Consider the following 66,102-nt stretch of genomic DNA (forward strand, 5'->3'; position numbering starts at 1 on the left):
CTTAGATTTCTGAGGTGGTCAGTAGATCATATTTATCTGCAGTGTTTTGAGTCTCCATAGTGCTAAAGGAAACATTTTGTCTAATCATTTAACAATGTCTAATTTTTGTGGCCAAGCAAACACTTTACCAGAAGGAAATGGATCTATAGCAAACAAGCAAGCATGTTTATTTATATAGCACAATTCATACATAGAAGCAATTCAATGTGCTCTACAGTGAAAATACAAATACAAAATGCAATGCAATTAAAGCAGTCAGATTGTTATAATTCTCTAACTCAGCTGTCTCCAGGGGGACTGCATGAACTTCAACACCCTGGTATCTCAATCCTCACGCTCCAGCGCTTGGAGGAACTCGTCAGTCCTTTTGTGAGATAATACCCTCCATCGATGTCTAAACAGCAGAACAAGAACCTGCATTATCCTTCATCAGCAGATTGTTACATTTACACAGAAGTTATTCCTCTGTTAGCACCAGAACCTCCATTATGATTAGTAAAAGATAGCAAAATATACATTTAATAACAAAATAAATCAAGAAGAGAAATATAAAATACAGCATAATAAGAAAACATAGAATAAGAAAATAGAAATAGAATAAAACAAAAAATGTGATAAAAACATAGGAAGCTATAAAAGCTGTAAGACTAAACAGTGCTGTTATGTTTAAATGAGTTTAAGTGCTCAGTCATAGGCACGTGAGAAGAGAAGTGTTTTTAACCTGAATGTAAAAATTGATAGGTTTGGGGCACGTCTAAGATCTTCTGGTAGTTTATTCCAGTTGTGCACAGCATAAGTGTTAAAAGCAGCTTCTCTGTGTTTAGTTTGGACTCTGGGCTCTACTAGCTGACCTGTGTTCATGGATCTAAGAGCCCTGCTCGGTTTATATTCTTCAAACATATCAGAAATGTATACTGGCCCTAAACCATTCAGAGATTTATAAACTAAAAGCCACTTTAAAATCTATTCTGTAACTGACTGGAAGCCAATGCAAAGATTTAAGAACCGGAGTGATGTGCTCTGTTCTCTTGGTCCTGGTTAATATTCTAGCATTCTGAATGAGCTGCAGCTGTTTTACAGTCTTTTTGGGGAGTCCAGTTAAGAGGCCTTTGCATTAAAAGCATGGATGACCTTCTCTTGGTCTTTTTGGGACACCAGACCTTTGATTCTGGCTATATTTTTTAGATGATAGAATGCTGTTTTGGTGACTGCTTTGATATGACTGTTAAATGTGAGATCTGAGTCTATCAAAACACCAAGATTACACATTTGATCCCTGGTATTAAGAGCCCCAGAATACAGCTCTTTACTAACACCTGTTCTTTTCTTTTTGTTGTAAAACACAATCTCGGTTTTATCTTGGTTTAATTGTAGACAATTTTGGTCCATCCAGGTATTTATGTGCTCTATACAGTGACACAGAGAGTCTATTGAGCTGTTGCCATATTTATTTGAGTATCTGTTGCTGTGGTACTTAATGTTGTTGTTCTGTAGAATTTGGCCCAGAGGTAGCATATAGAGATTGAACAGAAGCAGTCCGAGAACTGACCCCTGTGGAACTCTGCATGTCATAACCACCCTATCAGATTCATGATTACCAATGGTGACAAAGCAACTACGGCCATCTAGATAAGATCTGAACCAATCAAGAACTGGAAAACAGGTTAACTTGTTTTCCAGAACTATGAGAACTGTTCATTGGATGCGGACAGCTCTTTGAGTATTCCATAGCATTTTTGGTACTCAACTTGGAATCTATGACGTCAATGTTATAATAACATGTTTTGCTATCAATTATTTAGAGATTGTGTCATGTTTTCAAATTTTAATAAATACGTAAACCTAATCTATGTACTGTTACCTGGCATCTCTCATTTAGTCAAATATTAATTTTGTCACGTCTCTGTGTTTCACTCAAATGTGTTGTATTCCAGATTTATTTGAATAAGATGACCTGTTTTCCTTAACAGATTCTAAATACGTGACACCAGCATCTTCTGTGAGTAGCGCAGTCCAGAGAACATCATGGCATTCAGGTAAGGTTTTATTGGATAACTCCTATACAGATATTTCAATATTAGAATCATCCCAACAGTAACCATCATGATGGAACCCCAAATATCCATAGAATAATCCCAGCAGTTACCATTATGATAGAACCCCAGATATCCATAGAATCATCCCAGCAGTTACCATCATGATAGAACCCCAGATATCCATAGAATCATCCCAGCAGTTACCATCATGATAGAACCCCAGATATCCATAGAATCATCCCAGCAGTTACCATCATGATAGAACCCCAGATATCCATAGAATCATCCCAGCAGTTACCATCATGATAGAACCCCAGATATCCATAGAATCATCCCAGCAGTTACCATCATGATAGAACCCCAAATATCCATAATCCAGAGGACAGTAATGCTGAGAAGGTTTACTAGTCATTTAGAGTGCTGTGCATTGTTCAGCACAATGAGGGTCATGCACATTAAGTGGATACTGTCTTATCTGTGCCAGGCACAATGCAATTTATGAATATAAAGGAAATAAGATGATACAGCTCCTGAAAAAATTAGGAGCTGTATATCTCTCTCCTCTTGGCAACCTGCCTTCTAATCATGTTATGCAGTTGTTATGCACAACACATAGCCAGAGTTACTCTAACTGTAGTGGAGAAGTGGAGTATTTTGTCCAGTGAAAACCAAACATACCACAGTATTGAATGTATTGTGCAGAATTTATTCTCCACATGGAAACTAAGAAAATTACAATGACACCCATTGTGTTTCAAAACAAATTTGTACCATATAACGTTTTAGCAGATTCACAAAATATCCAATGTTTTGCTAAATTAACATATATATTTTGCACATACAAATATAATGAAATCTATTGTGGCGTAAGATATTATTGTATGGCATATCCCAGTTGTACATATACTATCTTAAACCCCTTGAGACTTTCAGTGACCAGCTTACAAAAGATGTGCAGTCAGAATCAGAATCAGAAAGGGTTTTACTGCCAAGTAAGTTTCACAACAAACCAGGAATTTGTTCTGGCCAATGGTGCAACAATCAATATAATACAAAATTAATAAGGGAAGTAAAAACAAATAGGAACAGTGGATTGAGCATAAACATAGTAGACTGCATTAATAAATTACCAATAATAACACAAAAGTATAGGTAAGGTGCAAGATTATTTCCAGTTGAGGGTTGTGTGTGTATGTGGGGAGGGGTAATACATTTTTCCAGTTGAGTTATGTGCGTATATGTGAGGAGGGGTAATAGATTTGTCTAGTTGAGGGTTGTGTGTGTATGTGGGAGGGGTTATAGATTTGTCCAGTTGAGGGTTGTGTGTGTATGTGGGGAGGGGTTATAGATTTGTCCAGTTGAGGGTTGTGTGTGTATGTGGGGAGGGGTTATAGATTTGTCCAGTTGAGGGTTGTTTGTGTGTATGTGGGGAGGGGTTATAGATTTGTCCAGTTGAGGGTTGTTTGTGTGTATGTGGGGAGGGGTTATAGATTTGTCCAGTTGAGGGTTGTGTGTGTATGTGGGAGTGGGTCCTGGGGGCGTGTTCATGAGTCCTACTGCTGTAGGTAAGAAACTGCTATTGTGACGTGAGGTTTTGGTCCTGATAGACCTCAGCCTTCTGCCAGAGGGGAGAGTTCGGAATAGTCCGTTTCCAGGGTGAGAAAGATCAGCCCCAATCATTGCCGCTCTTCTCCGTATCCTGGAGGTGTGTAGGTCTTGTAGAGACGGCAGATTTCAGCCAATCACCCTCTCTGCAAAGCAGATGATGTGTTGCAGTCTGCCCTTGTCCTTGGCAGTGGCTGCAGTGTAACAGATGCCGATGGAGGAGGTCAGGATGGACTCTATGATGGCAGTGTAGAAATTCACCATCATTTAACTTTTTCAGCTGCCACAGGAAGTACATCCTCTGTTGTGCTTTCTTTTGTAAGAGAGGTGATGTTCAGCTCCCACTTGAGGTCCTGGGCGATGATGGTGCCCAGAAAGTGAAAGGACTCCATAGAGTTGACTGGGGAACCACCCAGGATGATGGGGGAAGGGCAGCTGGGCTTCTCCTGAAGTCCACTATCACCTCCACGTCTTTAGGGTGTTGAGATCCAAGTTGTTCTGACTGCACCAGAACACAGGATGGTCAATCTCCCACCTGTAGGTGGACTTGTCTCCATCAGAAATAAGTCAGATGAGGGTGGTGCCATCCAGAAACTTCATGAGCTTGACAGAGGGGTGACTGGAGGTACAGCTGTTGGTGTAAAGGGAGAAGAGTAGGGGGGACAGGATGAGCCTTGAGGGGTGCCGGTACTGATGGTCAGGGGGTCAGACAGGTGCTTCCTCAGCCTCACGTGCTGCTTCCTGTTGGGCAAGAAGGCTGTGAGTCCACCTGCATGTGGACTCGGGCACTCCCAGTTGGGATAGCTTGCACAAACAAGATTCTGGCGTGGGTTCCAGGGGAGTCAAGATGCTGGAGGATGAAATGAAGAGCCATGTTGGTTCACAGACCTTTTGGCTCTGTAGGAAAACTGCAGTGGGTCTAGTTAAAGTCCCCCTCCATGATTGACAGTTCCATTGTAGTGGCAGAGGTGGGGATGATTGGGATGGGTGAATGTGAATGGGCCCCAATGGTGGGGATGATTGGGATGGGTTAGGGTTATTTTTAAATTATTATTATTTTGTTTCACAGGAATAGGGGAACATCATCAAAACTAGCTGATATGACTTTGAAAAGCAACCTGATCCATGCAGGGCCCCCTAAACGGTATCAGCTGGTACCCAAGAAACAGTGCCTGGATGATAAAGGTGAAGAAGAATCAAAACTAAGAAAATGGACCATCGGTGAGAAAGACCCTTACAAAGTAAACAGAACTGTATTATTGGTTGGAGAGACAGGATCAGGAAAAACTACTATGATAAACGCCATGGTCAACTACATCATGGGTGTGGAGCGAGAGGACAACATCTGGTTTGAGATTACCAACGAGGGAAACAAATGTCAAACTGAAAGTCAAACTTCTGAGGTCATAGCTTATGACATCTTTGGGTTTGAGGGCTGTAGAGTCCCTTACTCTCTGACCATCATAGACACCCCAGGTTACGGAGACACCAGAGGGTTTCAAGAAGACAGGTTAATTGCTGAAAGACTGCATGATTTGTTCAGATCTCCAAATGGAATTGATAAAATTGATGCAGTGGGTTTTGTGGTGAATGCAAGTACCAATCGTCTGAGTGACAGGCAGAAGTACATCTTTGATGCAGTTTTGTCTTTATTTGGGAAAGACATGAAGAATCAAATCGTAGCTCTCATTTCAAACTCAGATGGAGGACCAGCTAAGAATGCCCTCCAGGCACTTGAAAACGCCAACATCAAATGTGCCAAAAACAAGGACAACAAACCAGTTCATTTCCTGTTCAACAACCGGCAGACAGAGATTGTAACAAATACGAAACAGGAAAGGGCCATGAGTTTAGCCTGGGATATTACCACAGAAGGCATGGAGGAGTTTTTAGAGTTCCTGAGTAAAGTAGCTCCTCAGAAGTTGAAGATGACTGTAGATGTTCTGACACATCGTATTCAGCTAGAAGCTTTGGTCAACAACCTACAGGAACGCATTAAGATGATTGAAGGGAAGCAGGCTTTGCTCAAGCAGACTCGTAATGAACTGAAGAAACATATGAAAAAGATTGAGCTAAATAAGAACTTTGTCATCACAGTCACTGAGAGCTACAAAGAGCGAGTCACCATAGAAGGCAAATGGAACAAAAAGGCAGTATGCTGCATAGTATGTGAGGAGAACTGCCATTACCCAGGATGCACCCTTGCCAAAAGCCCTTCTTGGTGTGAGGTCATGAAAAATGGTTTCTGCACCTCATGTACTGGGAAATGTCCTGTCTCCAACCATGTCAGAGAAAACTGGAGGTTTGTTCAGAAGAACAGGGAGATTACCAAAACACACGACGATCTAAAAATGAAGTATGAAGTGCACGTGGGCCTTGCTGGAGAGAAAGTCGACTTGATGGCCTGTCTGAAGAAAGAGTTGGATGATGCTGTGAGAGACAAAGCCAGATTGGTGGAGGAATCCTACCAGTGTGTTGTTAAACTAGAAGAGATTGCTTTGAGTGGGAACTCGCTGTCTACTTATGTTCATCTGAAATTCCTCATTGAGAAGCTGAAGGAGAAAGGAGACTTGGAGAAGGCTGTGAGACTGGAAAGGATTCAGCGGTGTGCCAGAAAGGAAGAAATGAATGGGATGGATTATATAAGGACCGCCCTAGGGCTTCTCTGGCCAATGAAATAACAGGAAGAGGTGTTTTATTTTCAACAAACATAGGAAGTAAATATATAATCTTGTTTTAATTTGACCTTTGCGGATAAAACAGATTGTTTCAAATACCAATCATTAGCCCAAAATCTGTTTGAAGAAAGCATATTGTTTTTCTGTGAAGTAATAAATAATCAAATGATGTGTGCTTATATGCAACTGAGAAGGTTGTGTTTCTGATTTACTTAATAATATAATAGTGTGGAATTACTATCATTACAATGATTCTTTAATAAAGTTAAATAAAAGTGTATTTGGTGATTACCAAGGATGTCTTTTATTCTTGTATGTTTTTGATGACAGTATCACAGACCAACAGGTACCAGCCAGTATCTTACCCTCATTTGTCCTCAATGCAAAAATACTAAACAAATTTTTTGCAATTGCTTACACACTTGTTGCAGAGATTATCTCATTGTGTTAAACCTCTAAACACAAGCCAAATAAGACAGATCACTTGGAGATAAACCTCTCACTTCTTTGTCAAAATGAAACTCTGCGCTCAAAACCTAACAATCATTTTACAAATGGGGGAGTTATTGCAACAAAATTATACACACATTACACACCATCTGAATAACTTTTTCAAATACACAGCTGTCTTTAGTACATTCTATGCCTTTTTAATTTTCTCATACATGCTTCTGTGAAAGATTGTTTCTGTACAGTACATCTACTTACATTTCAGTTAACACAGAAATAGAAAAGCTTCAGAAAAAAAAAATCTACAGCTTCTTTTTTGCCATTGTCGGGTTATGCAACAATATAAATAAACTAAGAATAGTACAATTACAGTACAGTACAGTACAGTACAGTTCAATACAATGTGTTACTGTAAACTCACAGAAACAAAAATAAATACATCCTCGAGCGGAAATGGCGGAAATTCCTTCCAGGACCACCATGGCACACATCCATTCTAAATTCATTTTCATTCATTCCTCACTGACTCCCATTCATTTCCAATTGACTTCCATGTGTTCCCCATAGACCCCAATTCATTCCCCACTACCCCAGATTAATTCCTCATTGACTTCTATGTGTTCCCCAATGTCTCCCATTAAACAACCATTGATTCCCATTCAATACCCATTGACCACAATTTCATTCAACTTTGACATCTATGCATTCCCCATAGACTCCCATTAAATCACCACTGAGTCCAATTAATTCAATTTTGACCTCCATTCATTCCCCATTCACTTCCATGCATTCCCCATAGACCCCAATTATTTCCCCATTGCCCCCCATTCATTCCCCATTGACCCCTGTGTTCCCTCCCCATATACCCCCGTTGAATCACCATTGACTCCCATTTATTCCCCATTGACCTCCATTCATTCCCCTTTGACAAAAATTTTCATTGGCTCATTTCAGCCATTCTGTTAAAGATACCAACAATCTGAATCTTTTGATACTTGTCTCAAGATGACATACCGAGCAGCGTGAAGATCGATGCAGAGCTCTAGTGTTTTAGACAAAATTCCAAATGGCGGAAAATCCCAAATTATGACATTTTGGGTTCTTGAGGCTATTTTCTTCCTTAGGTGAAGAGGGACATGTGGACCAAATTTCAGACCTCTAGGTCATACATGGTGGAAATGCCAGTGTAGCTTTTGGAGCAACTTAGATTGCTCACTATAGTGCCACCTAGTGTTCAACTGGACCCATGGTCTAATAGATGATATACACACTTCAGGGCAAAGTGGCGTGTCTGTAGCACCGGTTCATATTTAAGTCCAAGTTTTCACCATTTCTGTATGGATTGTTCTGTTTACCTGTTTTACCTGTTTCAGCCTGTGTGGTGCTTAAAATATACCAAGCTAAGTCTTAAAGCTACCTCGTCTTTTTGTTTTCCTTTTTCACCTCTTCTTTGTTCACTCACCACACAATTAATAAACACAATGTGCCACTGCAACACAGGACTGATGGTTGATGATAATTGGCCACTATGTAGATATTCCATTAAAAATCAACCGTTTCCAGCTACAATAGTCACAACATTAACAATGTCTACACTGGATTTCTAATCAATTTGATATTATTTAAATGGACAAAAAAATTGCTTTTCTTTTAAAAAGAAGGACATTTGTAAGTGACTTCTGAATAGTTGTGTATATGGTTTATAATGTCCCCACTATATGAGAACCACTAAGAGTGATAGATGTGCCATATTATGTGTAACTCAACAACCAAGGAGTATTATCCCATAAATCAGATACTGAATCTGACATCATGTACTGTATCATGTACTCTATCTATCTATTGTATAAAATAGATAAAATATATAATTCATACATAGCATTGCTTCTATGTATGAATTGTGCTATATAAATAAACTTGCTTGCTTGCTTTATAAACACATACTAAAATCCATGACAGAGGCTAATGACTAAATGAATGATCCAGTCATGTGCTGATGCCTCAAAAACAGTCTGATTTAATCTAAGCTAAAATAACCGGTCAAAAATGTTTTGTGATACATTTTAAATCTGGCCAATGCCACAAGTAGAATGAGGCTAGTTGGTCCCTCATAATGGGAATGTGACGACTGCAGTAATACCGGTTGTCCCAGAACTAATGGATTTTACAACCGGGGTCAGATGCTCCGGTACTGTTTGAGTCATTATGTGTAAAGACAAGAGCTTGGATTTGGATCAATGAAGCTCCACCCTCCTCTCTTCTCTTTCAGAATTTAATAGATCCTAATATCTGCACATCACAATGTGTCCAACACACCAGAACTAATGATCCCCAATACCCCAGACCACTGACCGATCTACAGTCCAAAGAGTTTACCACTTACCAGAATAGTTGGTTTAGATGTATATATTTTTGTGTCGCCATTCATACATTTTATACATTTTGAAGACCATTGCTAAGAACAGGTGCAGTTTATGTTACTGCTCAGGTTCCACACAGGGCTTTTTTACAGAAATCACAACAACACTTTGCAGGCTGTTAGAGATCAGCCCCTGAACCTGTTCTGATAGTATCAATAGGGGCCAACATACTAGATAGCAGCGTGAATAAACACACCAAACACGTAGATGCGTCCATCCCACTATCTGTATCAGAGTTGGACGAGTCACTTTGGAGCCTGTTTGAACTTGAAACTGTTTAAATAAATCTTGTTCATGCGTCATTCAACCCTCTTCTGTGCTTAGAAAACATTGGTCGATTGCATACTTCTCCATCACCACGGTGGTTGATTATCTTTACTGTTCATCCCGATAAAGTCACCATCAGGCGGCTAGATCCGATCCCTCCATGATACGGCGTTTGGCATCTCTCTCCTGCTAGCCACCGGTCCCGGGCCGCCTTCCTTCAGAAGGACTCTGGTTCTAAAGGGACTTGAACTGGGCATTCTACGCACCTGCATCTGATTTGGACATTAGTGGGGTGTTTATCCTGTATGTGTGAATCCGTTTTTTTTGTTGTTGATTCAGTGTTTACTCTAGTGTCCATGGGGGTAGCACAGTTCCGTGTTCTTTTCTTTAGAACATGCCAGGTTTTTCAGCTTAGTATGCTTTGGATCCAAGCCCGAATCCTTTGTTTGCCAAGACAAATAAACCTTCCTGTTCAGCCCTAGTAAAGGATGCTGGAATTAAGTAATCGTGTTTGATTGATTAACCTCGTGCTCCTCAAAACAAATGTCAATGATAATGTGTAATTCCTAAGACAACACAAATTAATTCATGCATACGGTTTTGAGAAATGTGGGTTTGTTCCTAAAACTTTTCTCTTCATGCCAAAACATTTGGAATGCTGGGAGACTGGTTTTTTCCAGACTAGCTAGGTCTATTGCCTTATAAACTTTAACAATATTTATGTGAAACTTCTTATTAGTAATGTTTAGACTCATGAAAGTGAGTCCACACAGTGTTGTTCCCATGTTTCGTGAACTGAAGGAAAAGATCATGTTCCGTGCAATTTTATATTGTGAAATTCTGGGCAAAATGTATTCATTTCTTTTGACTGATTTCCGTATATGAACTGTCAATCCATAAAATGTTTGTGATTGTTCCATGTTGCTTTTATATTTTTGGTTATTCATATCTAAACAACAAGCATCTTTATAAAGAACTGTACCAAACTATGATGACATACACTGTTTTAGGCAATAAATTTTTTTCATTTTATTACGCTACGGGTGTTGATTCATCAGCCAACCCATCTCAGCGGTGGAGATATAATTAATCTTGTGTCTTCTCCCTCGTTTTTTAAACCCTCTTGTAAGAGAAAGTCAGAGGTCCCTACCTCCTCCAGTGGGTTTGGAGGAGAATACAAGTGTGTACATTTACGCAAAAGGAAGGGAGTGAGTTGGTACATTAGATGTCTCCATCTCTTCCCCACTTTCACTTCAGATCAGCTCAATACACTGGAATTCCGTATTTGATACAAGACTAGCATCCTCTATGTCTCCCTTTATTTTCGCTCTTCTGTCTTTTCTTTTAGTTTTACTTTTTATTAACCTCATTCACAGCGCCTAATCGACGAATTGCTGAATGATTTTAGCACGCACACTGTCGTTGCGCGAAATGTTACCCGACCGTCTCGGCTGATCTGAAGTTGGAGCCTCCAGGAGCATCATCAAATTCCTCCTCACCCAACAGTCACCGCGTTACGTGCTCAGACAGCCCGCAGTACGGACATGGACAATGAAAACCATAACGACAGTTGGCAAAATATAACTTGTCCTTAGAAGCACACATGCCCGGCTAGCGTGGTAACATTCCACTCTTACCATGCTGTTTCTTTCATGGAATCTTATCATAATTATTAGAGCTACGGGCAAAATGCCATCACATCGGTTTCAGCATCTGTACAATCAAAATTCCAAACGTATCCGCGAGATAAAGACAGTTGAGCTTTGAGTGACTTTGTATTAATTCCATTCAGTCTTTATACCTCAGTTAGGCTGAATGAAAACACTTAAAACGTATTGTCGATGTTAGTGTCATTATACCAACATTTTCTAATTCAGGAATTCAAAGTCGAGTGGGAAAAGATTGGTTGTATGACAACCACACAATCACCTTTTTCTGACAGACCGGTGCCTATAATGTTAACGATTTAGCAAATTAAAGATAAGTGAAAGGATATTCAGTGTCCTCCAGAATTGTTGCTCCACTTGGTAATTATGTCATTGATGTTTATCAGTTCGATCTTTAACTCAAAATACAAGAAAATACTATCTTAAATTGAGATATATCTACATTGTTTTTCTAAAGAACTAAACAAATTTCTCAAACATGGATGTCATGATTGTCACCCCTAGGATTTCTTATGAACCACATCTATATACAGTATTCAGATTTTTCATGTCCCTTTACTGCTAAAAAATATGAATATTCCTGTGTCTAAATGGCATTTGCTGTTAAGTTTTTTCTGTTGTTGTGTTTTCAGTATTAAGTGTTTCAAGTAATTCTTTCTACATGTACTAATGTTGCTTTTAATGAAATGTAGTATTTTATTTAGTATTTTTTTTATTTTATTTAAAATGGTCAGTGTTACAATCTGGTAATTAAGTGAATATTGTTTACTGAAAATGTTTTCTCTTCTGGTTTACTTAATACACTTTAACACATTCACTGATGAGTTGACTTACCAGGCCAATTAATGTTTATGTTGTTCTCAAGGTCCTAGTTACTATAGCTGCTTTGTGAACAACAGAGCACAGCAGAGCCAGGGTTAGGTTTGGGGTGAAGGTTAGGACCAGGGCAAAGGTTAGGGAATAGGGCATTTTGTGGATTAGTGTGTATTGTTTTTAAAAAACGTCTTTGTGTCACTTATTTATTTTATGCTGGAATGAGGGCATACTTTGTTAAAAAAAAAGTGTTCAGTTTTGCACTGAAAATGTATTAGTCTAAAATAGTAGAAAATGTTACTTACTTCATGCTGTTTGTTTTGTTCATGTTGTGTGGAGCCTACTGTATGAAAGAATCTGCTGAAGACGTGTGTTTCTCTGAAATCACCTGACTGGTGAGGAGGAGGATAAACATCAAACTGCCACTGGGTTTTAGAAAACCAGTTTCACATGTTCAGTTTCTTACTCTCTCATCTGTGACTGCATCAATTAGGTACAACTTCACCTGAAGCACAGGTAAGTGGAGACGTAATTAGTGGATTCAAATTAGTGGATTGAACTGTCATACTTTGCTTGCAGTGTTTCTAAACTATACCGTTGTGCAACATTTCTTTTATTTTTGTAAAATGTTTCTGAAATTTGAATGTGAATAATCTTATCTGAATTATCTTTCCAGGGTAGAATTGTGTAAAATTTTGAACGACCAAAGTTTAACAAATATACACAGCTAAGCTCTTCACAATGCAACAGTTAATCTGCCTGGCATGAGATCTCAGTAATATTAAATTGAACTAAGAGAAAAATGTAATCAAATCTGCTTTTGCCCACAGCTGTTTGTAGTTATCTAGATTTTGTAATTCTGAATTTTGAACGCAAGAAAGTAACTACATGATCAGCATCTGGAAAGATTACAGGTCAGCAGGCCAAATGTAAACTCATGCAACCAGTGGTAAAAATATTCAAGGATTAATTATCAAGCTCTACAAGTATCCTGACTTGTCTAGTGGGGTTGAAGTTAATTTGCCTATGACAACACAGAGCATATGTGGTAAGGATACTTTATGGAGTAAGTGCTGTAACTACATACACTGCTGGTCAAAAGTTTTTTATGGAAATGTAAGCAGTTCAGGTCCAGTGAATAGCCTGAAATGGTACAAAGGTAAGAGGTAAACTGCCAGAGGTTAAAAGTTTAGGTTAACAAAAACTGAAAAATAATTTATATTTCAGGGTTATAAAAAAACACACTTTTCAGGGAACAACTCAGAAAACTTAGCTCTAGGCTATGTCAGAACTACAGTGGATATAAAAGGTCTACACATCCCTGTTAAAATGCAAGGTTTTTGTGATGTAAAAGAATCAGACAAAGATAAATCATGTCAGAACTTTTTCCACTTTTAACGTGACCTTTAATTTGAACAATTCAATAGAAAATACAAACTGAAATCTTCGAGGGGGAACATTTTTAAATGTAAACCTTACAAATAACCTGGTTGCATTAGTGTGCACACCCTCTTATAACTGGGGATGTGTCTGTGTTCAGAATTAACCAATCACATTCAAACTCATGTTAAATAGAAGTAATTACACATCTGCCATCATTTAAAGTGACTCTGATTAATCACAAAGTTCAGCTGTTCTAGTAGGATTTTCCTGATATTTTCTTAGTTGCATCTCAGAGCAAAATCCATGGTCCACAGAGAGCTTCCAAAGCATAAGAGGGATATCATTGTTCCAAAAGGCCATAATTCCAAAAGGTATGTTTGGCACAAATACAACACTGCACATCACCCAAAGAACCCCATACCCACAGTGAAGCATGGTGGTGGCAGCATCATGCTTTTGGGCTGTTTTTCTTAGCCTTAGTCAGGGTGGATGGAATTATGAACAGTTCCAAACACCAGGCAATTTTGCCACAAAACCTTCAGGCGCCCATTAGAAAGCTGAAGATGAAGAGGAAGTTCACCTTTCAGCACGACAACGACCCAAACCACACATCCAAATCCACAAAAGCATGGCTTCACCAGAAGAAGATTAACGTTTTGGAATGGCCCAGCCAGAGCCCAGACCTGAATCCAATTGAACATCTGTGGGGTAATCTGAAGAGGGCTGTGCACAGGAGATGTCCTCGCAATCTGACAGATTTAGAGCGCTTTTGCAAAGAAGAGTGAGCAAATATTGTCATGTCAAGATGTGCCATGCTAATAGACTCCTACCCATAAAGACTGAATGCTGTAATAAAATCAAAATGTGCTTCATTAAAGTATTAGTTTAAGGGTGTGCAAACTTATGCAACAATGTTATTGTGGTTATTATTATTTTTTTCATCCTGAAGATTTCAGTTTGTTTTTCAATTGAATTGTTCAAGTTGTTGGTCACATTAAAGGTGAAAAAAGTTCTGACATGATCTATCTTTGTCTTATCCTTTTACATCACAAGAACCTGCCATTTTAACAGGGGTGTGTAGACTTTTCATATCCACTGTACCTTAGAAGAAAAGAACAAGGCATAGGCTTCGAATCATGGAAAGGGAAGCTTAGTCACCTGACTTAAACCCCATTAACTGGTTTGGGATGAACTGGGCCGAGGGGTGAAAGCCAAGCAACCTACCTGTTCAACACATGAACTTTCTGCAAATGTTTGGGGAGAACCTTCAGAACAATATTGGATTGTAGTAAAATGCACAAGTCTGTTTGGCTGTTATGTATGCAAAAGGTGGCTACTTTGATGAGTCAAAAAATTTGATTAAATTGTGTTTAACAGAATGATTCCATGATTTGTTCCATGCTTTATTTCAGAATACATTAAGACATTAAACTGAATGAATTTCAACAAAAACTGGAAAGATTGAGGTGTTATAAAACTGGTTGTGTATATACAATCACAATCCACACATTCCAAACCTTAGCATTTTAGTAATCCAGCCTGTTAACATGCTACTCCTTGTCTCCTTCTCAAATGGTCTGTTAAGTCACATCAGAGTCTTTATATCAGATAATTCTAAAGAATAATGCTGCATTCATGACTCAACTGAACAAATTAATCATTTAACCGTATCATGCGAACATCTTAGGCCACCTGGGAAAATGTATATAGTTGAAAGGCCTTTATAACCATTTATAACTCATATAATTTTCAAACAATTAAACATTATATTAGTGAGAAAATCAGTTTTGAATGAAGTCTGTATTTTCTGTAGCCTCCATTAAAATTCAAAACTCAAGCAATTCGCTTTGCTAGGTCTTAGTTGTCCTTGCAGAGTGTTTGGGATCATTTTTGACAATCACCCGAAGTTGGCCATTTCTTTTAAGATTTCTACATTTACGCCAGGTGACTCAAAATGTTTCCTTTGTTGTTTATCTGTAAGTATTTAATTATGTATTGTATTCTAGATCTACTTGAATAAGCCAACCTGTTTTCGTTGACAGAATTTTATTACGTGACAACAGCATCTTCTGTGAGTGTAAGAGTTCAGAGACCGCCATGGCAACCTGGTGAGTGTAACGATTCCAGCCGGATTGTTCCAGTACGTGTTTTAGTTGTGGTTTGGTTCCTTGCTCTTTTGTGTCATATCCTTATTTGGAGTTCCTGTCCTTGTTAGTTGATTAGTTCATGTCTTTCACCTGTGTTTGGTCCCACCTATTTCTGTTCTCCTCGTTAGCCTGTGTATTTAGTTCAGTCCTTGTCGATCATTGTTGTATTGTTACGTTCTCATGTCCTGTGGTTCCATTTCGTGGTTCGGAAATGGAACCACAATATTGTATTGTTCTATTCCAAGTGCTCAGTTTTGTTTAGTATTAAAAGCGCCATCTTCGACCCTGCACTTGCCTGCACCTCTATCCCTAAACACTGATTGTCTGTGTTTTATAAAAATACTTTCCCCCCCTAAAAAACATTATTAACACACATTTTGTCATGTTTTTTTATCATAATATTTTATGAAATAATGGATTTCAATACATCCAAAAATTGCTTGCATGTGCTGTAATCTGTAATTTCTTTGAGCCCTACTAGCAACTTAGATTACTGTGATAACTATTTCTTACGAACGAAACATGTTATTTTATTTCCAGGAATAGAGTTGAAAACACTGCATCGGCTGATACTACTCAGAAACGGTATCAGCTGACACTAAAGAAGAAGACTCTGGATGATAAAAAAGAAGATGTGCCTGAATTGAGAAGATATACGTATGGAGAGAGAAATCCCTGCACGGTCAGTAAAACTATTCTTCTGGTGGGAGAGACCGGATCAGGGAAGTCCACCCTGATCAACACCATGGTAAACTACGTCATGGGTGTAGAGTGGGAAAACCAAGTCTGGTTTGAGATCATGGAACAAGATGAAAGGAGTCTGCCTCAAAGTCGGGCTTCATTGGTCACTGTTTATGATGTATTTGGCTTTGAGGGTCTTCGAGTCCCCTACTCTCTGACCATCGTCGACACCCCAGGATATGAAGACCCCAAATGGAACAAAGAAGGCAACCGAGTTGCTGAAAAGTTGCATCATTTGTTCAAATATAAAAATGGAATTGGTCAAATTGACGCAGTGTGTTTGGTATTGAAAGCAACCGAGAATTGTCTGAGTGAAAAGCAGAAGTGCATTTTTGATGAAATTGCCACGTTATTTGGCAAAGACATGGAAGACAACACTGTAGTTCTCTTAACACATTCAGACGGAGGACCAGCCACTAACGCCCTTGAGGCCCTGAAAACCGCAGACATCAAATGTGCCAAAGATGAGAAGAACCAACCTGTTCATTTCCTAGTTAACATTGGCCCGACTGTAACTACTGCCACTGAGTTAGACATGAATGCTTTAAGGAATGCACCGAACACAAACATGGACGGTATGGACAAATTCTCAGAGTTCCTGGGACAAGTGACTCCTCAAGAGGTGAAGATGACTATAGAATTTCTAACAGAGCAAGAACACCTCAAAGCTCCGTCACTGGAGAAGATCCAGTTAGTGGATGAGAAGGATCCCCAGGCCCCTCTTCCCAGGTCTGTGAAGGTTAGAATGACTTTTTTTTGCAATTCAACAATTGCTACTCTTAAATATTACTGTAATTCTGTTTATTTTGCAATGCCAAAGGTTGGAACATTATTTGAACATATTTCGGTACAGGACTTGTCAACTAATATGGTAACTAAATGACAATATATACATTAGGTGCTAAACACTAATGATCCTAATACCCCTCAACAAAATATTGCTTAACCCCTCCCCAAACAAAAATGACATAATGCCCTCTTTTCTTCTCTCCATATAGAGTATAATTCGCAGATTTGACAGCAGAGCTAAAGATAAACCTGCCATGACAACAAAAACTGGGATTTCCATATCGGAAACCTTTTCCCCTGGTTCTTTTTCACCAAAAACGGTCAGAGAGCACCATTCTTTGAAATTGTTTAATGCATGGAAAACAGTTATGAGAGGCTAATACTGGAGTAAAGTGTCAACATTTTTCTAGTTAAGATCCTAGCAGCTGTGTTCAGCACTAACTGAAGTTTATTCATTGATTAATCAGGGTAACTGGAGAGAAGAGCATTGAAGTAATCTAATGTTGAAGTAACAAAAGCATGGATTAGTGTCTCTGCATGATTTATTGATATGTTTATGATTTTGCAATGTTCTGAAGATGAGGAAAGAAAGCAGCTCTTGAGATATATTTTATATGTTCAAAGGAGAGATCAGGGCCGAGGGGATAACACAGAGGTTTCTTTTTGGGATACGACCATACAACCGTCAAGGTTCACTGTGAGATCTGCCAACAAAACTCTTTTTTTTCTTGGGTCCTAGAACAAGCATTTCAGGTTTTTTTCAGAGTTAAAAAGCTAAAATGTTCTGTCATCCACTTCCTTAAGACTGAAACACATGCTTCCTGAGCAGCTAATTTGGGGTGTCTCCATGTTTCATTAAACTGTGTGTCATCAGCATAACAGTGAAAATTTACACTTAGTGATTTCGGATTACATCGCCCAGAGGCAGCATATATGGTGAGAACAATAATGGGCCAAAAACCGAGCCTTGAGGAACACTAAAATGTACATTTGTTTGCCAGAGGACATGGCCTGTCGTCTAATGGTGATTCTCTGTTCATCAAATGAATCTATTCATCACTGCTGAACCCACTTCACTTGTTGAGCATTGCTTTTTGTTAACTTTATAACTGTACTTTTGTTCGCCTCAATCAGGTTGGAGAAATAGGCTGATCAAGCAGACGTGAGTGCTTTCGGTGTTGCACTGTACTGTCAATCCAGGCTAGTCTAAAAACGTCCAATGTAGTGCAACAGCACTTTCTCTTCAACTTTCTGGACGCTTGGTTGACTGCTGTAGTATTGTCGGGGTACCAGGAAGCAAGTTGCTTAATCCATAATTATTTTGTTTTTAGTGGTATAGCCGTACCTAAGGTATTATGAAGTTTAGATCCTCGATTAAATTTGGTTTACCGATGTATTTACTCTGTCATCGATTTACGAGCCTGGAAGAGTATCAAAATACATTGGTAGTCTGAGAATTTATATTAAGGCTTTAAAAGTCCTTGTTTGGGATGCAAGTGGGTTACTGGTTTTAATGGTAAATGTAATAAGACAGCAGTCCAGATGTTCCAGGGTTATGAGGAAAAATTGTTAAATCCACAACATCTATTCCTCATGACAAGACTAAATCTAAGGTGAGATTGTGGCAGTGTGTTGGACCTGAGACATGTTGGATAAACCCATTGAGTAAATCATGGCTTCAAAGGCTTTTTGAAGAGGGTTTTCCATATTACTGTTACAATCAACAAAAATGTGATTTGTATCTGCCATGAGGAGTTTAAGTATCTAGGGGTCCTGTTCACGAGTGAGGGAAGGATGGAACGGGAGATTGACAGACGGATCGGTGCAGCTTCTGCAGTAATGCGGTCGATGTATCGGTCTGTCGTGGTGAAGAAAGAGCTGAGCCGCAAGGCGAAGCTCTCGATTTACCAGTCAATCTACGTTCCTACTCTCACCTATGGTCATGAGCTTTGGGTCATGACCGAAAAGACAAGATCCCGGATACAGGCGGCCGAAATGAGCTTTCTCCGCAGGGTGGCTGGGCGATCCCTTAGAGATAGGGTGAGAAGCTCGGTCACCCGGGAGGAGCTCAGAGTAGAGCCGCTGCTCCTCCACATCGAGAGGGGTCAGCTGAGGTGGCTTGGGCATCTGTTTCGGATGCCTCCGGAACGCCTTCCTGGGAACTCCTCCTCCACGGGAAGAGACCCCGGGGAAGACCTAGGACACGCTGGAGGGACTATGTCTCCCGGCTGGCCTGGGAACGCCTCGGTGTCCCCCCGGAAGAGCTGGAGGAAGTGTCTGGGGAGAGGGAAGTCTGGGCATCCCTGCTTGGACTGCTGCCCCCGCGACCCGGCCCCGGATAAGCGGAAGATGATGCTATGCATGCTATCTGCCATGAGATTAGACAAGAATTCTGGAATCTCACTGAGGAACATTGTGTATGGCCTGGGGGCCTTGAAATAGTAGATATGAAAAATGATTTATCAGCATGTTTACCTTTTAAATTAGTAAACATTTAAAACACTGAACACCCAGTGATATTTATAAGTACATTTATACTGAAAATATTTGCAGCACCCCTTACCACTTTCAGGATGCGCAGGGGATATGATCACTAGTGTAGCCAGGAGGAGAGGCCTCATTTAACCCCTCCCCCTTTGGGGGATGAATGGGGTTGTGATCACTAGTGTAGCCAGGAGGAGAGGCCTCATTTAACCCCTCCCCCTTTGGGGGATGAATGGGGTAATGATCACTAGTGTAGCCAGGAGGAGAGGCCTCATTTAACCCCTCCCCCTTTGGGGGATGAATGGGGTTGTGATCACTAGTGTACCCAGGAGAACAGGCCTAATTTAACCCTTCCCCTTTGGGAGATTAATGGGTTTATGATCAGTAGTGTAGCCATGAGGCTACAGGAGGCCTAATATAGGGCGATTAAGGCAGTAGGCTTTAGCCATGTTTCACACACACTGATTACATCCAGTTTATAATCAGTGATTAATACATTTTCTGCAATTGCTTTGAAGCAAGGGGTCTAAAGGAGTACCATTTTGAGATTATAGTAATTTGTATAAATGACTGAAATGGAAGAAGGCTTCATCTTAAGGTTGCTGTCGTTAACAGTACCTGGTTTTACTTTTGTCAGCCTGGATCGAGTCACAGTCTCATAGGAGAAAACTTCTCAATATTCTTACAAGAGCTCTTGGAGGCATTGCATTTCATTCCCCACATTACAAATATTGTTGGAATAAATGGGGCAACTATATATATATATTTGCTATACTTTAATAATTGTAATATTTGGACAATGGATGTTGATACTAAAATATATTTTTATTTTAAACAATCCAAATATTTCTTCCATCACATCCATCAACTGACTTTGTTGTTGGCGATTCCAATGTACCCAATGATGCCTGTGAACGCAGCCTTTACACCTAAAGTCATATTTATGTCCTACAGGAATCTAGTAAGCAATTTTCCTGTTTGGCTTCATTTCCCCATTTGCTTTGTACCAGGTACACAAACTTTGGTGAATAACATTTTTTTTTCCTAACAAGAAAATGTGTTTATTTAGTAACCCAGTTTTGGAGCCAGATCTCTATCTGCAGTTGCAATTATTATTACTATCATTTCCATTAATTTCAGTTGACGAACACCCAGTGACACTTTGGATTTAGACAGCCCACGTTATTGAACAACCAAATATATACAACACATTGTATGGGTTTGATTAGATTGTAACTTCAGGTAGACAAAGTCCATGAGGCATTTAAGTTATGTTCTTAAAATGTCATTATAGGTCCAAAAATGCATGTAGTCACTCCAGATAACTGAATCAACATACTTTTTTATTATAATGAAAAAAGGCAATCTGCTACAGGAATGGGATCATTTATTGAACTTGGATTGCCATTAGTAGAATATGTACAGTACAAAGCGCACACTGCGATGGAAAAAGAGTAATAATGTGCAACAGATATTCTGCCAATGTAAAATAGGGTCAGTGTCGTGTCAAAAGACAGCATTTACAAGCACAATTCAGGAGTATTAAAAATGTTGTAAAGTGTATAACTCTCCCTAACTCTCCCACATTGTAGAAACCACGTACCATATTTGGTGTCAAACTAGACACAACAACGCCTGGAGAAGAAGTACCTTCCAAGGAGACAAAGGAGACAATTCGGTATGTTGTCCTTCCACTTTTAACATTAGTGACCTCATCCTCAACCCGTGCTATCACTAGTGACCTCATCCTCAGGCCGTGCTATCATTAGTGACCTCATCCTCAGGCAGTGCTATCATTATTGATCTCATCCTCAGTCGGTGTTATCATTAGTGACCTCATCCTCAGTCAGTGCTATCAGTAGTGACATCATCCTCAACTTAAAAAAAAAATCGTTACTGACAGTTGTCGGCAGCACTAAATGAAATCAAAATGTATTAAATAAAGTACATTATTGTGTTTCTCAGGAATAGTGGCACATCCTCAAAACTAGATGACATAATTTCAAAAAGCGCCCTAATCCATGAAGGGCCCCCAAGAAGGTATCAGCTGGTCCTCAGTCATCCTCAGTCAGTGCTATCAGTAGTGACATCATCCTCAACTTTAAAGAAAAATTGTTACTGACAGTTGTCGGCAGCACTAAATGAAATCAAAATGTATTAAATAAAATACATTATTGTGTTTCTCAGGAATAGTGGCACATCCTCAAAACTAGATGACATCATTTCAAAAAGCGCCCTAATCCATGAAGGGCCCCCAAGAAGGTATCAGCTGGTACCAAAGAAACAATGTCTGGATGATAAAGGTGAAGAAGAATCGAAACTAAGAAAATGGACCATCGGTGAGAAAGACCCTAACAAGGTCAACAGAACTGTATTATTGGTTGGAGAGACAGGGGCAGGAAAAACTACTATGATAAACGCCATGGTCAACTACATCATGGGTGTGGAGCGAGAGGACAACATCTGGTTTGAGATTACCAACGAGGGAAACAAATGTCAAACTGAAAGTCAAACTTCTGAGGTCATAGCTTATGACATCTTTGGGTTTGAGGGCTGTAGAGTCCCTTACTCTCTGACCATCATAGACACCCCAGGTTACGGAGACACCAGAGGAATCCAAGAAGACCGTTTAATCACTGAAAGACTGCATGATTTGTTCAGATCTCCAAAGGGAATTGATCAAATTGATGCCGTGGGTTTTGTGGTGAAGGCGAGTACCAATCGTCTGAGTGACAGGCAGAGGTACATCTTTGATGCAGTTTTGTCTTTATTTGGGAAAGACATGAAGAATCAAATCGTAGCTCTCATTTCAAACTCAGATGGAGTGCCAGCTAAGAATGCCCTCCAGGCACTTGAAAATGCAAAAATCAAATGTGCCAAAAACAAGGACAACGAACCAGTTCATTTCCTGTTCAACAACCGGCAGACAGAGATTGTAACAAACCAAAAAGAAGAAAGGGCCATGAATTTAGCCTGGGAAGTTACCAAGGAAGGCATGGATGAGTTTTCAGAGTTCCTGGGTAAAGTAGCTCCTCAGAAGTTGAAGATGACTGTAGATGTTTTGACAAATCGTATTCAGCTAGAAGCTTTTGTCAACAACTTACAGCAACGCATTGAGATGATTGAAGGGAAGCAGGCTTTGCTCAAGCAAACTCGTGATGAACTGATGAAACACAAGAAGGAGATGGATGAAAGTCAGAACTTTGTCATCACAGTCACTGAGAGCTACAAAGAGCGAGTCACCATAGAAGGAATATTTACCAGAAAGGCAGTATGCTGCATAGTTTGTGAAGAGAACTGCCATTATCCAGGATGCACCCTTGCCAGAAGTCCTTATTGGTGTGAAGTCATGAAAGATGGTCACTGCATGTCATGTACTGGAAGATGTCCTGTCTCCAACCATGTCAGAGAAAATTGGAGGTTTGTTCAGAGGAACCGGGAGATTACCAAGACACATGATGATATAAAAAGGAAGTATAGAAGTAGCTTGAGAGCTGCTGCAGAGAAAGTCGACTTGATGGCCTGTCTGAAGAAAGAGTTGGATGATGCTGTGAGAGACAAAGCCAGATTGGTGGAGGAATCCTACCAGTGTGTTGTTGAACTAGAAGAGATTGCCTTGAGGGGGAACTCGCTGTCTACTTATGTCCACTTGGACTTCCTGATTGAGAAGCTGAAGGAGAAAAGAGACATAGAGAAGGCTGAGAAACTGGAAAGAATGCAGAGTTGTGGTGGAGAGGGACAAAAGAAGGGGATGGATTATCTAAGAACTAAACTAGGGATTTTCTGGCAAAAATAACAATAGCATAAGTCATTATTTCTGCCATTGAAGAAGGATGTACACAGGTCAAATGCATGCACCCTATTGGAAACTACAGACTCTTGTGTCCAGCTCGGGAAGACATAATCTGGTACCTGTTTGAGGACATTATCAGATGAATCCCTTCTCCCTGGCCAGTTACCAAGCGTCAAACGGAAATTCAAAAAGAGACACAAACAAAACTTGTTGGGTAAAGGAAACATATGTGTTGACTTATGGCACAAAGGTTTTTAGTGTTCTTTAGTTTTAAAAAGTCAGTTGGCAATTTGAAGCTTAACATCAAAACCATTTGCCAAGAAAAACACTTTTATTTTCTTCTTCTTGAGTTAATACATAATTTTTTACAATGCTGCATTGTCTAAATTACTGTTTATGAAATGTTCACTGGGTCTGACGTTACATGATCGTGGGATAGAAGGAGCGGTCAGGGGTTTAGGACAAATTCTTGCATAATATTAAGGTTTGTGAGTTTGTTTTTAAAGGTTATTTACTTACATATCATATAAAATGAATGAATATTCCACTCATATGTGTAAAGTCAATTAGAAATTTGGCTAGAACTTATTAATAATTTCTTAAACAAAATTAAAAAAACATTTATCCACTTGTCTGGCTCAGTTAAACTTGATTAGCCTGTTCTGACTCTTCTGAACATATTTAAAACAACTTACACCATATGTCATGCCAAAAACTAAATGAAAACATTTGAATAATAAACCAAACAAAATCACTGACAATATAAGTGTTTCTAATGCCACCTTCATGGAGGCTGTTCCTGACAGTTTGGTCAGAAACATGCACACCAGTAGCTAGGGCTCTCCAAATGGCAAATCTAAATGGCATTCTGAATTTGCAACTAAGGCAAACTGAAGAAGTAAGATAGCATGTGCAACTGAAATGCAGGGATAGCAGCAATGACACGTACCTGTAGACAACTGGAAAATTCCTTATCAGACTATGTAAGGCGGTGACAGAGTCCAGTAGTACGAAGGGTGGGTGTGGTTAGTGATGGGAAGTCAAGGAGTTCAGCAGGGTGGACAGAAACTGTTCCTGGTGGGAGAACGAAGAGACCTGTACACGCCTGCCTGATGCAAGGAGGGGCAAACAGTTTGTGGCCTGGTTTTGAAGGGTCCCTGGTGATGCCTCTCGCCCTGGGTAGACACCACTCTCACTGGAGGTCTACGATGGGTGGGAGCTGGCTACCTGTGATGTGCTGGAGGTCTACGATGGCCAGGAGCTGGGTACCTGTGATGTGCTGGAGGTCTATGATGGCTGGGAGCTGGGTACCTGTGATGTGCTGGAGGTCTACGATGGGTGGGAGCTGGGTACCTGTGATGTGCTGGAGGTCTACGATGGCCAGGAGCTGGGTACCTGTGATGTGCTGGAGGTCTACGATGGCTGGGAGCTGGGTACCTGTGATGTGCTGGAGGTCTATGATGGATGGGAGCTGGGTACCTGTGATGTGCTGGAGGTCTATGATTGCTGGGAGCTGGGTTCCTGTGATGTGCTGGAGGTCTACGATGGCTGGGAGCTGGGTACCTGTGATGTGCTGGAGGTCTACGATGGCTGGGAGCTGGGTACCTGTGATGTGCTGGAGGTCTATGATGGCTGGGAGCTGGCTACCTGTGATGTGCTGGGCAGTTTTCATCACCCGTTGCAGGGCTTCCGGACAGCTACCGAGCAACCGCCAAACCACACTGTGGCGCAGTTAGTCAGAACGTCCTCGATTGTACCGCGGTAAAAGTTCACCAGGGTCTTGGTAGACAGGCGGAGCAGATACCAGTCTTTCTGCTGGGTTGATGCCCTTCTACGGCCCTGTCCAGCTCTCCTTGTGCAACAGCCTCCTCCTGGTTTCTCCTCCATGCTCTTGACACTGTACTTCGAGACACAGCAAACCTTCATGCATTGATTTCATTGATTCACGATCGCTTATGCTTGCTAACTGGACAGATTGATGTCCCAGAAGTTTAATTGACTTGGTGTTATACTGTGAGGATTACATGTTCCTTTAATCATTTGAGCAGAGTAAGTATCACACAGACAAACAAAAAAAAATGCAAACAGTGCAGAAAATATTTCTAGCCCAAAGACTCTCAAAACCCCAAACTGTTGGGCAGCTGAACTGTCATATCAAGCAAGAATGGGAAAACATGTCACTTTCAAAACTACAGCAATTGTTCTCCTCAGTTGCCAAACGCAATCAAACAAGTATTGTATAAAGATGAAGAAAGTCAACACAGTGGAAAACATACTGCCCCTGTCCCAACTTTTTTAAACATGTTGCTGGCATCAAATTCAAAATGGGTTTTTCCAAAAACATTAACATTTCTCAGTTTCACCATTTGATATGTTGTCGTTGTACTATTTTCAATCAAATATAGGGATACATGTCTTTCACATCATTACATTCTGTTTTTATTTGCATTATCAGTGTCCCAACTTTGGTGGAAACATGGTTGTAGACAAACAGTAAATAACAACACCACAGAGTAATATAGTTACCTCTCTCTCACACACACACACACACACACACACAATTGAGCCTACAGGAATCTAGTCCGCTCATGAAAGACATGTGAATAAGACACACCCAATCTGGTCAACTGACATAAAAGTTCCAGTAAGTGCTAACAGCTATGCGTTTAACATGATCAGATCAAGTTGCCACAGTGACTCTGGACTGCTTCATCCCGCTCATAGGCCAATGTTTCTAGCGCCACCTACTGGAGTAAAATTAGATTTTCAAATGCTCATAACCTTTGCCCCAATTGTGGTAAAAATATTATAGGTTGTGGAGACTGCTGCTGTGCAACACTGAACTTTGAAAACACTATTTCCACTATTTATAATTTTATGAAAAACATACCTCTGAGAAGTAGTCCTAGGCTGTTCGTCCCATTTTGAAGAAACTTCAAAATAGCATCTGTGGACACTGCCCATCAATAACTATTAATAAAAATAGACATGTCAAACGCAGAAGATATCATGTCAACAACTTCCTGAGTCCTGCAATTTCACAGGAAGTGAAAGCATAGCGCTGGTATACATCATTGGTATGACAAGGTAATAGTGGCGCCAATTGGCCATTTGGGGGCGCAGAAAAGCAGAACTTAATATTTGGTACAGAAATCTTTGTTTGCAATTACAGAGATCATACGTTTCCTGTAGTTCTTGACCAGGTTTGCACACACTGCAGCAGGGATTTTGGCCCACTCCTCCATACAGACCTTCTCCAGATCCTTCAGGTTGCTGGGCAATATGGACTTTCAGCTCCCTCCAAAGATTTTCTATTGGGTTCAGGTCTGGAGACTGGCTAGGCCACTCCAGGACCTTTAGATGCTTCTTACGGAGCCACTCCTTAGTTGCCCTGGCTGTGCGTTTCGGGTCGTTGTCATGCTGGAAGACCCAGCCACGACCCATCTTCAATGCTCTTAGTGAGGGAAGGAGGTTGTTGGCCAAGATCTCGCGATACATGGCCCCATCCATCCTCCCCTCAATACGGTGCAGTCGTCCTGTCCCCTTTGCAGAAAAACATCCCAAAAGAATGATGTTTCCACCTCCATGCTTCATGGTTGGGATGGTGTTCTTGGGGTTGTACTCATCCTTCTTCTTCCTCCAAACACACCGAGTGGAGTTTAGACCAAAAAGCTCTATTTTTGTCTCATCAGACCACATGACCTTCTCCCATTCCTCTTCTGGATCATCCAGATGGTCATTGGCAAACTTCAGACGGGCCTGGACATGCGCTGGCTCAAGAAAACATACATTGTGATGTTGACAAAATACTCAGAGGCTGACAGATATTAAAGGCTTGATTAATTAATTAATTGTTTACAACACTTTTTTTTTGTTACATTTTCTTGTCTTCATCAATACTTTAACTGGGTCCAACATTAACTTTTTTTCTCACTGGCCCGGGCTTAATTTTTACTGGACCAAAGCTAAATAAAAGAAATTAATGTAAATGTCAATGACAAATGACAATTGATTTATACCACAGTTTTGCATGTGATGTGAGACAAGAGTTTTGCATGTGATGTGAGACAAGAGTTTGGCATGTGATGTGAGACAAGAGTTTGGCATGTGATGTGAGACAAGTGTTTTGCATGTGATGTGAGACGAGCTGATACAAGCAATTGCTGTTTACATAAATATGATGCAAAGGACATCCAGAGATTTTCCTTCCATATAAAAATCAATCTCTCAACACCATTGTGTGTTGGCATGGTAAAACATAATTTTGCGCTCATACTTTAAATAGCCTACCAGCAAAATACTGCAACGAATGTGTCCGTAAGATGAAACTTTATTTCATATTGGCTGTGCTGCCAGAAGGGCAGGCTTCCCCACAGTTTTCCATCTATTGAAGTGAATACAACCAAAAAGCACAAGGGGCCGATGGGGAGATATTGCAGTACCACACATTCACACTAGATGGCGGCATTGATTAGTTGTTTGTCCAACAACCCCCGTCGCCGATCATGGGGGAGTGATACAGACAAACGGATAGACAGGTGGAGGTATTCAGAGAACAGAGGAGGAGGAGTGGGGAAGACATTAATTCACCACATCTCCTACCTAAACCCTTTAGAAACACTTTATAATTCTTTAGAGAGAAGTGCACTCTCCCTGTTTATCTGGGTACATCTGCCTCTCACACCCTCTCACCAGAGTTTTATTTTCATATTCATTCGGATATATGTGAGATGAAATATGTATGAATTCATATAAACATTACATTTAAATAATTTCAGTGGGACACCTACATGTAGGGGAACCAACAGGTGCAGTTGTCTGATAGCTTGTTTATTTAACTTCTGAAGGTGTAAAGTGAGACAAGCGTGTCGAACTTAAGGCTCTGTTTCTACACGTTCCAGTCAATGGCGGAGGAATTCCAGTCAATCTGAATGAATATCAACCAGAGGAAGAGCAGGCTTTAAACTGTGAGCTCGAACTGTCCCATCTCGCCCGCTCCTTGTCCCGTGGCGTGTCATATCCTGAGTGACAGCGCTGGTATGATAAGGTGTGTGTTCCATCTCTAGTATTTGCCTTGTGATATTCGAGCCTGCGGAAACTCTCCCCTCGACAACCACAACGCCATGAATAATTCTCCTAAACAAACATCCCCCCCACACACACACACACACAGAGACACACAATCACAGACGATAACATTATTCAACAGTCAACTCAGAAGATGGTTGACGGGGGCCTTATGATTATTGTGCACACAGCTCATCAGTATGGAAGGCTGCTGGTTTGATTTCGTCCTGTGGACTGAGACAAAGGAGGATTGGGTGATTCTCTAATCTCTAGGAATAAAACTGAAACTACCATATTGATCCATTTTCAACTGCCTTCTTCACCTGGCCTCAGCTGTTTATTTCTCCTCTTTCCCTTTGTGTTTCTCACCATTTATGGGAGTCTTTCTGCTGACTCTTGATGGTTGTGTGTGGAATATGTACACTGAAACTGCCCTCCTCAAAGTTGTTAATGACCTTCTTGTCTCTGCTGATGCTGGCGCCCTCAGCATCGTTATCCTGCTGGACCTGAGTGCTGCCTTCAACACAGTCCATCACCAGATCCTCCTCACCAGGCTCAAAGCCTTGGGTGTTGAGGGAGACGCACTTTCCTGGCTACACTCATACCTCACCAACCGTACTCACAACATTTCGGTCCATGGTCATAATTCTGACTCAGCTGTAGTCACACAGGGTGTCCCCCAGGGTTCCGTTCTTGGGCCCCTGCTCTTTATCATCTACATCCACCCCCTTGGTCAGATCCTCCGTCACCTTAAACTGGACTTATACTGCTACGCCGATGACACTCAGATCTACCTCAGTACTAAATCCCTCAACAACCCTCCTCTGTCTCATATTGAAACTTGCCTGGCAACAATAAAAACCTGGCTGCAGCTTAACGGTGACAAAACTGAACTTCTACTACTTGGTACAAAATCCACACAAACCAAAGCCGGCACCTTCACCCTCGCTATTGATGACTCTGTTGTATCTCCATCCCCTCATGCATGCATCCTCTGTGTCATACTGGACTCCTCACTCAGCTTCCAACAACACATTAAACAGACAGTCAAATCCTCATTCTTCCACTTCCACAATATGGCCACTTTCCATTCTTCCCTGTCCCCACTGCCGCTGAACCCCTAATCCATGCATTAATTTCTGCCCGTCTTGAGTATAGCAATTCTCTCCTTTCTAGCATTAACTCTTCATCTCTCCATAAACTACAACTAGTTCAAAATTCAGCTGCACGACTTCTCACACACACCAAATCCTGGCAGCACATCACCCCCATCCTACAAGAACTCCACTGGCTCCCAATCTCTAAACGCATTGACTTCAAAATTCTTCTTCTCACGTATAAAGCCCTCCACCAACTTGCTCCACCCTATATCTCGTAAGTTATTCCCCAATACCATTCCTCCAGGTCACTCCACTCTGCCACTGCTGGCCTCCTTATCATCCCTTGATCCAAGCTGCGGAGCTTTGGAGACGGGGCTTTTTCACGGGCTGCTCCAAGACTTTGGAATGCACTTCCACAATTCATCCAGGACTCCCAATCTGTTGCCATATTCATCCACCACCTCAAGTCTTCTCTGTTCAAACAAGCCCAGCCCCAGCCCTACGTTGTTTGACCCACCCCCCCTTTTTGTTTTGTTACCATTTGTCTCATTGCTCTCTATCTATAGTTGATTGTTATGTATGTATTGTAAAGGGTCTTTGAATAGTGCTATATACATGTTATGTATTATTATTATGGCATGGGCGACTTGCACATCTGTGAAGACACCATTAATGGTGAACAATACTTATAGGTTTGGGGCAACATATGCTTTTTCAGGGAAGGCCTTATTTCAGCAAGACAATGCCAGACCACATTCTGCGCTTAGTACAACAGCATGTCTCCGTAGTAAAAGAGTCCCGGTGCTAAACTGGCCTGCCTGCAGTCCAGACCTGTAACCTATTGAAAACATTTGGCTGATTATGAAACAGAAAATACGACAAAGGAGACCCCGAACTGTTGAGCAGCTGATATTTTATATCAAGCAAGAATGGGAAAACATTTCACTTTCAAAACTACAGCAATTGTAGTTCCCAGACGCTTACAGAGTGAGGTGATGCAACACTGTAATAATCATGCACCAGTCCTAACTTTTTAAAACATGTCACTCCATCAGACTCAAAATGGGCATGTATTGTTCCAAAAACAATAACATTTCTCAGTTTCAAATTGTATATGTTGTCTTTGTACTATTTTGTCTTAGATACAGGGACACATGGAAATGAGGTTGTAGAGTAATATACACCACAGAGTAAGTATTATAGTGTCCTCGCACACACACACACACACACACACAGCTATTCAATTGTAATATGGGATCTTTCCATGTTCAGCCTGTTAAATGTAAACTGTTCCCAGAGCAAGTATCAAACTCCTTCTCTCCCCTGTCCCTCCTCCATCTGTCTCTCCCCTCTCCCTCCTCCATCCCTGACTCTCCCCTCTCCCTCCCTCCTCCCTATTTCTCCCCTCTCTCCTTTATCCCTGCTCGTCCCCTCTTCTGCTCCTCATCCCTCTTACATTTATCGTGTGTGTATTTTCCATTAGTGTCTGTGTGTGTCATGCTTGTGAGTTTGCTCTTGTTTCTAACTCCCCAATTACCTTTGGGTGTCTGGGTGTGCTCGATAACGTTTTATTTGACTCCTTTCTGTGTGAGTCCGGTGTGCTCGATAACGTTTTATTTGACTCCTTTCTGTGTGAGTCCGGTGTGCTCGATAAAGTTTTATTTGAGTAGGTAAAGAGGAAGACGGTCTGTGTAAAGGGAAGAGGAGTGATGAGGGTTATAAATTCTACCCATGTATCCCTCCATCTCTCCTCGTATCCCTCCATCTCTCATCTCTCCTCATCTCTCTCCATCAATCCCTCTTGCTCTCTGTCTCTCCCTCTTGTACCCAACTGTCTTTGTCTCTCATTTACCTCCATATCAGTCTCCCCCAACACTGTATCTCTCTCTCTCTCTCCCCCATTTGTTTTTCTGTCCCTGGTAGCTTCCTTCATGGTTCGGAAACTTTCTGTAAATGGGTCATCTGAGAACGCATGTGAAAGGCGCGCAGACACACACACACACACACACCCACACACACACACACACACACACACACACGGACGGGCGATCTGTCTTCCTGAGAGTCGCACCGTAATAGAATCCATAACGTGTTTTTTCCAAACGGACTCAATGTCATTTGGCAACAGGCCACTGCACTTGACTGGGGGACGTGAGAAACAGACAGAACTTAAAAATAACTGCTTGTAAAAAAAAGACGAGAGAAAATAGAGTGGGTGAGATGGAGATTAGTCTGTGGGGAGTGCTTGTATCCTTTGGGAGTGTAAAGTCACTAGGAGTGTGTGTGTGTGTTTGTGCGTGTAGCTGGGTGGCCCATTGTGTCCTCAGTCCCTCTCAGAACTCTGCGAACACACAGACATACAAACACTGGGATATTATTTTGAAAAATACTAAAATACTGTAGGAAGAAGAACATACCTTAAATGGAAACACAGAATGTGGTCTGGATTTATTTGTTTTAATCATGACCTATGACCTCTCCTCATTGACTTCCTGCTCCTCAATGGAACAATCAGATGCTGCATGTCTGAGTGCATTCCCAGACAACAAAACTAAACCAGGAAATCTGAGGAGGGCAATGACCTCTGGAAAGACGGTCAGAGGGAGCGAGAGAAAGAGTTAAAGACGGACTGGAGAGACAGGAGTGGGAAAGTGTGTGCCTGTGTGTGTACATACTGTGCTTCCTGTTGTATCCAGGAAGTGGCAGGTGTGTGTGTGACGTCATCACCCATCATGCATAACATCATAGAAGTTACAGGGCAATTGAACAAAGATGGACACCCCTCCCCCTTCTGCTACACTTCAAAATAAACACGTCTGCCTTTTGAAAACATGTTTATTATGTTATCAGTTCGGTGAGCTTAAGCGCGCGCACGAACACACACACACACACACACACACACACACACACACACACACACACACACTCTCAACATCAGGAGGAATTGGTCCTTCTAATTTCCTTCTATATAGTTAATGAGGTATAATAGTTTCACTTATGCTGAATTGCCTGGAAGTGTCTACATGTCTACCTTCCCTCTGTTCTATAAGACTGTAGCTTCTATCTCGTCTGTCTGGCTGTAGCTTCTATCTCGTCTGTCTGACTGTCTCTTCCCTATCTTTTGTCTGACTGTCTCTTCCCTATCTTTTGTCTGACTGTCTCTTCCCTATCTTTTGTCTGACTGTCTCTTCCCCCTCTGCTGTCAGACTGTACCTTCCCTCTCCTTCACATTCTGTAAGAGGGCAAGAGGCAGAGGGAATCGTCCTTTTGGAAGATTATTTAAGCCAGGGGGGAATTTCATTCTCCACTCCAAGAATAAAGGACAAACGGAGTGATGGATGGAGAAAGATAATGAGAGAAAAAAAGGATGGAGAGAATGAGACAGATGGAAAAAAAGGAGCAAGAGGAATGGTTGGATAGAGACAGAGGGAGGGATGGAGAAAACAGAGGGAGGGATAGAGGGATAGAGAAGACAGAGGGAGGGATGGAAAAGTCATTAGCAACAAAGGAGAACAATTTTCACATCATTAAGTTTATAATCCAGAGTAAATATATACAAGTAATGGAGCCACTCGTGTGTGTGTGTGTGTATTGACAGTATGTCTAATAAAGAAAGAAGGCCAGTGAGCGAGGTCTCGTTTACGATACTGTATTTGTCATCTGCACAATCTCAATCCACTGAAAGAGTAAACCAGGCTACCTCCGACTCAGAGCACAGTATAGGGACCAGGGTGTCATCTCTCCATAGGGTCCTGGTATAAAGTAGTGTACTATATAGGGAATAGGGTGTCATCTCTCCATAGGGTCCTGGTATAAAGTAGTGTACTATATAGGGAATAGGGTGTCATCTCTCCATAGGGTCCTGGTATAAAGTAGTGTACTATATAGGGAATAGGGTGTCATCTCTCCATAGGGTCCTGGTATAAAGTAGTGTACTATATAGGGAATAGGGTGTCATCTCTCCATAGGGTCCTGGTATAAAGTAGTGTACTATATAGGGAATAGGGTGTCATCTCTCCATAGGGTCCTGGTCTAAAGTAGTATACTATATAGGGAATAGGGTGTCATCTCTCCATAGGGTCCTGGTCTATAGTAGTGTACTATATAGGGAATAGGGTGTCATCTCTCCATAGGGCCCTGGTATAAAGTAGTGTACTATATAGGGAATAGGGTGTAATTTAAGCACTAGTTGACTGCATCGTGGTTTCAGTCTAGCTCGTTACGGAATTACAGAAATAAGGAGATGGGGCAAAGGGTCAGAGGTCAGTCAAGAACAGAAGTTGACCTCAGCTTGTTCAGCATTTTAATAACAGAGAGATGGGAAGTGGAGGGACACAGAGTGAGCAGAAGAGAATGACAGAAATAAACAGCCATACTGAGAGAGATAGAAGGATAACATAATAACAGCTTTCCCATGCATTCCTCCCTTTGTATCCATCCAAGCACAGAGGGACAACTGACAACAGAGCTCTCAGTCACAGAGGGACAACTGACAACAGAGCTCTCAGTCACAGAGGAATAACTGACAACAGAGCTCTCAGTCACAGAGGGACAACTGACAACAGAGCTCTCAGTCACAGAGGGACAACTGACAACAGAGCTCTCAGTCACAGAGGAATAACTGACAACAGAGCTTTCAGTCACAGAGGAATAACTGACAACAAAGCTCTCAGTCACAGAGGAATAACTGACAACAGAGCTCTCAGTCACAGAGGGACAACTGACAACAGAGCTCTCATTCACAGAGGGATAACTGACAACAGAGCTATCAGTCACAGATCTCTTCATACATATCCCATCGTCTGGGTCCTGAGATCTTCTGGGTCCTCCTCCTTCTCCCCCCTCAGTCATTGCTCCGGAGAAAGAAGGGGTTACGGGAAGTTTGTTTCCGCTGTCACAGTTGTCGTAGGAACATGCTGGTGTTCTGTGATGAGGTCACGCTGAGGTCATTAGAACAGTAGGTCGGCCTTCAGGAACGGACAGGGTTCTGCGGGGGGGGGGGGTAACAGAATGTGTATATATATATTAGATCCTCACGGGGAGATGACAGTAACAGAATGTGTATATATTAGATCCTCACAGGGAGATGACAGTAACAGAATGTGTATATATATTAGATCCTCACGGGGAGATGACAGTAACAGAATGTGTATATATATTAGATCCTCACGGGGAGATGACAGTAACAGAATGTGTATATATATTAGATCCTCACGGGGAGATGACAGTAACAGAATGTGTATATATATTAGATCCTCACGGGGAGATGACAGTAACAGAATGTGTATATATTAGATCCTCACAGGGAGATGACAGTAACAGAATGTGTATATATATTAGATCCTCACGGGGAGATGACAGTAACAGAATGTGTATATATATCAGATCCTCACGGGGAGATGACAGTAACAGAATGTGTATATATATCAGATCCTCACGGGGAGATGACAGTAACAGAATGTGTATATATATTAGATCCTCACGGGGAGATGACAGTAACAGAATGTGTATATATATTAGATCCTCACGGGGAGATGACAGTAACAGAATGTGTATATATTAGATCCTCACAGGGAGATGACAGTAACAGAATGTGTATATATATTAGATCCTCACAGGGAGATGACAGTAACAGAATGTGTATATATATTAGATCCTCACGGGGAGATGACAGTAACAGAATGTGTATATATTAGATCCTCACAGGGAGATGACAGTAACAGAATGTGTATATATATTAGATCCTCACGGGGAGATTCAGATGTTGTAGTGATGTAGGGGAAAATCAGGGTGGCGATTTTTACCGTCATCAGAGCCAAGACTGCAATTACAGATACTATGGAAATATGTCGTCTTTGAAATACTGCATAATACGAACTGAATTTAAGACAGAGATATTCTGACATGTAATTTCAGTTTGAGAGAGATCCTGAGAGTGTAAAGTCCTTACAGATGAAGAAAATGTTTAATCGCATTAACCCTATTTTACAGAACACATTTATTATATACATGTTATAGAGCGACCTTGCTCCTGTGTTTGTGCATGCGTACATAAAAGTGTCCACACCTTGAACAGAGGGACTGGCTTTCAGGGTTCCGTTGAATTCTGGTTCCTCTTGTTGTAGAACCGTGTCTGTGTTCAAGAAGGACCCAAGAGGTTAAACCCTGAATAGACTTCAAATGGTGTCCGATCGATCTACTGATGTTTCTATGAAGCCCACAAAGTGGAAAACAAAAAGTCTTTCTTCTGATGACCTGTCAAAATAATTTGTTCAAACTGATGTTGTACGGTTCCTCCCTCTGACAGAGGTTAACAGGCAGATCCAATCTGTAATCCATAGCACAGTTTTCATTCGACAGCCATTACAAACCAACTAACTTTAGCCATTGATAGCAAGCAACAGTTACTGGGGCCTGTGAGCATGTAAGAACACATTACTCTACATCACCTGATGTCAACACTTCAAAATCTGGTGTGATGTAACTGCACTGACCAAAGAAAACAGGACCCCGGGAGAAGAGGAGAGAAAAGGAGGGAGACCCACCCTGGCTGCTGGTGTGTACTGATTTGTGAGGAGTGAGGGGTGAGGAGGACAGTTTCAGGACATCCTCCACTCTCTCTCTCCGTTTGGACTCAAACTCCAACGCCTCCTGTAGCTTCCTTTTCAGTTTCTTCTCTTTCTTCAATCGCTTTTGGATAGAGGCTGAGGGAGAGGGATGGGAGAGAGGGATGGGTGAGGGAGAGAGAGGGGTGGGAGAGGGATGGGAGAGGGATGGGAGAGGGAGAGAGAGGGGTGGGAGAGGGATGGGAGAGGGATGGGAGAGGAATGACAGAGAATGATGGGTGAGAGAGGGATGGGAGAGGGGTGAGAGAGGGATGGGAGAGGGATGGGAGAGGGATGACAGAATGATGGGTGAGAGAGGGATGGGAGAGGGATGGGAGAGGGATGAGAGTGGGATGGGAGAGGGATGGGAGAGGGATGGGAGAGGGATGACAGAGAATGATGGGTGATAGAGGGATGGGAGAGGGATGGGAGAGGGATGACAGAGAATGATGGGTGATAGAGGGATGGGAGAGGGATGGGAGAGGGATGGGAGAGGGATGGGAGGGGGAGAGAGAGGGATGGGACAGAGACGACAAGGATAAGAGAGAGTTGTGGATATCTGACAGTGGTGGTCGCTACCATTAGGCAAAACAGGCTGGCGCCTATGGCCCCAGAAGCCCAATGACCCCAGAAGCCCTATGACCCCAGAAGCCCTATGACCCCAGAAGCCCTATGACCCCAGAAGCCCTATGACCCCAGAAGCCCTATGACCCCAGAAGCCCTAGTGCCCAGTGAAAATTCTAACTGAAATACAATTTAAAAATATTGCAACACATTAACAGCACTGTTTAGTCTTACAGCTTTTATAGCTTCCAATGTGTTTATCACGTTTTATTTTATTTTATTCTATTTTCTTATTATGCTGTATTTTATATTTCTCTTCTTGATTTATTTTGTTATTAAATGTATATATTGCTATCTTTTACCAATCGTAATGCAGAGGAATAACCTCTGTGTAAATGTATCAATCTGCTGATGAAGGATAAAGCTGCTGTTCAGACATCGATGCAGGGTATTATCTCACAAAAGGACTGACGAGTTTATCCAAAAAATCACTGTAAAACACATTGAATTGCTTCTATGTATGAATTGTGCTATATAAATTACTATTTATATATGCTATTACTTAGTGAATATGGCTGTTTACAGTGGTACTTTAGAAAGCACTTTCCCTGACCTGGACCATCACGAACGGCCACCAGACAGACGTTAAGAAGACATTGATTCAATTCCATCATGGCGTTCTTCTAACATCACGCATTTTGATTACAATCATGCTAATGTTGACTATGGCCACAGCCACAGTGCTAACGATCACAAATTAGCGACGTTCACGTCTATCTTACTCTGGCTCTCCTGGGTAGTGACACAGAATAAAATGTCTCTTCCAGGTATATGTGGCCCTCCTAGCTGACAGATAAGGACCCCGCCCATCTACCTAGCTGATCATTCCAAGCCGAGCCAACCCCAGCCCACCTCGCTGGTCTCCCTCCATCATCCGGTCGGCCCTGGTCTCTCTCTCCATCTCCACCTGCATCATAACCACCTCCACCAACTCCTACTCCACCCGCTCCCCTTTACAATAAATACCATAAATGCAGCTTCTGTCCAACACACCTGAGCCTGATTTTGGATCCAATATCTGCAACTCATAACATTAATTACCCTTGAGATTTATATTTTTAAACTAATTGATTCTACTGAAAGGGGCAGTTATGCAACTGTCTTTGGAAGTGGCAGTTCCATTCAACGATAAAGAAAGACGTTATATTCAAAATGTTGGCTTTGATAAAGACAAGGTAAAAAATAGATGATGTTGGGGCCTCAACCAGTCTCGGCCTAGGGCCCCCAAATCTCTGAAACCCACCACAGAGATCAGAGAGAGATAATTGTTCTCATATCACTCACGGAGAACTACTCATCTTTCTCTCTAAACACACACACACAAACACACTCCTGTCCCCACCTCTGCTCACATCACTCAGGGAGAACTACTCATCTTTCTCTCTAAATACACACACACACACACTCCTGTCCCCACCTCTGCTCTGTAACTCGTTGGTGAGTCGTCTCTCCAGACTTTCCCTCATCTCCCTCTCCCGGTAGAGCTCCATCTTCAACTCTCTTTTCTCCGTCTGGATCTGTTTGTCCTGGACACGGGCATTCTCCACAGCCACCTTCAAAAGGCCCTGAAGAGACCAACAGGCATTCAAACAGACAGCTATGAGGTCCTAACCCCATCCCCAGGACCACAAGTGTTCACAGTGGTTCCCAACCCATGGAACTAGGACCCCTGGGGGTACTTAGGTTATCCACAGGGGGTACTTTGGGAAGGCTCATGAGACCATTGACTTACTGGTAAAATTCACATGAGAGGGTATTTCATGAGGGGATACTCTGGGCAGAGAAAAAATTCAGTTGGTTGTACAATTACCCAAAACAGTTAGGAACATTGTTCTACAGTATTTAGAAATATAATGTCAGACAGGTCATTTACCAGTTTGATGAGTTTAGATCTGACAATCTATACAAAAAAGCAGTCAATGATTAAATAAGCTATATTGTCTGGACACAAGCTCATATTACATGACAAACAGATATATATTCCCCTCAGGAAGTCACCTGATTAAATCTACAGTAATCACTGTGATCACAAAAGTTCTGGACTATTGCTACAGTAATCACTGTGATCACAAAAGTTCTGGACTATTGCTACAGTAATCACTGTGATCACAAAAGTTCTGGACTATTGCTACAGTAATCACTGTGATCAAAAAAGTTCTGGACTATTGCTACAGTAATCACTGTGATCACAAAAGTTCTGGACTATTGCTACAGTAATCACTGTGATCACAGAAGTGCTGGACTATTGCTACAGTAATCACTGTGATCACAGAAGTGCTGGACTATTGCTACAGTAATCACTGTGATCACAGAAGTGCTGGACTATTGCTACAGTAATCACTGTGATCACAGAAGTGCTGGACTATTGCTACAGTAATCACTGTGATCACAAACGTTCTGGACTATTGCTACAGTAATCACTGTGATCACAGAAGTTCTGGACTATAGACTCTGTGCACCAGCGTAGTGAGGAACTTCCGCTTTTGTCTAGAAATCGGTATTGCAGTTTCCGGTTTACTTACTAATACTCATCCACATTAGTAAACACCTAAACTCACAACAAGATGAGTGATGCTGTTGTACGGAAAAAAAAAGAAATATAATGTACGTGACTCATTTAAGTTCCAAGGTACAAGTGGGGCATCATTTTAATCAGGAGAATGTCCTCTTTTTAATAAAATATGGCTTGCGCCATTCAATGACTTCAAATGCTAGACTAGAAATAGTCAGAAAAGGCGATTTTTTATACACTTCCATGTAAAGCAGGTTTAAGGGCATTTAATACCATATAGGACTGGATGTTTACTTCCTATGCCAGTTGTTATTTTTCAGTTTCGTTGTGAAATGAAGTTACAGTAGTAAAATAAAAGAGGAGACCTGTTTTGGTGCTTTTTTGAGGCTATGGAATTTTAAGCTTCATTCAGGTTAGAAGAGGCTGAACGAAGGTTCGTTTCAGTTCACTTGTTATGGGGACGCGCTAGCGTTCCAGCTCAGCAAGCATTCTTTTGCCGTTTTTGAGGCTAGGGTGAATTTTTATGCGTTCTATTGTCCTGCTTAATACTACACTAAAAAGGAACACGTCGCTAACTAGCTTAGCCGATAGCCGGCCGGCACACCACAGTAAACTACTTACCCTCGTAGTTGTGCAGATAACTCGAGAGTTTACGTAGAGTTTGAATCCCTTGCTCGTTGGAGCAGGGGACCAGGCATCAACAATTCGATGGACATCACTAATGCTTATTTTAGGCAGGTCTTGGAGACATCTACTAAAAACTGATATTTTGGGCAACGCGGGTGATCGCTTTAAGTAAACCGGAAACTGATATGCCGACATCTGGCTAAAGCAGAACTTCGTCCATACGCTCGTGCACAGAGCCTATTGCTACAGTAATCACTGTGATCAGGTTCTTTGGTGAAATAATTGAATAAGCAGAAATTAGGCTCCTGAAAAGGTGACAACATCTCCAGTTACCTGAATGTCTTTGTGGTCCTGTAAGGTAAGTTACCTGAATGTCTTTGTGGTCCTGTAAGGTAAGTTACCTGAATGTCTTTGTGGTCCTGTAAGGTAAGTTACCTGAATGTCTTTGTGGTCCTGTAAGGTAAGTTACCTGAATGTCTTTGTGGTCCTGTAAGGTAAGTTACCTGAATGTCTTTGTGGTACTGTAAGGTAAGTTACCCGAATGTCTTTGTGGTACTGTAAGGTAAGTTACCTGAATGTTGGTGAGTAACGTCTCGACAGATGATATGCCGTCAGCAAATAGGAACGGAGCAGGAAAGCCAGGAGGCAGGGCCTGGCCTAAAGACAGCCTATCAGATGGTTTCATCATGGGATGAGCCAATGAGGAATCATCTAGGTGAGAGAGGATGTGTATAAGAGGACGCAGTAATCTCTCTCTTCCTGATTAGAAAGGCCATAAAACCATCCAAGATGAGAGAGACAATGATGGAATGATCGAGGGAAAGATGGATGAAGGGATGGAAAGATGAGAGAATGTCAATGTGGAGAGGTCAAAGGTAATGTTCTCCATTTACTGTGTGTGTGTGTGAGTGCAGAGAGACCAACAGAGACTCACCTTTCTCTCTAGCTATGTTCTTCATGTGTATCAATGTGTCTCTGTGTGTAAGGTCTCCATGGAGACGGTCTGGGGAGCTGGATGCTGAAGAGGAGGCCTGGGAGGAGTGGCGGGACCGCGGAGGAGTGTGTGTCCCCGCTACAGACGGAGAGGGAGACACACTCTCACACACACGTTCCTGGAGGGAGACGTAGAGATATCAATCGAGAGAGATCTGTTGCTGACGAGCATGTGACAATATCAGCCCTGCAACTTAAACAGAAGATCCACTAACAGAAGTACCACTAACAGAAGAACAATTAACTGCAGAACCATCAACTGCAGAACCATAAACTGGAAAACCATCAACTGGAAAACCATCAACTGGAAAACCATCAACTGGAGAACAATCAACGGGAGAACCATCAACGGGAGAACCATCAACGGGAGAACCATATAAATATAAATCTGCTATATTGTAACATCTCTTCAGGTGGACATATTTAAAAGCTATTCACTTAATGACTGTTTTCACACCTATTCTTTAAGGGCCAAGACAAATCCTCTGTGGGCATTGACACCCAGGGGGCTAATGTGTGTCTTCACTGAACAAGCGAAAGGCGATGATGAACAGGCAATAGAAAGAGTAACTGTGCAGATTATTTAGGTAATTAATTTGAAATAACTGAATCAGGAGGTTGATTAATGCAGAGCAAGTCTTGCCACGATGATTAAGAAGTGTGGCCATTGAGTGCGTTCTAATCACTTCATCATTGATCTAAATTATTACAGTTATTACAGGGTGTTTTAGTCTAACAGGGACGATGTTTTAGTTCACATGTAACTTGTGTGTGTGTGTGTGTTAGGGTTGGGTTGAAATCCATTTAAAAATCAATCAGTACAGAAGCTAAATCAAATTACAATTCAATTTCATAATGTACTTAATATAAAAGGACTGAAGTCAATTGGAACTGCTCTCCTAGCGTTGGTGGGTGTGTGTGTGTGTGTTACTGTGTATGTATGTGTGTGAGGGGGACCTTGATGAGAGGGGCCTGGTGTGTGTGTGTGTACACCTTAATCAGAGGGACCTGGTGCGTGTGTGAGTTTGTGTGTGTGTGTTTGTACCTTTATCAGAGGGGCCTGGTGTGTGTGTGAGTTTGTGTGTGTACCTTTATCAGAGGGGCCTTGTGTGTGTGTGTGTGTACCTTTATCAGAGGGGCCAGGTGCGTGTGTGAGTTTGTGTGTGTGTGTGTGTACCTTTATCATAGGGGCCACGTGTGTGTGTGTACCTTTATCAGAGGGGCCTGGTGCGTGTCTGAGTTGGTGGGTATCTGTGCAGCGGCCGCCATGTTGGCAATAGTGTTGAGGTGGTTCATCTGTGACATTGCCATGGCAACTGAAACCGGTGGCAACCCAACAGGAAGTAGGTGGTGGGGCATCATCATGAATGGGAGCTCCTGGAGACCTGGGGGGTGGCAGAGTGACAGACAGAGAGACAGACAGATAGAGAGAGACAGAGAAGCAGGGAAAGGGTTAAGGATGAAGTTCAGTTCAGTCCTAACGATAATGTAACAACACTTCCTTGAAGATGACTGACAGAAAGGTCTCTCTTGTTAATTCATTTCAGTGGTACTGACTACGGGAATGCGAGTGAATGACGAATAATGATGATCAGATGACAAGGACGTGAGCCAAACATCCACAACAAAACCACACCAGCAGAGAAGAGGAAAACAGAGAGCAGGGCAGGATGACAAGGGGTTAGAGGAGAGAAAAGAGGAGAGGAAGACAAGATACAGGGGATAAGAGGAGAAAAAGGAGGACAGGAAGCCAGTATCATCCCCCTCTCCCTGTAGTACTCACGGCTGGCCAGAAGGTGGTGCTGCTGTAGTGAGTTCACCTGGTTAAGGCCCTGTTGTCCCCCCATCCCTGTTCTCAACTCACCACCTCCAGAGGGGGGCGACTCCAGCCTTTCTTTTCCCCAGGAACACTCAATCCCACCTGGGAAGAAACAATGGCACACAGGGGTGGAACTTCTGAGAGAATAGAAATAATGACTGAGAAAAGGGGAGGACCTAGAACTGATCCCTGAGGGATGCCAGTAGTGAGAGTTCACATATCAGACACAGGCACCCTCACACCACCTGGTAGGAAAGGCCAGGCAGGTAGGATTCAAAGGAAAGGATTTAAGACAGATGGACAAGACAATCTGATCACAGCCTGACAGTTCACAGTTCACAGTAGCGGCTAAATCTAAGAGGGGGCGTCTATACTGACAGTGGAGATGCCTGGAGAGCCTCTGTCCTGGTGGTTTTAACTGTATCTCTCCAGTAAACAGGGTTGGAGTGAAATCAACCAGGACGGTACCTCTCCAGGAACAGGGTTGGAGTGAAATCAACCAGGACGGTATCTCTCCAGTAAACAGGGTTGGAATGAAATCAACCAGGACGGTATCTCTCCAGTAAACAGGGTTGGAGTGAAATCAACCAGGACAGTATCTCTCCAGGAACAGGGTTGGAATTAAATGAACCAGGACGGTATCTCTCCAGTAAACAGGGTTGGAGTGAAATCAACCAGGACAGTATCTCTCCAGTAAACAGGGTTGGAGTGAAATCAACCAGGACGGTATCTCTCCAGGAACAGGGTTGGATTGAAATCAACCAGGACGGTATCTCCCCAGTAAACAGGGTTGGAGTGAAATCAACCAGGACAGTATCTCTCCAGGAACAGGGTTGGAGTGAAATCAACCAGGACGGTATCTCTCCAGGAACAGGGTTGGAGTGAAATCAACCAGGACAGTATCTCTCCAGGAACAGGGTTGGAGTGAAATCAACCAGGACGCTATCTCTCCAGGAACAGGGTTGGAGTGAAATCAACCAGGACGGTATCTCTCCAGTAAACAGGGTTGGAGTGAAATCAACCAGGACGGTATCTCTCCAGGAACAGGGTTGGATTGAAATCAACCAGGACGGTATCTCTCCAGTAAACAGGGTTGGAGTGAAATCAACCAGGACAGTATCTCTCCAGGAACAGGGTTGGAGTGAAATCAACCAGGACAGTATCTCTCCAGGAACAGGGTTGGAGTGAAATCAACCAGGACGGTATCTCTCCAGGAACAGGGTTGGAGTGAAATCAACCAGGACAGTATCTCTCCAGGAACAGGGTTGGAGTGAAATCAACCAGGACGCTATCTCTCCAGGAACAGGGTTGGAGTGAAATCAACCAGGACAGTATCTCTCCAGGAACAGGGTTGGAGTGAAATCAACCAGGACGGTATCTCTCCAGGAACAGGGTTGGAGTGAAATCAACCAGGACGGTATCTCTCCAGTAAACAGGGTTGGAGTGAAATCAACCAGGACGGTATCTCTCCAGGAACAGGGTTGGAGTGAAATCAACCAGGACGGTATCTCTCCAGTAAACAGGGTTGGAGTGAAAAGTGTGTGTGTGTGTGTGTACCTGTAGTAGAGTATCTGTCATCATCGTCATCATCAGATTTGTTTCTGTTCCTTTGTCCGTTGGCTCCACCCCCCTGCATCATCATCACCTTCATCTTTTGAAGCTTCTGGAGCCCTGCCATTGCTGCTGCTGTAAGGCACACACAGACACACACACAGACACACACACAGACACACAAACAGACACACAAACAGACACACAAACAGACACCGTCATTGTCATAATCACTGTCATTTCAATCATCATCAAAACAGCCAACTCTCTCCTCTTTTCTCTTTCTGTTCTTATATCTTTCTCTCTTTCACACAGAAACACACACAGACACACACACACACACACACACAGAAACACACACAGACACACACAGAGTGACAGAAGTAGTCACTCCGCTTGAGCTGCAACCAGGGCAGATCACTACAGGGTCAGAAACACAGTTGGGTTCTCTAACACACACACGCACACACACACACACGCACGCACACACACGCACGCACACACACACACGCACAAGGCCTAGTCTCAGATCAATGCGTCCCCGCTGTATCCACGGTCACTAATCATTGACCGTATCGCTAATAGCAACCATGGAACCCTGGGATTGACTGACATGTGGCATCAAAAGACGCGTCCTTCACCTTTCGTTGTGAAGAGTTTCTCAGAAAACAAACTTCCTGTCTTCTTATCTCAGCCTCTACCCCCCCTCACCCCCCTCCCCCTCCCCCCTCCTTCTCCCCCAGTGCAGGTGCATAGAAGGACCCTTAAAGGAACACTGAGGAGGACTTGATAGAGAACACTTCATCTGTATCCTCCGCAGTGTGTGTGTGTGTGTGTGTGTGTTGTGTGTGTGTGTGTGTGTGTGTGTATCTGAGTGTGTGTGTGTGTGTGTGAGTGTGTGTTACAATGCAGGCTATTGAAGAGTAATAATTAACAATTCAAATGAGGACTGCAGCTCCCTGACTGGGGAGGAACCAAAGCACAGACCGACGATTATATCAGAATGTCTTCCTCCTTTAACCCTGCTCCTCGTGGTTACGGCCTTCCGCTTCAGTTAAACCGCTGGAAGTTGTGTGCTCTCCTCGACGTTCCCTCACTCTTGCATTCTGACGTTCTAGTTTCACAGCTGTCGTCATGGCGCCCGGGGGTAAACAACCCGTTTCTGTCTCCCCCAACAACAAGTGTTTCCATAGATGCGGAACGGGCGGAATGTACCGTGCTAAGGCGACGAGCCAAACCAAACTCAGCGTGTAATTGTCTTCCATGCACGCTCTCCTACGCTCAGCCGAATCCATTCGGGACAGTGACACACGCACTAACACGAAGGTCAAAACAAAGAACCCGGTGCCTCTGTTCCCGCTTGACGGGTTCCTTCAAGAACCTCTCACCCAGTTGTGGAAACATGACAGCATGCGGCACACACACACACACACACACACACACTGAAACGGAGACGCTCTCGTTAATCAGAATGACAGAGTTTCTTTCACACACTAACGATCACCCATATGTTACACGTACACACACACACACACACACACCTCCAGGTCTCTTACCTGTGTGGGAGAGCATGCCAGGCGAGAGGAGGCCGTGGGCAGCAGGGAGGAGAGGCCTGGGGCTTTCCTGAATCCCTCCCCCAGCAGAGCGCTTCGGAGGGCGGCCCGGACGAGAGCTGAGAGACGGGTGGAGCAAGGGGAGAATGATAAAAACAAAATGTATGGCTACTGAGGTGCATGTGAGCTGGCAAACACACACACACAGTAAGAGGTCAGTTGTCAGTCATTGGTGAAACAGTCAAGTATTATCTTTCACTCTGTCAAGGTTCCATTCTTCTCACCCCCTTTTTTACCTCTCCTCCTCTCTCCCCCGCACCACTCCTTCCCCCTCCCAGCTCCCCCTCTCCCCCCCTCTCCTCCTCCCTCCCCCTCTCCTTCTCCCACCCCCTCTCCTCCTCCCTCCCCCTCTCCCCTCACCCTCTCCTTCTCCCTCCCCTTCTCCCCCCCCCCCTCTCCTTCTCCCTCCCCCTCTCCTTCTCCTGAATGTGTCTCGGTCCGTGTTTGTCCTAATTTTATGACATATCAGCAGTAAGAAACAGAACAATTAAAATTGACTACAGTCTGACACTTGGCAACCCTACTAAATGCATACACACACACTACTGGCCAACAGGGACAGTGAAGAGACACACACAGTCCTGTGATATTGTTACTATGGTGACCAAGCCTTAATCGATACCCACTCATTGGCTGTGATGACTGGTCTCTCACACACACACACACACAGACACAGACACACACAGACATGGTCCCGTGGAGGCATGGAAAGCATTAGTGATCAGACACCATCCTGCTTGACAACACACACAGACACACAAACGGGTAGTTTATCACAGGAAAGTCAATATGCTGTAAAGAGAGAATTAGGAGAGGGAGAGAGAGAGAGAGAGGGGGAGAGAGAGGGCACAGGGTCAATATTCCTTCTGTTAGATTAAGAGTTCTCTCTCTCTCATCTCCAGACTCCTTTCCTCTCTCTTTCAACCTCTCTGACTTGGTCTCTGACATGGTCTCTGACTTGGTCTCTGACATGGTCTCTGACATGGTCTCTGACTTGGTCTCTGACTTGGTCTCTGACATGGTCTCTGACTTGGTCTCTGACTTGGTCTCTGACTTGGTCTCTGACATGGTCTCTGACCTGGTCTCTGACATGGTCTCTGACTTGGTCTCTGACTTGGTCTCTGACTTGGTCTCTGACCTGGTCTCTGACTTGGTCTCTGACCTGGTCTCTGACATGGTCTCTGACATGGTCTCTGACATGGTCTCTGACTTGGTCTCTGACATGGTCTCTGACCTGGTCTCTGACATGGTCTCTGACATGGTCTCTGACTTGGTCTCTGACTTGGTCTCTGACTTGGTCTCTGACCTGGTCTCTGACATGGTCTCTGACCTGGTCTCTGACATGGTCTCTGACTTGGTCTCTGACATGGTCTCTGACATGGTCTCTGACCTGGTCTCTGACCTGGTCTCTGACATGGTCTCTGACATGGTCTCTATCAGTCCCTTCCTGCCTTGTGTATTTCTGTCTTCTGCGGGTTGTGTATAATGAATGTGATGTCATACTGGACACATATCTACTGGCACAGAAAGAAAGGACATATTATCTTTCTCTCATCCTTCATCCCTCTGTTTTTCTCTTCATCTTGGGGTGATGTCATTCCACCCTCCACTGGGGTTTCCCATCCTATTGATTTCCTATCTCTGTTCTTTCCTTTCTTCTCGTTCTCTCATCTCTCTCCTTTTCTTTCTTATTAGGACATAAACCGAGGAGGCGGATTGGATTTCTCTCTCCACGTTCTCCTTTTCTCTGTCCTCCCTTTCAGAGCTGTGATATTTGTATTTCGCCATTTAATGACTTCTATGTACTCTAACAGGACACACGCACACACACACGTACACACACACACGTACACACACACACACTGAGGAAATTAATCAGACCAATCAAAAGTGCTCCACAAAACAGAAGGGAAGAGGAAGATAAAAGTCTCTGCTTCCCTCCTCTCTGTTCTTCCACTCCTCTACTTTACTCCCTCTGTTTTTATCCCTCCATCCCTCCAGACAGGTGGGGGGGGGGGGCACTGCTGAATATTTAAGTCTGTCTCTCGTTTGATTAAATATTAAACCATGAACTGAGTAAATGTATCACAGGTCAAAAAGGTTAACGTGTGTATGTGCCCGAGTGTGTGTGTGTGTGTGTGTGTGTGTGTGTGTGTGTGTGCGCGAGTGTGTGTGTGTTTACCAAGAGACTCGGGAAGGTAATGGCCCATTAGTCTCCTGTACAGCTCATTTAACACAATGGTTTACATACACCTCTATGCAGACTATGGAATTTAAATGATGGACATCCCATCAATCACTTTTTATTTAAGGAAAATGACGAAAAATGTATTTATTTCAAAGAATTAATTTAGCTGAGCCTCCTCTGGCCCTTGAAATGCTGTCTGCTCTTGTGGGCATAAGCAAACACATCTGACGATATACACAGCATTTTGTTATAATATTAACACATTTCAACACCAGAAAGTGGAGTAGAGGTCCCATCCAATCTGAACAGGCTCCACCAACCAGTCACACTCACCTCAGCCATCATACAGGGTCATAGAGAGGTCAAAGGCCATCTCACCTTATGACAACACCCACCCTAGACTCATCACTTGGTACTATAGAGGGAGTAGTGGCCTAACTCATCATCAGGGGCACAATGCTGACCCTCCAAGACTGACCAGGAATCACCAGGACTGACCAGGACTGACCAGGAATCACCAGGACTGACCAGGAATCACCAGGACTGACCAGGAATCACCAGGACTGACCAGGACTGACCAGGAATCACCAGGACTGACCAGGAATCACCAGGACTGACCAGGAATCACCAGGACTGACCAGGACTGACCAGGAATCACCAGGACTGACCAGGAATCACCAGGACTGACCAGGAATCAACAGGAATCACCAGGACTGACAATAAATGTCAAGGCCAGGAAGATCACAGACCTCAGCACCCGGGGCCATTTTTTGGCCCTTTGTCCAGATACCATATAACAGACTCTTTAGAGATTCTACCCCCAGACCATCAGACTGAAACAGACTTTCTACCATCAGACTGAAACAGACTTTCTACCATCAGACTGAAACAGACTTTCTACCCCCAGACCATCAGACAGAGACTGAAACAGACTTTCTACCCCCAGACCATCAGACTTGAAACAGACTTTCTACCCCCAGACCATCAGACTTGAAACAGACTTTCTACCCCCAGACCATCAGACTGAAACAGACTTTCTACCCCCAGACCATCAGACTGAAACAGACTTTCTACCCCAGACCATCAGACTGAAACAGACTTTCTACCCCCAGACCATCAGACTGAGAGACTGAAGCAGCCTTTCTACCCCCAGACCATCAGAATGAAACAGACTTTCTACCCCCAGACCATCAGACTTGAAACAGACTTTCTACCCCCAGACCATCAGACTTGAAACAGACTTTCTACCCCAGACCATCAGACTGAAACAGACTTTCTACCCCCAGACCATTAGACTGAAACAGACTTTCTACCCCCAGACCATCAGACTGAAACAGACTTTCTACCCCCAGACCATCAGACTGAAACAGACTTTCTACCCCCAAACCATCAGAATGAGCTATTTGACCTGCAATCTGATCTGCACTTTAGAAAAACTCACATTCCAGCACACAGACAATCTCTCTCTCTTTCTATCTTCTTTCTTTCTCTTCTTCTCACTCACCTACACTCTCTCACACATACATTCATACTTACAGTGCATGTGTGCACGCACACACGCACACACGCACACACGCACGCTCACACGCACACAACCACACACACACCCTTACAAAAGTATTCAAACCCTGCACAATTTGTGAATTACTAATGGTAAAATTCCATTCGGTTTTAAATTTTTAAAACCCTAAAACTCAAAATCAATTATTGTAAAGTGACATAGGTTTTATGTCGAGAAGATTTTAGAAGAACAAAATAAAATGGTCTAAAGTAGTGTACTATATAGGGAATAGGGTGTCATCTCTCCATAGGGCCCTGGTATAAAGTAGTGTACTATATACGGAATAGGGTGTTATCTCTCCATAGGGCCCTGGTATAAAGTAGTGTACTATATAGGGAATAGGGTGTAATCTCTCCATAGGACCCTGGTCTAAAGTAGTGTACTATATAGGGAATAGTGTGTCATCTCTCAATAGGGTCCTGGTATAAAGTAGTGTACTATATAGGGAATAGGGTTTCATCTCTCCATAGGGTCCTGGTCTAAAGTAGTGTACTATATAGGGAATAGGGTGTAATTTGGAAATCTTTTGTCAGTTAGAGACATAACAGAAAGAAAAAGACAGAAGACACACTGAGAAGCACCCTTCTCCCCTCTCTATCCCCTCCCCCAACCCCTCTCTATCCCCTCACCCCTCCCCTTTCCCTCCCTCCCTCCCTCCATCCCTCGTTTATAATGTAAATGATGTGTCATTGATCGCTCCTGTCAACCCAAGGACATCCTTCTTTTCTCTGCCAACATTCTTCTTTGCTCTGATCATCCATCCATCCACATCTCAATCTATCCTCCGTTTTGCAGCTTTCACTCACCTGTCTCCCTGTCTGTCTCCCTGTCTTCCACCCCACCTGTCTCCCTGTCTGTCTCCCAGTCTTCCACCCCGTCTGTCTCCCTGTCTGTCTCCCAGTCTTCCACCCCACCTGTCTCCCTGTCTGTCTCCCAGTCTTCCACCCCATCTGTCTCCCTGTCTGTCTCCCAGTCTTCCACCCCACCTGTCTCCCTGTCTGTCTCCCAGTCTTCCACCCCATCTGTCTCCCTGTCTGTCTCCCAGTCTTCCACCCCACCTGTCTCCCTGTCTGTCTCCCAGTCTTCCACCCCGTCTGTCTCCCTGTCTTCCACCCCACCTGTCTCCCTGTCTTCCACCCCACCTGTCTCCCTGTCTGTCTCCCTGTCTTCCACCCCACCTGTCTCCCTGTCTGTCTCCCTGTCTTCCACCCCACCTGTCTCCCTGTCTGTCTCCCAGTCTTCCACCCCATCTGTCTCCCTGTCTGTCTCCCAGTCTTCCACCCCACCTGTCTCCCTGTCTGTCTCCCAGTCTTCCACCCCGTCTGTCTCCCTGTCTGTCTCCCAGTCTTCCACGCCGTCTGTCTCCCTGTCTGTCTCCCTCCTGCCTGTCTCCCTCCTGCCTGTCTCCCTCCTGCCTGTGTGTCTCCTTCCTGCATGTCTCCCTTCCTGTCTCCCTCCTGCCTGTCTCCCTGTCTGTCTCCCTCCTGCCTGTCTCCCTCCTGCCTGTCTGCCTGTCTGTCTCCTTCCTGCCTGTCTCCCTGCCTGTCTCCCTCCTGCCTGTCTCCCTGCCTGTCTCCCTCCTGCCTGTCTCCCTCCTGCCTGCCTGTCTGTCTCCCTGCCTGTCTCCCTCCTGCCTGCCTGTCTGTCTCCCTGCCTGTCTCCCTCCTGCCTGTCTCCCTGCCTGTCTCCCTGTCTGTCTCCCTGTCTGTCTCCCTGTCTGTCTCCCTGCCTGTCTCCCTGTCTGTCTCCCTGCCTGTCTCCCTGTCTGTCTCCCTGCCTGTCTGTCTCACCATCATTACTATCATCATGTTACCGATGCTCCACTTCTTTCCCTCCCTTCATGCCTTCTGTCCTTTATCTCTCCTTCCCTCCTCCCTCTCCCGCATCCCCCTCTCCTCCCGCATCCCCCTCTCCTCCCTCTCCCCCTCTCCTCCCTCTCCCCCTCTCCTTCTTAGACAAATAGAGGACATCTGCAATCCAATAAAACACCTTCTTCAACAGCTGGAGCCTGTGAGTCAGCAGAAACAGGGATGACAGCCTCACAGAGGGAGGCAGGGCATATTTACTGCATTCAGGGAAAGATAAGACCGATACTAGAGATTAGAAAGACAAGATAGAAACAGTCAAGATGGAGACAGAGAAAGAGACAGTCCAAATGGAGACAGAGAAAGAGACAGTCCAAATGGAGACAGAGAAAGAGACAGTCCTAATGGAGACAGAGAAAGAGACAGTCCAAATGGAGACAGAGAAAGAGACAGTCCTAATGGAGACAGAGAAAGAGACAGTCCTAATGGAGACAGAGAAAGAGACAGTCCTAATGGAGACAGAGAAAGAGACAGTCCTAATGGAGACAGAGAAAGAGACTGTCCAAATGGAGACAGAGAAAGAGACTGTCCAAATGGAGACAGAGAAAGAGACAGTCTAAATGGAGACAGATAAAGAGACAGTCCAAATGGAGACAGAGAAAGAGACAGTCCTAATGGAGACAGAGAAAGAGACTGTCCAAATGGAGACAGAGAAAGAGACTGTCCAAATGGAGACAGAGAAAGAGACAGTCCAAATGGAGACAGAGAAAGAGTCAAGACGGAGACAGAAAGAGAAAACAAAGAGAATCAAGACAGAAAGATAGTTACTATGGTGCAATGCTTACTTACAATTTCAGATGTTTTTACTTTTGTTTTGCGGCGGTAATTTATCATACCATATTACTTGGTTTGGAAGGCCCTGGGAACTTTGTTAGGATACATGGCAACATGGAGGCCATCAAGTACCATTTTAGACCAAAAAGGATTTTAGACCAAAATCTGTCGTTGAATCCCCAAGCAGGACATCGACCCAAAGCAGTCCTCCAGATCCCCACAAAATAAGTCACTGACCACAGAATCAAGCTTTGGCCATTGTTATCCCAGGTCCCTGACCTAAACCCCGCTGATGGTGGGGTGAGCTGAAGAGGCGAGTCCACAAGTGAGGATTAAGACCTGGAGAAATGTTGCCTGGATGAATTGTCTCAGGTCCTCATGTTCTCCCATCTCCCGATACATTAGTTAAGACTCTGAGCTGTTATCTGTTATCTTGGTAAGAGAAAGGTGCTGAAAGTACTAACTGCATAGGTTGGCCAATACATGACATGCTTTTGGCGAGGGGGGGAGGGGGTTGGAGGTTGGCCAATACATGACGTGCTTTTGGCGAGGGGGGGGAGGGGGTTGGAGGTTGGCCAATACATGACATGCTTTTGGCGAGGGGGGAAGGGGGTTAGAGGTTGGCCAATACATGACATGCTTTTGGCGAGGGGGGAAGGGGGTTAGAGGTTGGCCAATACATGACATGCTTTTGGCGAGGGGGGGGGGGGGGTTAGATTAAAGTCAAGGTTAGATTTTTCGCATATGTTGAGTGCAAGATTAAGCTTATTAACAGTTTTTCATAGCAACATTAGCTTGTTTTTACCAAAAGTGGTATAAACATCGAAGAGGGCACTGAATTTATAATATTAATAATATTAATAATAATTACAACATAAATGGCCCTATTCAAGCTTCACTCCTCAGATAACGGGCTCAGACAGATCTATTCATTTTATTACTAAAATGCCTTGAACGGACGACGTCATGCAGATCGAACAGTCCATCCCTCTCGTCCCCCACTGACACCTGTCACTCACGAGACACTGCCTCCATAGGAATCGGTAAGGGGTCATGACCCCTGCATCCAGACACCAATGAGGACGAGCGGTGACCGGAGTGACTGGACGAAACCCTTCCTACCGTCACCGCAGTAACGGAATGAGGCGTAGGCATGCCCGACTCATTGTGACATCACAGCGGACTCTGGCGGGCCATTATGACATCAGAATCCCCGCTGACACCACAGTGATCTCATCAACAGTCGTGAATTATGACGGGGGGGGGGGTGACTAAGGAAGGACAGGGGCATGGAGGGAGGGAGGGAGGGGGGGAGGGAGGGAACAACGTCCAACGGGTTTTGTAGGTCAACCAAAACAAAAGTAATAAAGAATTTCATACACACACACACACCCACAGAGAGAGATGAGATCTGGACTCTTTGTCATCATCAAGTAGGTCAAACAAAACACACGCATGCCCATACACAAACGCACACACACAAAAACAAACTCACACACACAATAAATGAATTGCTGGTGGTATTGTTAGCCTGCAGGGATAGACAGAATTGTAAAGAGACGGAGTGAAAAGGAGAGAGAATGAGAGAGAAAGAAACAGCTGGGGCATGAAATCAGAGAGTGAGAGACAGAGAAAGAGACGGAAGAGGAGGGGTCACAGGGTGAGAGAGAGAGAGACGGGGGAGGGGGGAGGTGGAGGGGGTCTGGGGGTATAAAAACATTAATTTCTTCAATTTTCTTGAGTTCAACAACATGGTAATCATAGCAAGAAAAAGAGAAAGGGAAATTGAGAGAGAGAGAGAGACAGAAGAGGGGGGGTCACAGGGTGAGAGAGAGAGAGAGAGAGAGAGAGAGAGAGAGAGAGAGAGACAGAGGGGGTGAATAGGACCATAGAAATACTTCTGATTATACCAGCAGCTTGTGTCCAATGTTAGCTCAATGTTAACCCAATGGTCTCATCAATGTGAACCAACATTCAACATTCAATCACTGTACAATGAAAACATGACATCCCACATAACATACCTTAGGATGACATTCAACCATTCAGACACATTGGGAGAACTTGGTTTTTATTTCCATCACAGAACGTGTGTGTGTGTCTGTGTGAGTGTGTGTGTGTGTCTGTGTGTGCACCCCCTGGCAACTCAATGCTTGTTTCGTTGTTTCACCTGTAAACGTGTAAAACGCCTCACACACACTCGCTCGCGTTCACACGCTTACACACACACAGACACATGCTGTCATGCTGCTGTAGTGGGGGTATCAAATAGAGTTGAGTGGTTTCACGCGCGCCTGTTTTATGATGTAGCAGGTGTATTTTTACCATTAAAAAAAACCTGATTACCCACCAGAACAGATGCAGCATAATGTCGCCCCCCCCCCCACACCCCACCCCCCCACACACACAACTGGACAATACAGACCGTCAGGATTATTAGGTTACACACCAGACATCTCATGGTAATTAAAACGTAGCTGAGAAGGTTGTTGCTGAAAGTCTTATTGTCTTCCCACAGACCGGTTAGGCTCTTTGTGTCCTGTCTCACCAACCCCACGCGTGTCCTGTCTCACCAACCCCACGCGTGTCCTGTCTCAACAACCCCACGCGTGTCCTGTCTCAACAACCCCACGCGTGTCCTGTCTCAACAACCCCACGCGTGTCCTGTCTCAACAACCCCACGCGTGTCCTGTCTCAACAACCCCACGCGTGTCCTGTCTCAACAACCCCACGCGTGTCCTGTCTCAACAACCCCACGCGTGTCCTGTCTCACCAACCCCACGCGTGTCCTGTCTCACCAACCCCACGCGTGTCCTGTCTCACCAACCCCACGCGTGTCCTGTCTTACCAACCCCACGCGTGTCCTGTCGTACCAACCCCAGGCGTGTCCTGTAGTACCAACCCCTCGCGTGTCCTGTCTCACCAACCCCAGGCGTGTCCTGTCTCACCAACCCCAGGCGTGTCCTGTCTCACCAACCCCTCGCGTGTCCTGTCTCACCAACCCCACGCGTGTCCTGTCTCACCAACCCCACGCGTGTCCTGTCTCACCAACCCCACGCGTGTCCTGTCTCACCAACCCCAGGCGTGTCCTGTCTCACCAACCCCAGGCGTGTCCTGTCTCACCAACCCCAGGCGTGTCCTGTCTTACCAACCCCAGGCGTGTCCTGTCTCACCAACCCCAGGCGTGTCCTGTAGTACCAACCCCACGCGTGTCCTGTCTCACCAACCCCAGGCGTGCCCCTTTCTTTCCCTACTGTTTTTGCCAAATCAACACTTCCTATCCTGCCACCTCCTTCATTATTCCTCCCCGCTCCTCTCCTGGCTCTGCTGTGTCTCTGAAGGAGTGTATTAACCCTCTAACCCCAGACAATCATTCACTGCTGGTTCAGGAGGGTGCAATAACTGGATTCTCTCACCCTCTTATTCTTTCTATCTCTCTTTGTCTCCCACTTATTCTCTCGCTCAAACTATCATTTTCCCTCCCTCACCTTCTCTCATTCAATCCCTCTCTCTCTCCGTTTCCCTCTCTCTCTCCGTTTCCCTCTCTCTCTCCGTTTCCCTCTCTTCCCCTCCCACTCTCACCCCCTTTCCCTCGCTCCCTCCCCCTCTCTGTCCCTCTTCCTCTCTCCTCCAATCCCTGAGAGGTTGCCAGGCCAACCTCGGGGGTTACCGTGGTGAGAGCCAACGACCATGAACAAACTAATCATCAGAAAACACACACACACAAAAAAATAAAACACACGCGTGGTCACACACAGAGGCACGTCCATCATCAGACACCGCTGTTTCCTGACAGCGTGTGTGTGTTCTAGTGGCAACGGGTCGACATCCATTTAAATATGTCCCGACCTGTTGTCCTTCGATCAGCTGTCGTCACAGCAACAGTCATCACCTTTACATCCCTGGAAGAACAGCGTGTTTCTGGAGTCACCCAAAGTGCACACACACACACACACACACACACACACACCAACACACACTTTACACGTCGGTTATTTGGCAGACACTGTTATCTACAGTTACTGAACAGGAGTAATTTGGGCGATAGATAGGCACATATGTTGGATTTATGGATTTGATCTAGCACCCTTCAGATGATTGAACCACACAGATAATCTGCCAATATCACTACAAACACAGACCAACACAGACACACATTCAGACTCTGTCTTGTATTTGACATCTATTCCAGACATGAGAGCTGGGGATTATGGGAAGGAATAGGACATAGAGATTCAGTGCCCGGGTGTTTATCTGCACATGTGCTGCAGTAGTGGTGAGTTCCAGGTGCTTGTTTAGGCTTGGGGTTAAGGCCAGGGTTATAATGGGTTATAATGGGGTTTCTAATGGTCAGGGTAAGGATTAAAGTGAGGAATTATAGAATTTTCAATTGGGATCCAAAACAAGTTCTCACAAGTATGGGAAAACAAGCATGCCTTGATGTAACACAATCAAACAGTCTAACATCAGTATTTTACCATTTGCCCAGACCCTACCCCCTTCTCGTCTATCTACTGGGATTCAACAGTAAATGTGAAACAGTATCCATTACACACACAACACAAAGGAGATCATTTGAGGATCATATTTCCCTGCTTTGATCTGTAACTACACAGACCCACCTCATCTTTGTCTCTTCCTCCTCTCCCTCTCTGTCCTTTCTCACTCCCCTCCCATTTTCTCTCTTTAATTTGTCTCCCTCTCGGCTGGCTTTAAATATTTAAGCAAGGCATGAAACCCCCCTCTCCAGGCTAGGGAGTCACAAACAAGTGATTCAGGGTTTGAGTCGTTACCAGGGTCAGATTGGGTGGGTTTAGCCAGCTGAATGTCACTGGTAATACTCTGTGATTCGGATAAAAAGAATGTTGTCTGACGTTCAGCTGCCAGAACAAACGGTGTGGTTTGCTGTAAACTACTCAGCAGGCTAAGTTCAGTTTTCTGTAAAGACGTGGGTGGTGAGTTGGCTGAGTCGGCCACTATGACCGGAGAGACAAACTAAAACACAAACACAGATAGTGAGAGATAGAGTCCATTCCAGTGGGAGTGGAAGCTAATGCTTACTATTATTCACAAACACGACAAGGCATCATTAGTGCGTGTGCGTGTGTATGTGTGTGTGCTCAGTAAGTGCTTCTGTGTGTGTGCGCGCGCGCGCGTGTGTGTGTGTGTGTGTGTAAGTGGCGACATTAACAAGGCTGAACAGAAAGCTAACATCTATCTACACAACTGTCATCTAAATCAAACCCCCACCCCCAAAATTGTCCCTGCACCAAACTAATGCAGACACTTGGTTTCTTTTATTTCACCGGCTTCTAGTCTGCACTCGATGATCACTACAGAGTGATGTGTGCTTACTGCTATGACTGGGTTGAGGGCACTGACGGTAAATCACCACCGAAATGTAAGTCACCTAAATAAATCCATAACAGACATCGTAATCACATCCTGTGCCCTAGTATGTTGACGCACTACTTTTTAACAGGGGCCCGTATGCTACAAAGAGGCCTAGTAGGCCTACGCAGTGTCTTAAAACAGGAACTAACTCACCCTGGACGAGAAGAGACACGACGGCATGGGCCTTCATGCTCAAGAAACTAATCGTTGACGGTAGAAATTGTTTGCCACGAATATCAGTATAGATTTGTTAGATGGCTAGGCTAGGTCCTGAATACGACCCCGGTCTTCTAAAGTGCGGAAAGCACTTGACGTCGAAGAAACTCAAAAAACAGTTTGCTGCCAAATGTGCCCGAGCTAAATTCACGTCGGGTAGGAGCATCACCCAAACACATGAAAAGACTTTGGAGACAATATGACCAGGTTTACCTTCAGGCCGCGAGTTGCGTTTTGTGAGAAAACGTTCAAGCAGAAAATACAAGGTAGTGTAGCGCAGCATCTATTACAGTATTAACTATCTGTAAACCCACATTACTTGTGGGTGGAGTTTGTTTACAGCCGAGAGGCAACAGTCACCCAGGCATTCCTCACCGTACTGATGAATTATGCCATGGGTGTCAAAGATGAGGAAAAACACCAACAAGGTTGTTTTAAATGAATAAAACACTTGTGTTAATGCTGGAATTTTATTTTAAATAGTTGTTTGTTGAAACAGTAAAGCATCACTATCACATGATTTATAAAGTTATGAAACCAAACAGATAGAGAGAAAGGTGGTGGTGGGGGGTGGGGGGGGGTCCGGCATGACAAAAATGTACATTTCATTTCAGACTGTGAAATCCAGCACAATGGACCCTGACTGTGTTTTCACTTGCTCGTTCAAATGATTAACTATAACTGACAAATCTGGGCACTGCAGATGCGTGTGTGTGGGGGGGGGGGTTATGTGGGGGTGGGGTTGTTCACTAAACTGTCTGGTAAAAAAAAAAAAAAAGAAAGAAGATAATTAGATCTATGTCTGTCTAGGCATGACACGTTTCTTATGAGAAAACAAAGCCAGTGTTCAGCTAACATGTTGAGATAGCAAGTCTTTCATTTTGGTAACCTTTTTTTGAGGTGTAAGTTGACTAGAACACAACAGTTTACAGCCCAGATCTGGGGGAAATTTAACAAGAGGAGAAGGGCTGAATGAACCAAATGTAAGATGGGGATGATTAGGTGACCATGATGGTATGAGGGACAGGTTCGTAAATGTGTCCATGGCACTGTGGTTAACCCCAGGTCTTATGAAAAGTGCTTGAGGATCTTGAGTTACCACAGGCTGGACACCTACATAACGCCCCATCCTAAAGACTACAATCTAAGAAGGGCAAAGTCCTCTTCACTTCCCCGGGGCAATGGGATTTGATCCCTCGGACCACCGGCTAGACCTCCAACCGCACTTCCAGCAGGCAACTACGCGGCCATGAGTTCAACTTTACACGACGGTCGCCTCCCAAGAAACCTCTCCTAGGCAACCGTTTAACATAAAGATTGGTACCGTCTGTTTTCAAATGTTTTAAAGTGTATTGTCACCTTCACATTAAATCATGTGATCACATAAAATCGCCGTTATTTTGATAAGAGGGTAACACGGAGTGGCTAAGTTACTCCTCGGAGACATGCCAGTGATACGGGATGCTTTCTTCAGTGTGTGAACTCAAAACATTTGACAAAAGTGCATGTAATTGTTTTATAAACTCTGTATCGAAAATAAAAAACATCGGAGATGTAACTGTCCAATGTATCAAATGCCCATAATAAGCTAAGGAAAACTAAGAGGAATCAACTTGATAAATGATTTATTTTGACAATCGAGTTAAAATAAGTGTGAAAGTAAGATAAAGATCAAATATATTCCGACCAACCTCGCATTGGTGCAGTCGTTGTAGAGCGCTTCGAAGTCTCGCCGGGATATTAGCTTGCACCGGTTGACCCCTGGCTGGATCGCACCGAGTCCCCTCAAGACCCGCACCTGCTCCACCGTGCACACAACCGGATATATATCCAGACGCTTCAGCTTCGTGTAAACGGTGTGGAGTCCGCCGACGAGGTGTTTAAGGAAGAGCTCGTAAACTTGCGGAAGGCAAATTAACTCTTCCTGTCCTGCGACGTTGAAGGAGGCTACTTTCACACCGTGTACATCAACCATTCTGCAGTCGCTGGGTGTAGTGGTGGTGGTGGAAATAACTCGATCTCCAGATACCGGAGTGTTGGTAAGTCCCAAGCCTCCAAGTGGGACTCCTGGGGAAGGCTGGAAGGGACTGTGGAGCCCAGTGGTTGAAAGGCGCGGGGATGGAGAGAGGGAATCCGAATGAGGGCTGGTGCTCGTGGGGATGTAAAGCGTCTCGGAGCGGAATACTCCCCCCGAGGAAGGTGCTCCGGAGCAGGGTTTGGGGACTACAGGATTCGCCGATATGGTGGTAGACATGATCACCTTCACTTTTTCTCTTTCTCCTACTTTGTCTCCCTTCAAATCTCACAGGCGCTTCTTTTCCTCTCTCCCCTCTCCCGTGTTCTTTTACCTCTTCATCCGCTTTCTCGCCCTCTCTGGCACTGCTGCTTCTTTCTCTAGCCTTTCGGTTTCCCACGTGCTCCCTCAGAGGGTTGGAAAGCTATCTGTGCAGTGGGTGAGAGAACGGTTTCCACGTTAATCTATCCCTTTGACGCTATCCCCTTAACAGACACAAATCTAGGCCAATCAGAAGAGACTACTTGTTAGCACGACGGTTTTTATTGGGGTTTGGGAACGGACATTTTTCTCTACGGATTAACTTTCGCATAATTAGTATGGGAGCTCCGGACTTCATAACCGGACGTTTCCATGCGCGTCTCCTTCCATCCCTCGCTCTTTTCTGCGTGAGCGGACGGCGCCGAGTGGCCAGTAATGGAAAACAACACTGTCAGTTCTGCGAATGCGGCTGTTTTTGAAAGCTGAAAGCATGGGGGATTTATCGATGGAGAAAAAAGATATTGGGGAAAAAATGAATAAAACAGGATATGTTAAGAAGAGAAAATACTGAGGAAAAAAGTATATCTAATACTTACTGTAGCTCCTGTGAGGAATCTGTGTGGTTCTCTCGGTAGGCTACATGACGGGAAACGGTCGTTATATTGTTTAATTTGCTCACATACACGTCACGCCTAAGCACCATTACACGAAGCAATAAAGGCTTTAGCAAACAACACCTAATTGGAATAGGTTTTTGTTGCTGATTCTCTCTCTCACACACACAAACACACACACACACACACACATCGATCAATAGCTACTGATTGTAATGTCATGCTTTTTATGTTTATGCTGTCAACTGTGATGTAACACTGTAGCCACAAACGACTGTTAGGCTAATTAAGGTGTGTGTGTGTGTGTGTGTGTGTGTGTGTGTGTGTGTGTGTGTGTGTGTGTGTGTGTGTGTGTGTGTTTCCTATATCCCGTGGAAATATCCAACCTTTCAGGAGACTCAGGAGAGGATTTGATTGTTCAACGGAATGACTGAAGACAGTAGAGGGAGGGAGGGATGGATAAAAACAGAGGTTAAAGAAAGGAAAGAATGACAAAAAGAAAAGAACGCTCACCTCTGGGATCATAAAAAAAAGTAGGAACTGGATCAGGATAAATATGGGGGTCATATACAGGGAATAGGACACCATTTGAAACATATTTATCAGAAGGAGTTTGGTCAGAGAGGGAGCAGGATGAGGAGGGGAAGGAAGAGGGTGTGTGTGTGTGTGTGTGTACAGTAGATCAGAAGGCGCATACTTTGGATGAAAAGGACAAATCTAGGAGGTGCTTGCAAAGACACACACAGACACACACACAAACAAACACACACACACAGACTTTCATGTGATGAAAGCAGACTAGGGACACAGAGTACTAACGACACCGAAAAACAATGAGGGAAGGTAAAGAACCAAATGAAGATTTTCTCTCTTTTCCTTCAAAGACAAATGACATGGAAAAAAAGGATTCATCAGACAGAGGGACGGAAGGAGAGAATGAGGGACGGAAGGAGAGAATGAGGGACGGAAGGAGAGAATGAGGGACGGAAGGAGAGAATGAGGGACGGAAGGAGAGAATGAGGGACGGAAGGAGAGAATGAGGGACGGAAGGAGAGAATGAGGGACGGAAGGGGAGAACTGTCCATGTCAATAAAGCATTTTGAATGTATTTTAATGCAGCTGACAGAGTTGGAAAGAGAGGTATGGGAGGCAATGATTGATAAAGGAGGATGAGAGAGAGAAGAGAGTGAGGGCACGGTAGCCTTTTAAAGCGAAAGTGTGGGTGTGTTTTGAGCTCAGTGTGACACAGCTTGAACCCATTAAAGGTGCCTGACACCCCCTGCCTTTAGGCATCAGGACAGCCAATGAGACGTCCCCTGCCTTTAGCCGTCAGGACAGCCAATGAGACGTCCCCTGCCTTTAGCTGTCAGGACAGCCAATGAGACGTCCCCTGCCTTTAGGCATCAGGACAGCCAATGAGAAGTGCCCTGCCTTTAGGCATCAGGACAGCCAATGAGAAGTGCCCTGCCTTTAGGCATCAGGACAGCCAATGAGACATCCCCTGCCCTTAGCTGTCAGGACAGCCAATGAGACGTCCCCTGCCTTTAGGCGTCAGGACAGCCAATGAGATATCCCCTGCCCTTAGCTGTCAGGACAGCCAATGAGACATCCCCTGCCCTTAGCTGTCAGGACAGCCAATGAGTCGTCCCCTGCCTTTAGGCATCAGGACAGCCAATGAGAAGTGCCCTGCCTTTAGGCATCAGGACAGCCAATGAGAAGTGCCCTGCCTTTAGGCATCAGGACAGCCAATGAGACATCCCCTGCCCTTAGCTGTCAGGACAGCCAATGAGACGTCCCCTGCCTTTAGGCGTCAGGACAGCCAATGAGATATCCCCTGCCTTTAGCTGTCAGGACAGCCAATTAGATGTCCCCTGCCTTTAGCTGTCAGGACAGCCAATGAGATGTCCCCTGCCTTTAGGTGTCAGGACAGCCAATGGGATGTCCCCTGCCTTTAGGCGTCTAGACTGCCAATGAGACATCCCCTGCCTTTAGGCGTCAGGACAGCCAATGAGACACCCCTACTAGTTTCTCTTTTCTGTCTCCCTTTCTCATTGCTCTACTCTTCTCCTCTCCCTTCCTCTCTCTCCCTCTCCTCTGTCTCTCCCTCTCCTCACCCTCTCCCAACTCACCCTCTATTCTCCCCCACTCGTAATTGTCTCCCTTTCTTGTCTCTCTACCTGATTCCTCCTCTTCTCGTTCTCACTATCCTTCCGTTGCTAATTCTGAACACTCCAAACGCACTTTACCTTGTAGTCTATTCAAAGGGGGAAGTGTGTGTGTTTAGGGTCCAGTCAAGGTGTATGGATGTTTCTAGTCCATCCAGACTGGGCTGTACTTGATGCTACATCACTCAGATAAAACCTACTGGAACAGGATAGGCCCCTCCCCACCCCTCTCCACTCATCCATCCCTCTCCATCCATCCATCCCTTTATCCATCTTTCTTTAACAACAATCCATCCCTTCCTTTATATCCATCCCTCTCTCCATCCCTCTCTCCATTCCCTTATGCCTTCAGACCAGCTTTCATCGCCCCCCCTCCCCTCCTGTGTTCCTGAAGTCGGTCGTTCCGTCTCTTCTCAAGATAAATGCATTAGAGTTAGGGGTTGTTGTCGCTACGGTGATACTGTGTCCGTGGTAACTATGATGATGATTGGGATTCAAAAAAACAGGGATCTTTCCCTAAAAGCACTATGGGAAATCAGTTCTTACAGAAAGGCAGGGGAAGGTTGTTAAACTTCATTTTGTTTGCTAAACCCAACCTTAAATACAGTACAACTTTTATCCTAAGATTAAAACATTGCCTTTTTCAAAATGGGGAAATTAAATCCTGTTCACAGACACACACAAACACCAACACACACACAAACATATACATACACGTACAGAAACACAATATATTTTTGGTTGCAGTAAAGTTTTTCCATCTCAGCAGTATTCTGTCTGAGATCCTCTAACACTGTATTCCTGAACAGGTTCCAGTAAAATCTAGTTTGAAAGACTTTTAAACAACTCCTTATCTTGTACAAAGTTCTGCTAAGTTCAGTTCGTTGGTACATATCTATAACAATCTACAGGCATCTGATTTTTACTGGGGGGTTTCATAGTTGTCAGTGCTTATCCAGTCCTACAGACCTGTCTCTCTCTCCTTCCTTCCTCACACACTCCCTCCCTCTCTCTCTTTCTCTCTCCTTCTCTCTCCCTCCATCCCCTCTGTCACTTTCTCCCACCAGGCCCTCCCCCCCCAACTCCCCCATATCTATTTAACATGTAATTTTGTATGGTATTTGATCACATTCCAGAAACCTCTCTTCCCTGCAGACAAAAAATTACTACTTTGATTCTAATTGCAATGTGTTTGTTTACAGTGTGTGTGTGTGTGTCTCTGTGTGAATAGCATGCCGTTTAAAAGTTTTACTGTTTAATCAACGTACATTTTAATGATTTCTTCCTAACCCTATGTTAAACAGTATCTCTCCGCTTTCTGTGGGAGTTATAAATCACACAATTAATTAACCTCTCATTAATTAGTTAACTGGCATCTTTCAGAAGTGCTTAATTAATAAATTAAATGTAACAAATGCCTTTAATTATCTTCCAGTATGTGTATTTCGGTTACATATGACGGGACTTCAGCAGCTGCTGGTTGTGCCTGGATCAATAGCTTTTTTTGAGTGACATTTCTTGATTGACAACTACACACACATTTTGCCCAGAGCTTATTTCTCTATGGTCCAAACTGACAATATCCCCTGTCACGCTGATTGATGTAGCTGATACCATAGAATAAAACAAACACTTAATAAACCAGGGAGACATATTCAGAAGCTTTCTAAATTGTGTGTGCGCGTGTGTGTGTGTTTGTTTCTATGCCTGAGAAGAGGAAAGACAATGAGGAAATCAATCATTGCCTGTCAACAATAGATAATGTAAACACCAGTGCTCCCTCTCTCTGTCTTTAACATTATCCACTGCCTGACCCAGGTTCTTCCAACAGTCCAAAGCCAAACAGTCTAATCCCAAAACCCACCAAACAAGAAAGCCAGAGGTCAATCCCCTTTGACCCTTTACTCCGACAGATCCTTTAAAAAGAGACACACATGGAGCAGCATGTGTGTGTGTGTGTGTGTGTGTCCGTGTGAGTGGGCTGTTGGCTGAGGACAGATAGACATGATCTCAGCAGCAGGTAGTCAGTCTCTACACTACAAAATAATGACAGACAACACAAAAAGCTGCCTTGAATTGAAGGCAATTCAAAAATGTAGTTATCTCACCAGGGAAGTATTGATGTCCCTGCCAGTGACCGCTCCACTGTTGAGAAATACAGTCTGATGGGCAGACTTGGAAAAAGACCACTCATGCACCTGTTTCAGTTAAACACCGGGAGGAATCAAAGATTCATCTAAAACGTCAGAGACAGAGGTGTTCCACTTCCATATCCAACAGCATTCTCCAACTCTGAGAGCGAATCCAACAGCATTTTCCAACTCTGAGAGCGAATCCAACAGCATTCTCCAACTCTGAGAGCGAATCCAACAGCATTCTTCCTACTGTTCTTTTTATAGACTCAGAATGATAAATCCCAGGTATGGGAAAGAACAACGGGGGCTTCACCCTGAGAGTGATACACAGGCAGCGATTGATTACCTTGTACCCAATGGCACCCTATTCCCTATATAGTACACTACTTTAGACCAGGGGCCTATGGAGAGATGACACCCTATTCCCTATATAGTACACTACTTTAGACCAGGACCCTATGGAGAGATGACACCTTATTCCCTATATAGTACACTACTTTATACCAGGACCCTATGGAGAGATGACACCCTATTCCCTATATAGTACACTACTTTAGACCAGGACCCTATGGAGAGACACCCTATTTTCTATTACACTATGTTTAGGTCAAAACCCTTACAGGGAACAAGGAGTCATTTGGGACCGAGCCGTAGGTGGTAGCTAACCTTCAGGCTCCTGAAAGTAGGGTCTCTCCCTGCCAGGTTTCCCCAGCAATGGGCATGGTTTCTGGGGGAAACTCCTTGATGTTGCCAGGCTCTTCTGACCCAACCTCCAGCCAGCCATCCATCCATTCCAACAAGAGAGGGAAAGAATAGAAAGACAGTTGAGGGATTCCTCTGTAAGTCAAGGAAGAGTGGAAAGTCGGTCCAATTCCAAAAGATCTTGGCGGAAGGAGTGTGAGTGTGTGTGTGAGTGTGTGTGTGTGTGTGTGTGTGTCTGTGTGTGTGAGAGAGAGACTTGTGTTAGCTCTCATTATTATTATGATGTTGTTTTGATGTTTTCATTTTAGTTTTTATGCTATTGTATTTTTATATTCATAATTTTTCTTCATAAAGCAGAATGAATTGCTTCATTATGAACTGTGCTATATAAATAAACTTGCTTGCTTGGTGCTCATCAGGGGATTTAAT

At 43.7% G+C, this 66,102-nt stretch overlaps 3 protein-coding genes across 10 annotated transcripts in view; 2 read left to right on the forward strand and 1 right to left on the reverse strand.

The window, feature by feature from the left end:
* LOC109615025 overlaps nt 1-6,844 on the forward strand; it is a 7,022-nt gene extending 178 nt beyond the window's left edge. The window contains exons 1-3 of one of the 2 annotated variants that reach the window (XM_029117303.2): nt 1-369; nt 1,971-2,036; nt 4,711-6,844. The exon at nt 1-369 is cut by the window's left edge and continues 45 nt beyond it. In XM_029117303.2, the coding sequence (XP_028973136.2) occupies nt 2,026-2,036; nt 4,711-6,322 (1,623 nt within the window). In that variant the 5' untranslated portion in view covers nt 1-369; nt 1,971-2,025 and the 3' untranslated portion in view covers nt 6,323-6,844. The remainder of the gene's footprint in view (nt 370-1,970; nt 2,037-4,710) is intronic. The other variant, XM_029117302.2, reaches the window with a different exon arrangement.
* A 5,542-nt stretch (nt 6,845-12,386) lies between these two features.
* On the forward strand, nt 12,387-23,901 carry LOC105020807. 6 transcript variants are annotated; one of them, XM_034290339.1, is made up of 8 exons: nt 12,393-12,452; nt 12,767-12,850; nt 15,362-15,427; nt 16,007-16,946; nt 17,206-17,316; nt 21,073-21,158; nt 21,446-21,547; nt 21,668-23,901. In XM_034290339.1, the coding sequence occupies exons 2-8, from the start codon at nt 12,825-12,827 to the stop codon at nt 23,274-23,276; spliced, it is 2,940 nt and encodes a 979-aa protein (XP_034146230.1). In that variant the 5' UTR covers nt 12,393-12,452; nt 12,767-12,824; the 3' UTR covers nt 23,277-23,901. The 6 variants fall into 6 exon arrangements, with proteins under 6 accessions (XP_028973052.2, XP_034146230.1, XP_028973051.2 ...); XM_029117219.2 differs by lacking the exon at nt 12,767-12,850 and having other exon boundaries at nt 12,387-12,452; XM_029117218.2 differs by having other exon boundaries at nt 12,406-12,984.
* Nucleotides 23,902-33,726: 9,825 nt separating this feature from the next.
* Nucleotides 33,727-60,731, reverse strand: dachb (dachshund b). Of its 2 annotated transcripts, none has more exons than XM_020043318.3 (11): nt 59,474-60,731; nt 45,728-45,843; nt 44,178-44,306; nt 42,666-42,722; nt 42,011-42,186; nt 40,743-40,920; nt 40,380-40,519; nt 38,087-38,234; nt 35,986-36,144; nt 35,508-35,573; nt 33,727-34,427 (listed from the first exon to the last, which is right to left on the reverse strand). In XM_020043318.3, the coding sequence occupies exons 1-11, from the start codon at nt 60,034-60,036 to the stop codon at nt 34,390-34,392; spliced, it is 1,770 nt and encodes a 589-aa protein (XP_019898877.2). In that variant the 5' UTR covers nt 60,037-60,731; the 3' UTR covers nt 33,727-34,389. The 2 variants fall into 2 exon arrangements, with proteins under 2 accessions (XP_019898877.2, XP_012995969.2); XM_013140515.4 differs by having other exon boundaries at nt 42,585-42,722; nt 59,474-60,727.
* Between the last annotated feature and the right edge of the window lie 5,371 nt (nt 60,732-66,102).

Source organism: Esox lucius, chromosome 24, assembly GCF_011004845.1.
Source record: "Esox lucius isolate fEsoLuc1 chromosome 24, fEsoLuc1.pri, whole genome shotgun sequence".
Lineage (NCBI taxonomy): Eukaryota > Metazoa > Chordata > Actinopteri > Esociformes > Esocidae > Esox > Esox lucius.

Coding starts and splice junctions, on each gene's coding strand:
- LOC105020807 (XM_034290339.1), top strand. CDS start 12,825: ATGATCAGCATCTGGAAAGATTACAG. Junction 12,851..15,361: donor AGCATCTGGAAAGATTACAG/GTCAGCAGGCCA, acceptor TTTCGTTGACAG/AATTTTATTACGTGACAACA. Junction 17,317..21,072: donor GTTCTTTTTCACCAAAAACG/GTCAGAGAGCAC, acceptor CCCACATTGTAG/AAACCACGTACCATATTTGG.
- dachb (XM_013140515.4), bottom strand. CDS start 60,036: ATGTCTACCACCATATCGGCGAATCCTGTAGTCCCCAAACCCTGCTCC. Junction 44,307..45,727: donor TGGCATGCTCTCCCACACAG/GTAAGAGACCTG, acceptor TGTGCCTTACAG/CAGCAGCAATGGCAGGGCTC. Junction 40,520..40,742: donor GAACATAGCTAGAGAGAAAG/GTGAGTCTCTGT, acceptor TCTCTCACCTAG/ATGATTCCTCATTGGCTCAT.